Here is a 60810-nt window from a genome sequence, read left to right on the forward strand (position 1 = left end):
TCGTGCAGCGGTGAAGCGTCCGCGCACTTCTGGGAGCTTGCTTTTAAGTCTCTGGATGTTGGCTGTTGATGGGATTACACACACCTGGGTTCCTCTGCCAGTACCTTCATGCGTGAGGCCTGTCCAAACGTGTGGAGAGGGGCCTCAAGCATGGCTGTAGCTAGGTTCCGGTGGTCTTCGGCCACCGGGAGCTCTGCTTGGGGTGTGGAGGGAAGCTGGAGCCCATCCCCTCCGAGGGGCCCTGGGGAAGACAGCCAGGCATGTGGTCAAGAGACTCTCTGCCGGCACGTTTGGACAGGCCTCACACATGAAGGTACCAGCAGAGGAACCCAGGTGTGTGTAATCCCATCAATGGCCAACATCCAGAGACTTAAAAGCAAGCTCCCAGAAGAGAGCGATGCAGAAAGTCTGATGGGAGAATAATTTCCTAAATTATCCATCCCCCCCAAAGGGGTCAAATATTTGGAGAAATGACATCTACCTGTGTAGCACTTATATATACAGTCTGAGTTTCCAAAGCAGCTTCTGAGAGCACTGTCCACTATTCCAGGGCCACCTTCTTTCCCTTACTCCAACGTTCTGGGGTCTTTCATCCTGTCCGCAGGGAGGGCCCGTGCACTAACTGTAGTAGTGGGACTCATTACCCTGGGGCCAAGCAGGTAAACATAAACTCATGCATTCCCACTGGCCGATTCTGAGGATCGGGATCCCGGACTAGCTCAGCTGGGAGTTCTCTCCTGAGAGCGAGGTTCTGCTGTTGGTCAGGGCTGCTCTTGACTGAAGGCATAGCTGGGGTTGGGGGAACACTTTCCCATATGGCTGTGACAAGGTTTCCCTTCCTCCCTACTTCCCTCCCTCCCTTCTTCCCTCCCTGCCTCATTCCCTCCCTCCCTCCCTTCCTCCCCCCTCTCTCTCCCTCACCCTCTCTCTTTCTCTCTTTTCCTCTCTCTCTCCCTCTCCCTCTTCTTCCCCTTCTCTCCTCTCTCTCTCTCTCTCTCTCTCTCTCTCTCTCTCTTCTCCATGAGCAGCTCATTCTCAGTGGGAATGATTAGGCCCCGCCTTTTGAGTGAGTCGCCAAAATGTTGCTATATATCTCTATCTGCCTATATTTAATTTTATGGATTCATGCATATAATGTTCCAATACGATACCACATCCTCACTAGCGTGTCTCCCCCAAGCCCCTCTCAGTTCTGCTGAGCCATTCCTGTTTGCTATTTCCTTACTATGTTTCTTTATAGCCTTCATAATCATGCTGTGTCTATCCCTCTCCTTTTGTCTGGCTTCAGTCAGTGTGATCCCTTCTGGGGTTTCTGTATTTTGAGAGTCCCACCATTGACCCATGCCTGTGTTAGTTCCTTGTGGAAGCTCCCAGGATTTACAGCATGCTGAAGATAATCCTGGAGCCCAGCTTTCTTCCCACGCTTTCTTTTCTCTCACTTCTTCCTTATTCTTCCCTTTGCTGCTATTGTGATCACTGAGTTTGCACACTTGCTTGTTTTGCAAGAAGCATCAAAAGAGCTTCTCTCAAGGGCTAGGCAAGCTGCTCGGCTCCCAGCAGTCATCACAAATCGACTTTTATTGATTGATTTTCTCTTCATTCCATTAGCCATGCCTTTTAAGCTTTGTTGGAGCAAGCAATAGGAGATACATTTGTTGTGTGTCTGCCAAGGGGACAGGCGGCAGGGTAGGAGGGCACCTGGGGACATTGGTGGAGGGGAGGCCACACTAGGGGTGGAATTGGTGTTGGAACCTTATCTGCCTGAAGCAGCTCTGTTACGAACAATTTTGTAAATCATAGTGCCTTAGTAGAAATAAAATTAAAAACAGAAATAGTCTTAGAGATTAAGAATCCAATCAGGTTGATCTAAATTGGATCAGAACTGTGGTTTAGATCCACAACTATTGCTTTATGTGCATGTGGAAGGCTGGGAAGCAGAGTTCAGATGGCCCAGGATCAGTCAGATCTGGTTCTTGACCTATTCCCATGGGGCACCTTTGATTTTCGTTTTTCCTGTTTGAGGGTGTGGGTTAGACTTCCCTTCCTCTTTTCTCCTGACATAGGAGCTCTGTTCCAGTGCTGCTGAGACACCCACACCAACTTCTAGATGCATGGTAGGAAACAGGCCTGAGAACTAGCAAGCTGGGTGGGAGGGACAGTGATGAGCTGGCAAGGAGTGCGGACCCCCGAGGTCTGAGGGGCGACTGCTACCATCTCAAATGTTTTCCAGTTTCCAAACAGTCATGGGGCTCCTTGAAGTCACGTATCTCTGCAAGGTACTGGCCTGGCTGATCACCTTTTTTTTTTTTTTTTTTTTTTACTCTCCTCCATCTGAATTTTTTTCGTTTTTATTTTATTTTATTTTATTGAATAACCCTGTGGAAAGTTACAAAGCATTCAAGCTTAAGTCTCAGTTATACAGTGATTGAACACCCATTCCTTCACCATTGTTCATCGATTTGTTCGTGTGGGCACCAGTAACATCTCCATTGTGAGACTTGTTGTTACTGTTTTTGGCATATTGAATACGCCATGGGTAGCTTGCCAGGCTCTGCCGTGCGGGCGGGATACTCTTGGTAGCTTGCTGGGCTCTCTGAGAGGGATGGAGGAATCAAACCCGGGTCGACTGTGTGCAAAGAAAACGCCCAACCTGCTGTGCTATAATATGTTATTCCACATGATCATTGACAGACCTGGCTGTGTGCCAGTTGCTATTCTTAGGCACTTTACAAGGACTAGCTGCAATATTGTGATGTTCCAGGAAGTAGACCATGTTATGATCCCCTTGTTATTACTCCCGAGGAGGAAATGAGAGCTCTCAGAAGTCCAGGTCCTTCCCCAGTGCCTGAAACCCTGAGTTGGATCCCTGTTACCTCCTGGTTCCCCAAGCACTCCTGGCGTGGTCTTACTGCCCGCAGCACCGGTCCCAAGCATGGAACTATTTGTCCGCAGAGCTAGGATAAGTATTCCCAGGTGGGGTCCTGAGTACTTCTTGGGAGACCACCGCCCAGAAAACCAAAACAGTAATACGTTCTTCTTCTGGGTTGAGTCTACCTGGCAACACTTACTGCCCTGTTTTCACTTACTCACTGCCCCCAGGCTTGACTTTTCCACTCCAAAGCTTCTTTCCACAACTCTCCTAAGCACCAATGGGCCCTTTGCAGCAATTGCTCCTGATGGGCCTTCGGGATCATGTGGGGTGTGGAGGATTGAACTCAGGTCAACTGCATACAAGACAAGTGCCCACCCCACTGTACAATCTATCCAGCCCCCGATGGCCTGGCTAACAGGGCAGTGCTGTTTTATTCTCCTGGGCTGAAAAGAAGATGGAAGTTGGGATTCCTTGTTTGTGGGCATAACCTGTGTGATCTTCTTCACGCCTCCCTGGAGCAAGAGTTCTGAAAACCAATGAAGGCATTTCCCTTCTCTAGGAGTTTTTGACTAAAAAGCAAATCCCTGTTAGTCCTGTCCATTTAAATGTGGCTCACCTGTTACCATGGTCTTCTATATGAATCAAAGTCATAGAATTCTCTTAATTTTATTAGTGAGAGTAAGAACTATGTAATTAAGGCCACAAATTATATTATTTTTTGTATTAAATTACAGCGAGACAAACAATTATAAAGTTGTTCATGATTGGTTTCAGTTATACATTGTTCCAACACCCATCCCTTCACCAGTGTACATTTCCCACCACCAATGTCCCAGTTTCTGTCCTTCCAACCCTCACTCCCAGTCTGCCTTTATGGCAGGCAGCTCTCTCTCTCTCTCTCTCTCTCTCTCCTTTTTGGCATTATGGTTTGTGATACAGACACTGTAAAGTTATCATGTATATCTTTTTACCTACTTTTAACACTCAATTCTTGTCCAGAGTTATCATTTCCAAGTGTCATTGTCATAATGGTCCCTCTCCTATCCTAACTTCCCTCTCCTCCTTCCCCCAATTTGTGACAAATTTCCAGCCATGGACCAGTCTTCCTAGCCCTTATTTCTATGGTCTTTCTGTCTCACACTGTGTTTTTTGCATCCCACAAATTAGTGCAGTCATTCTATGCTGTTTGTCTCCTTCTGACTCATTTCACTCAGCATGATACTCTCCAGGTCCATCCATTTATAAGCAAATCTCATGACTCCATTCTTCCTAACAGCTGTGTAATATTCCATTGTGTAGATGTACCACAGTTTCTTTACCTAGTCATTTGTTCTCAGGCACTTAGGTGGTTCCACATTCTGGCTATTGTGAATAGTACTGCAATGAGCAGAGAAGTGCAGATGGCATTTCTGCTGTGTGTTTTTTGGACTCCGGTATATATTCCCAGAGATGGTATTGCTGGGTCATATTTTTTATTTTTATTTTTAAATTTATTTTATTCTTTAATTAGTGAGTCACCATGAGGGTACAGATACAGATTCACACATTTTTGAGCTTGTTTTCCCCTCATACAATGTTCGCAAACACATCCCTCCATCAGTGCCCATTCTTCACCACCAATAAACCCAGTATCTATCCCTCCCACCCCCCAATCCCATCTCCCCCCCACCCCACCCTGCCTCTGTGGCAGGGCATTCTGGGTCATATTGAGCTTCCAGAAGACCACATATTTAATAGCAGATTATTTATTTCATATACCATACAATTCACCCATTTAAGCATACACTTAAATTCTTTCTGGCATATACACAGTTGTGTGTCCATCACCTGTGGCTAATTCTAGAAAGGTTTCATCACTCCCTGTTAGTCCTCATCATTTATTTCCTCTGGATTTATTTATTTCTTTTTGGGTGACACCTGGCAATGCACAGGGGTTACTCCTGGCTTTGCACTCAGGAATTACTCCTGGCGGTGCTCAGGGGACCATATGGGATGCAGGGAACCGAACCCTGTTGGCCGCGTGCAAGGCAAACGCCCTACCCACTGTGCTATCGCTCTCAGCCCCTCCTCTGGATTTTGAGTCTGGCCCTTGGACTTGGCCCGAGTCGAGAGGAAATGCCTCACATAGGCCAACAGATGGCACTGTTGGGGCATCGGTGAGCCGAGCTGATCTTCCCCGTGACTTAAACCACGCTAAGAATCCAGGAACCGCATTGAAAGGCTGGAGAATGGTTGAAATGATGCTGCAGTGTGTGTGAGAGGATTGTAATGATGCGCCGGGTGTGAGTCTTCTGCTAGAGACATTGCTTCAAGCTACTGTTGTTTTTCGTTGTTGGTGCTGTTGTGCATGGCTGTGTGCCCCCAGAGTGCTCTGGGGAAGGGGGTGGGCACCGGTCACAGCCTGGCGTCTGTTGACAGAATGCAGAGGAGCCCCAGCACTAATGCTGCCTCCACACTTGGGTGGCTCCCCTCTTAGTTCCTGAGAAGGAAGCGCCTCGTTTTCTCCTACAGAAAGGGCTTAACCACCTTTATCAGGAAGCTCAGGGAGTCCTTGTCTCCTGGAAGTCTCTCAAAGAGCCCCTCCATGATTTATTGCCAGCCCACAGGATAGTGCCACTTTCCCGGCTGTGAATATGGACGCTGGGATGGAGGGCGGGGGTGAGGGAGCACCTGTCCCTTTTAGTGCAGCAGTGAATCTGGGTTTGTCTCTGCCCTCCCACTCTTGTTTTTCCCATCACCCGTCCTTTTCCTTCTGGATTTTGCTTTTTCTAAAGCAAAATAAAATAAGTAAAGTAAACTCAGGTAAAATGGATATGTGTGTGTGTTTCCTCTTTCCTCTACGCCCCAGATGCTGAGTAGGTCCAGAATTGATTGATACAGAAATAGTTACTACCCATCCACCAGCTCCCATCTGTGGTTGTAAATAATCTCTAATATTTCCCTGTTGTTTTCATTTCCTGTGTTCTAAGTTTTAAGATTCGCTTTGTGTTACCTTGCTAAAATCTTGAGTTTAGCCCTGAATATGTGTGTGTATGTGTGTGTGTGTTTGCCTCTTTATTACCAGCCACAGGACTCCAGGAAAACAGGAAGGGTGGTTTCCTTCCTCTCAATTAATTGCAGGAGCATTCTGTGTTGTCAAGTCTTTGATAAAATGATAAATAGAAAGCATTCACAAATCTATGATTTAAGAAAATGTGTAGAGTAGGAGTTGGGGAGGGTGTATTTGCCTGGTAAGCCCATTGCCCCCAATAGCCTGTGCTCCTGGGCTGACCCTGGTGGTCTCAGACATCATATCACAGGGCCTGAACAATGTACAGGACTCAGCTGGAGCACTGAGCTGTTCAACCAGTACCATTCGGATCCTGGGGTGCCTCCTCCAGCTCCCAATAGAAAGTATGTGGGTGCAGAGCCAGCTTAATCCCTGAACACTGCTTGGTGTGAGCCCCTTCCCCTTTCAAAAAAATAAGAAAATATGTATCATGGTACTTCTGTCTGTAATTGTAATAAAATCACTCCAAGTGTTACTTTAGTAATGAAGAATTCTAAGACACCCACCTGTATTAGAGAAATCGATCTATGTCCTGTAAAATTACCTTTTTTTTTTGCCTTTTGAATCATACCCAGTATTGCTCAGGTGTTACTCCTGGCTCTTCACTCAGGAATTACTCCTGGCAGTGTTTGGGGGACCATATGGGATGCTGGGGATCGAACTTGGGTCAGCCATGTGCAAGGCAAACGCCCTACCCGGTGTGCTATCACTCCAGTCCTCCCCAAATTACCTTTTAATGCTTAAAACATTTTAAGTTTTAGTTGGTTAGTTTATAAGGTGTTACCTTAAATATTTTTGTATTTGAATACAATTCTGAATTTTGATGAAATATAAATCCTTTTTTAAAACTTTTTATTAAATCACCATGTGAAAAGTTACAAAGTTCTCAGGTTTATGTCTCAGTTATACAATATTCAAACACCCATCCCTTCACCAGTGCCCATATTCCACCACCAAAAACCCCAGTATATCCCCCGCCGCCGTTTTCCATGCAGGAAGACAGGGTGGGGAGGAAAAAAAATCCACCCCCGGGCAGCACAGAGTTGAAGCCCAGTTCGCAGTCCCAGTGCATTGTTATTAGAAGCTGCGCTGGATGCCTGAAAGTGTTAGGTCTCTGGAATCAAAGTCTTTAGGCACAGAGGGTCCCTGAAATGTAAATTCTTGCTGCTAGACAGAATTGTTTCCTTTTTCTTATGTGTGTTAAGGAATAAGGTTGCTTATAACCCAATTTGTTTCTTATTGATACAAAGGGTTTGCAATATTTGTCTCTCCTTACTTAACACCAGGTATGTGGGTTGCAATTACACCCTATGGTTGTTTACTTTAAAAAAATTTTCAATTAAGGGATCACTAAGAAAATGATGGCTGGAGGAACCAGTTGGGATGGGAGATGCATCGTGAAAGTAGATAATGGACCAAGCATGATGACCTCTCAGTGTCTGTGTTGCAAGCTATACTGCCCAAAACTAGAGAGAGAGTATGGGGAATATTGTCTGCCATGGAGGCAGGGTGAAGGTGGGGAAGGGGGGGGTATACCCAGGATATTGGTGGTGGGGAATGTGAACTGGTGGAGGGATGGGTGTTTGATCATTGTGAGATTGTAACCCAAACATGAAAGCTTGAACTATCTCATGGTGATTCAATGAAATTTTAAGAATTTTAAAAAATTAAAAAAATTTCAATTAAAGAACTGTGATGTACAAAATTATTGATAGTTGAATTTTAGATATATAATATACTATTGGCAGATAATTGATAAAAGTGAACAGAGAGGGTTGGGAGATAGTACAGGGATTAGGGTGCCTGCCTTGGACGCACCTGACTTGATTTAACCCTCAGCATTACATGGTCCCCTGAGCATCGCTAGGCAGAGCCCTGGAGTCCCTGCTCCCCACCCCAGCACCACCAGCTGTAACCGGGAAAGAGCCAACTAGAGCATCATATCTTGAGGTCCTAGCAATGAACAGCCACCCCTCTTGGCTGAGCACTACCTGGAGTGGTCTCGGGATCCCTGCAGTATAGTCTTGGAGCCTCCCCAGAAGAGAACAAAATAAGATAAAATTTCAATGAAAAGAGGGCAAATACTAGGAACCGTAGTCCCAGTTTTCCTCCCTACATCTAAAAGAACATGAAAACAGGAAAGCAGCGTCTGCAAGCAGGAGTGAGAAGTGCACACTGGAAGGCGCCAATGAGTTGAGGTCTGCAACCGTCTAGACTCGGAAACCATAGCAACCACCTCTGGGCCCAACCAGGAGGTAATCTGCTGTGTGTTCCCCGGAGATAAGAGGAACGGGACCACATTTCAATTCAACAGCCTCTGTTTGACAAAATATCTCACTTTCCATCTTTCTGTTACTTATCTCTGAGGACTTTTAGTGGCTTTGCATTAAGATTAGAACAGTTTCCATTGCTGACCATCTCTGCTTATTCTGTTCCTCTAGGTTTTTGCTACAATAATTAAGTGATGTGTGTGTGTGTGTGTGTGTGTGTGATTTGCTACTTGATGTGAAAACTGTCATTAACAGTATCTTATTTTTCATCTTTTCTTCAGTGGAGGCAATCTCGCTTACCTGGAAAAATTCTGCTGACAATCTGTTGAGTGTGTAATAAGAATTCAGGGAAAGGGAATGAGGACATTGATGAACTTAAAGTCGTTATTTTTCTGTGCCCTGGCTCTGTGTGGCTCCACTCTCCTTCCTCCTCCTCACAAGTGTGCTGGTCCAGGGGAGGACCTTATCTGATTGCTTGTCCATCCTCAGCCTGGGCGTGGTCCCCAGTACTGTGTGGTGGCTGTCCTCCTGCTGAGCGTGACATTTCGCCCTCTGAGACTCCCACGAGACTCCAGGCTCTCTCTCATTGGGAGTCCCTGGACAGAGGCCAGTGGGCTCTCCCATTGGATAGGGTTGGGAGGACTTCACAGTCCTTGTGAAGTCTGCAATCACAGCATCCCATGCATTCAGTACAAACCCTGCTGGCTTTGCTGGGGTGCTGAAGAGGGGCCCTCTGGTGAGTGACTCAAGTCCCCTGTCCTGGCACCAGCCTCTAGAGCTGCCATACAGTGACTGGCTGGGCACAGCTGAGCCCGGGTACCTGTCTGAGGTTCCTTAGCCCAGACCTGGCTGATCACGTGGACCCTTCATAGGCATGGATGGACCTTGCTCTCAGTGTTCCTGCAGCTGCGGTCACAGTGAACCACAGAGAATCCCAGTGGCCAACTCTGGGGGCTCAGTGATGCTCCAGGCACCTTCCACTAAAGTGTTTCTGTATGCTGCTGGGGAGGAGATTGTCTCTGAGGTTGCTGGGAGCCAATGCCTGGGAACCAATATGTCAGTACAAACTGACCTGAAACTAAGGAACAACCGCTTCTTGGGAAAAATATCAAAGTAGCTTTTGAAGGCAGAACAATGCCCAGGGTAACTGTCATCAGGGCCCACATCCAGTTTTGTTAAATGTTTGCATTCTTTGCTACTCTCCCATTCTGCTTACTTCCTCATATAATTAATTATAAAAGACTAGCTTAGGAGAAATAAAGTTGGAGCTTGCTCCCATTCTTCTTGTGTCCGTCTCATGGTTCCCAGGCATCTTGTGTGTCTGTTTGTGTCTGTCTCTTTCTTCTTGAGTTTGTCTCCTTTTCACTCGTGCACCCTCTCCTGGCTACCCACATTGACCAAGTCCCACGGGACTGGACATGAGGTGCCTCCTGTCAGACCAGATTAGGCCTCCCCTTCTTTTCTTTGTTACAACCCCGTTCCCCTCCTCCCCCCCAGGTTGTAAAGCCACACCCCTTCATAATGCACATGCATGACATATTTAATGTAGCATATAAAATTTATCTCCCATCATTAGTTAGTTCCAAGGGCCAGAGAACTCTACTTAAAGAGTTTAGCCTTTTGCCTTCTGCCATTCTTGGTCTTGCTTCATTTCCCCCAGGCCTTCACCTTTCAGAAGGTCTGTCAAGCATGCAGCAGCCAGATTTCAAAGGCTGATGCCCTTCCATGGGGAGGAATCTCGCCCCCACCTTCCTCGCCTTACTTCCAGAACATCTCCTCCCCACTGCATTGCTTCAGCCACCCCCACTTTGCTGAACCTCATTAGCTGTGGAGGCCAACCTCCACAAATCTCTCATGTGAAATTCTCCGAATTGACAGAAGCCGTCATGATGAGAAACGTGGCAGAACTAAGTTTATGAAGGTAGAGCTCTGACTGGACTAGCTACATGATTCATGAGTCAGGAAGCAGTCCATCTGGCAAGCAGAAAGGCTCTGCAAGGCAGTAGCAGAGAGTCGAGGTAGAGGTTGTTGGACAGAGCTGGGGCCAAGGTCAACAGCAAGAGAAAGGTCATTTCCGGCAGTGCCACTCTCCTCAGGGGAAGGTCCAAACCCCAGACCCATCCTCTACCACAAGGGGTGGGTTGCCAGGACAGTAGAGCAGAACAGAAAAGAGCGAATGATGGCCCAAATATTCTCTATCATCCGCTCAGCATCAAGCACAGCTTGACACAGGCTTTGAGAGTATTTGCTGTATCTGAGGTTGGGAAGAATCTTTGTTTTAGTTAGTTTGGGTTTTTTTTGTGTGGTGTGTGGGCATGAATGTTCAGACCTCCTGACCCAGGCCTGCATTTTAACACCAACTCACATTCTGACCCTGAGGGCAGAATATTTTGAAACAAACGCATTGGATCCTATTTCATTCATCCACCAGTTGATCTATAAACAACGTGTGCTGTGTGTGACATCATAACAACCCCATGATAGAGTAATTTCAATGATCTTTCTTTTTATGGAAGGGGGAGTCACACTCGGCAATGCTCAGGGGTTACTCCTGGCTCTGCACTATGGAATTACTCCTCGAGGTGCTTGGGGCACCTTATGGGATGCCAGGGATCCAACCTGAGTCAGCCATGTGCAAGGAAAATGCCCTACCTGCTGTACTATCACTCTGGCACCCATCTTCAATGATCTTTATAAAGAGAGCCTAATCAGTAGCTTTATTGCCCACGTTCTCATCTCAGAGTACCAAGAACAGATGAATGAACATCCTTAACTGAGTGTCAAAAGAAAATGTTCTTTATCACCAATGAAGCTGGAGTTGAATATGTGGGAAGCTGCTGTCTCCTGAACTGACCTGAGCCTTCTGCTATGGAAATAGGAAGGACTCAGTCTACTGGTTGCTAGGCAACCCAGACAGCTGCCTGGACCATCGCTGGTGTCTAGGGAACCAAAGTTAATTTGAATATCCAGAATGTGCCACACTTTCATCCAGGTTGCAAGGTCTAATCCATTTCTCAACGAGAATTATGTCTGGTCACACTATTTTCAGTAGAGCACACCCACAAGGGTGCAAAATGTGCCCAGAAAATACAGTGCCAATTAAATTAAACCACCTATGAATGTAGATTCTCAGCCCAACGTGTCTCACAAGGATTTCAGAAAGAAACTAAGTCTGAAATAAAGATGAAACATTCTTGCATATCATAGAGTAAATCCTAAAAGCCCCAGATTTCCTCCGGAGATTGCATATGCTTTAGATTCTAAGGCTGAGGCCCCTCATGCAGTTCATGCTTCTTTCATCTTTGCCTTATTTCTGTGTTGTTGCCTGATGGAACATGGCTTCGCCTCTTTGATTCTCCCAGATTGAAATTGCTCTAACTTGGAGGCTTTTTTTTTTTTTTTAAAAACAACTATTCCTGATTTTCCTTAGGTGAATTATATCACTTTTACAAAACTTAATCAGTTCCTAGAACATTGCAAAGAAAAGCAAGTTCCTTCCATATAGTCATCCCCCACCTCAAAAAGAAAAAAAAATCCTACCTTGTACAGAATAGAATCGCAACCCAAGTACTGTGCTACCCCCAAAGTCTGTGAGAAAACTATAGCTTCCAGAGTAGGAGACCTAGTGCTTGTGGGGTAGGTGCTCAGCAGGAGACTCCTGAAGTCAGCCTGGGGTGGAGCGGGGCAGAAGGCAGGCTGCTGCTTTATGGAAAAGGACTTCATGTGACTTACAAGGAAAATCACAAACATACTGGGTCAAACACAAAAGGAAAGAGAATACAATCAGGAAAAGAACAACAAGAATATATTAGAAATTAAATTCAAACACAGTTTCTACAAATAAAATTTTCAAATCATTTTTCCTGGCATTATGGACCAAAAAATATTAGAAGATGGGGCCAGAGCAATAGCACAGTGGGGAGGGCATTTGCCTTGCATGCAGCCGACCTGGGTTTGAGCCCCGGCATCCCATATGGTCCCCTGAGCACCGCCAGGAGTGATTCCTGAGTGCAGAGCCAGGAATAACCTCTGAACATCGCCAGGTGTGACCCAAAAAGAAAAAAAAAAGATTAGAAGAATCAAGACAAGTTATACACTCACTCACTCACTCACTCACTCACTCACTCACTCACTCACTCACTCACTCACTCACTCACACACACACACACACATCACGGCAGAGAGAGCCTGGCAAGCTACCCATGGTGTACTCAATATGCCAAAAACAGTACCAATGGTGGTCCTCATTCCCCTGACCCTGAAAGAGCCCCTAGTACACCATCGGGCTACACTAGCCCACGGCAGGGACAAATGGAGACGTTACTGGTGCCCGCTTAAGCAAATCGATGAACAACAGGATGACAGTGATACAGTGATATATACATATATACATATATATATTTCATTAGAAGAAATGAAGAAATATATTCTTTTCTACAGACAGAAAAATATGACTGCATCGTCAATTTAAATTGAAATTCTAATGTGTAATGAACAAAGATAGATCAATGTTCTGATTTTTTAATGTAATAAACAATTTTTTGGGGGGGACTACCCAGCTGTCTCAGGGCTCAGTCGTGGCTGAGGGTCATTCCTGGCAGAGATTGGGGGGACTATATGGAGTGCTGCAACTCTAACCCGGATCAACCACATGCAAGGTGAGCACCTACCTTACTTGTTGTACTATTTCTTCAGCCCCCCCCCCATACTTTAGAACTACCTTTTACAAAGCTAAAGTGGATTCTTTTAGGGGTGAATGAAAAACTGATTCAAGTTCATAGCCTTCTGGGGTCTGCAAGATAAATATTTGAATACCAAAGGAAGATGGTATTAACCTGGACTTGAAAATTTTTCTTTCTGTTCTTTCTGCTGATTTATATGAATGTAACTTTAACTGAGATTGTGAGAAAGTGTGTTCTCATAACTCTTTAAAAAATTTAAGGGACCAATTACTGTTTGGGGATGGTGGTGGTGTGGGGAGAGAATTTTGGCAACATAAGAATTCTACATCTATGTAGTGAAATAATTCATCATGATGTAGGGAAATATGCAAGAGACATTTTAAAACTTAGAAAGTTTCACCGGCATATTGACTCAAAGTCCGTTTAGTTTCATCAGGCTTTGGAAGCGATTCCTAAGAAACGGAATCCAGCAAGAACTTTTGGTGTTCTCATTTATTCTCCTGGGCAAAGCTTTTCTTAGGAAATAGATTCCTTAAGGCTGATTTGACATCTTTGTTCCTTAGGCTATAGATCAGCGGGTTCAACATTGGGGTGACAAGATTATTCAGTATCTGGACAATGGCGCCCAGCAGAGCACTGGGGTGTGGCTGCAGATAGATGATGATCACGGGCCCGTAGGCGCAGAGAATGGCAGTGATGTGGGCGCTGCAGGTAGAGAGGGCGCGTTGGCGGCCCTCCGCGGAGCGCATTTTGGAGATGGCGATCCCGATGCGGGTGTAGGACACGAGGATGAGCCCAAAGCAGATGAGAGAGAGGATCCCCACGTTTGTAAAGCTTACCCTCTGCGCCAAAGACGTGTCTCCGCAGGCGAGAGATAAGACGGCAGGGATGTCGCAGAAGTAGTAGCCCACTTCATTGGAGCCGCAGTAGGCTAACTGGAAGGTGAGGGAGGTTAGGATAATGGCATGGATGCAGCCGCCCATCCAGGTCCCTGTGGCCAAGACTGAGCAGACCCGGTGGCTCATGATGACCGTGTAACGCAGCGGGTGACAGATGGCCACGAAGCGGTCGTAGGCCATCACGGTGTACAGGAAGCACTCGGTGCAGCCCAGGAAATGGTAGAAGAAGAGCTGGGAGATGCAGCCCTCGAAAGAGATCCTCCGGCTCTGCCCAGAAAGGTAGACCAGCATCTTGGGTGCCGTTGTGGAGGAGAATCCCAGGTCAAACACAGAGAGGTTTCCCAGGAAGAAGTACATGGGCGTGTGGAGCCGAGAGGAGGAGAGGATGGCTGTGAGGATGAGCGCGTTCCCCAAGAGAGTGCACAGGTACAAGGACAAGAACAGGAGCAACAGGACAGTCTCGAGTCCCTCCGTCTCAGGAATTCCCAGCAGGACGAACTCTCTCACCACCGTGCGGTTCCTCATGCTCACGGGAGAAGTGGAAAGAGAGCCTGTGGAAAGAGAGCTCGGGTTCAACCGAATCTGCACCCACTGGCCAAGGCAGTGAAATGCCAAGGCAAGGGATGGAACAGTTCAGTTCTCTGGGTGTCTGTGGGTGAGTGTTCCCTGACAGCTGTGAGGGTCACCTGCTTCTCTCCCTCTGCAGTAGCCTCTCCATGCATCCTGCCCCCGCAGGTCTCTCTTGCTCACTTTCTTCAAAGACACCATTAAGTCCCACCAGTTCCAAAAAACCTACCTGGTGGTTATTCTAAAGCAATAGAGTCCAGGCCTTTGTGACAGACACATTCCCATGTAAGTTTCTCCTATTTATCTAAGACAGGCTGCATCAACTCCCCCAAACCATTTGTGATCCCAGAAGCCTTGCAAACCAACGATACAGCATCATTCCCCACTGCTTTCCCAGGGCAGCCATGAGGCTGAAAGGAGAGAGCCGGAGGTAGCTCTTCCTGCACAGAAAGAGGCACCAACAGGCCTTCGGGCTGCGGATTTGGGACTGCGGATTTACCTTTCATTCCGCAAAGTCTCCGTGTGACTAACAGATCTGGGTTAAACAGCTACCTGGAACAGCAACCTGGTTTGACGGCAGTGGGAGGCAGCGAGAGAAACTCCTTCCTAACGTCCAAACCCTGACATTTTTGTGCTGACCTGTTTTCACTTTTCCAACAGTGAGATCTTGAAATTACAGATCAAACTGTGAATTCTGTTGCTCAGGGTCCTGTCTCTTAGCCTGTGTGTGTGTGTGTGTGTGTGTGTGTGTGTGTGTGTGTGTGTGTGTGTGTATGTGTGCGTGTATGTAGAGACAAATTAAGCAAGGGTGAACTTTGGGCACTTACATGTCCCAAACATGAGTTGGGCAGGGGACGTCACTGATGCTATTGAGGGCTCCTTCTCCCATGCAGGGAAGGGACACCCCGCTGCACTCTACCTACGTCCCCATCTGCCTGAAAGCCTTCAGATGAGACTCTGAATTCTCTTCCTCACTTGCTTTCAAGTAGAAATACATTTTGACTCCCTTAAGGCGATCTCTGCTCTGCCACCAGGAACTGCAGTTTCCAAACACATGAGATTTGAAATAAACTTCCTTTGGGTATTGCAGGTTAAGAACAGGCAAGGGATTAATTAACTACTGGAATAATTGGACCTTCCAAAGGAGCAAGGGGGGAGCGAGAGGGGAGAGGGAGAGGAAGAAAGGGAGAGAAGAATAGAACCTGATTATAGATGGTCTCGTGATTTGCTTTGTAAAATATACCCCAGTGGAATGGTTTTTAGCACTTGGCCCATAGACCACATGTGTTTGTATGTTTTGATGTTTGCTATTTTTTCATATGTGTGTAATTTTACAAATAAATTGTTCTGGACTTACAGGGCTGACTAATTGTCAATAACAGTCACTGGAATAGTTAAGAGAATTGAAAAAAAATGGACATAAAGAGTGAGAATGAGGCAATTCAGGACTGGCTGAGTCAGCCACGGCCATCGGCTGGTTCAGCCTCAGCTGCTCTTTGCTTCTGTGTGTCTCAGTTCCAGATTCAAATCTGATTTCCGTGACCAGGTCACATGTCCAGAGAGAGAGAGAGGGGGAATGGGCCTGTGAAAGGCCCCAAAGAATTGTAAGCTATCATGTCGAGAACCACTTCTGAGTTAAATGCCTTGTATGATCAATAAGTATTATTTATTGATTTTAACTTAAGAAATACTTTTTACCAAAAGATTCAGGGGAATGGTTGGGGGGGGTGTTGTAGATCGCCATATTTTTCATTGACCCAATCTCTTACCTAATTATATATCCAATATGTGAGTCCATTTTTTCCCACTTCGCATACAAGATACTGAGTATGTTACTTGTTAGGAGAGATGGGGAAATTAAAGTGATGTTAGGCTTGTCTCTGCTCAAAACTCGGAGGAAAAGGGTGTTTCCTGGTCTGATTTTTATCTGCTCATCTTTTGGTGACATGGCCTGTTCATCGTGGGGCATTGAGCATGAGTATGTGCATTCCTTATGGATCAGTGTTTCTGGATAAACACCTAGGAGGGTCATTGCTACATCATAGAGTAGATAGTTTTTATTATTATTTTATTTGTTTCTCTTTTGGGTGCTTTTTTTGGTTTTGTTTTTGGGTCATACCTGGAAGTCCTCAGCCAAGTCCTCCTTGCATTCAGGGATCACTCCTGGGGTGCTCAGGAACAATAAAGCATGCAGAAGATCAAGCCCCAGTGACTTCATGCAAGGCAGTGTTATACTATCTCCATGTTCCCCAGTCATTTTTATTGTGTAGAGTGTTCTCCATATATGTATATATATTATTGCTCAAATGATATTATATATATATATCACTGGTTTTCATAGACAGTGGGCCAGTGTACATTCACTTCAACAGCCAATGAGGATTCTTGCTTCTCTATACCCTGCCAATAGTTGTTTTAGCCTTTGGGAGGTAGACCACTTTAATGGATGTGAGGTGATATCTCCTTGTCATTTTAATTTGTGTTTTTCTGATAGTAGGTTTATCCTTGACTACTTTTGATATTTTGAGGTGTGACCAACTTGAAAAAAAAAAGATTCTGTACAAGTAAAAAAGAATATGGAGCCAAAGAGATAGTACAGCAGGTAGATTGCCTTGCACATGGCCAACCTGGGTTTGATCTCTGGCATTCCAAATGTCCTTCAAGCACCTCCTCTAGTGATTCCTGAGTCTAGATCCAGGAGTAAGCCCTGAACATTGCCACATGTATCCCCAACAAAAAAAAACTAGGAAGAAAATAACATTAAATTTAGATTGGTCTCATAAAAATGTATTTAGGAAAAGTATGTATCATAGAGTGCATATCCAACAGGAATGATTTAAAAGCAATATGGCATGTGTCTAACAAATATCTTGGGATATTCTACATTCCCCAAAGGCCCAATCATGGTTTTGAGCAATGATATATATTATAGGATGAATAGTGATCTAATCACAATAAAATAGACCATATAAAATAAGTTTTCTTATTATTGTTTATAAAACCCCAGAAAGTATAAAGATATCCCAAGATTATCATAAGCTACAAAAATATAATTTCAAGTTATTTTATCTACATATTAACAATTTTTAATTCTTTAAAAAAGTATGATAGTTATGTAGCATGATTACATTTTTGTTAACTTCTATGGTTTTGTTGTTTTAATTGAATCACCATGAGATACAAGGTTACAAGGTTGTTCATGATTGGGTTTCAGTCATACAATGTTCCAATACCCATCCCTTCACCAGTGCACATTTCCTACCACTAATGTTCCCAGTTTCCCTCCTACTACCCTCCCCAACTGCCCCCTACCCTGCTGCCACTTCAGCCTGCCTCTGTGGCAGACACTTCTCTCTCTCTCTCTCTCTCTCTCTCTCTCTCTCCCCCTTTTGGGCAATATAGTTTGCAATATAGGTACTGAAAGGTTATAAGATATGTCCCTTTACCCACTTTCAGCACTCAGTTCTTATCAAAAGTGATCATTTTAAACTATCATTGTCTTACTGGTCTTTTATTTTTTGGTGTAAAAACTTCCTGCCCTTTCCCACCAAAGTAGACCATCCACCACTCTCCTTGTGTCCCTTCTCATCCCTTCTGCCCCACCCCTCCTCTCCCTCAATGGTCTGGTGATCTCAGTTCTATGATGAAAAGCCGAGAGTTTCAGTCAACACTATTTCCTTCTTTTGTCTCTTGAAGGCACAGAGGAGTTAAATCATCAGGAATTTGTCCTTCTCCCTCTGACTTAGCTCACTTAGCGTAATGTCCAGTTCCTTTCGAGTTTGCAGCAAACTGCAAGATTTCATCTTTTCTTGTACCTGCATCCCTCTCCTCCAATGTGTCTCCGGACCATGGTTTCTTTAACCATTTGTCATTGAACCATTTGTCATTGAACGTTTGCATTGTTTCCATATTCCAGTTATTATCCTCATTGCTGCAGTGAACATAGGTGTGCATGTGCCTTGCTGAATTTTGTGTTCTTGGGATAGATTCCAAGCAGTGGGATTCTTGGGTTGTATGGAAGCCTTGTTCTCACTTTTCTGAGAAGTCTCCAGACAGTTTGCCTGGAAGCTGAACCAGATAACAATGCCACCACGTTTAAAAGCATGTTCCTTTTTAAAAACCCAATCTCCACTAATGCTGACTGTGAAACATTCATTCTTAACCTTCAAACTGAACCTGTGAAAGAAGAATTGACTCATCCTTTTATTTGAGGGGAGTCCCACGTGACCATGTTTAAGGCTTACTCATGACTCTGTGCTCAGGGCTCAGTCCTGGCAGGGCAAAGGGGGTCCTTTAGGGTAGTCCCGTACAAGAGGGATGAAGAATGGGGCTGTGGAGGTAGTGCTTTGGCGATTCTCTTTTGTCAACCCATAGGCATCACTTGGCTCATAATTAGAAGTCTCTTAACTTCTAATGGTCAAATCATTGACCATTTCATAGGGACTCTTCCTTATGGGGATGCTATGAATATTAAAGGAGATGATACCTTTAATATGATAACTCTTTATCACTGTACTTGCCAAATCACCAAATCAGATACTCTTCTATCATTGCCAGTTAACACTCTTAGCAACCTGGAAGAACTGAAATGCTGCGGGGGGTGGGGGGAAGCTGTTGCATTGTAAGTGGGGCAAGAATGGTGAAGTGAAGTGTCTTTGGCCTGGGATGGGTTATCGGGGGTTTTCCTTTGGTTGGCACAGAACCTCACAGTGAGGGTCCAGTAGTATGGCTGTGTACTATGGGGCTATGAGTTTCCTCAGCTGCTGCTAGGTCCCAGATTCCTTCTCCAGGATTAAGGCACTTAAGGGTTATTCAGAATCTGTAATTAATGGAGCTCAGGAATCATAGAGAAACTGCCATAGAAAATATTACTAGACAGACAAAATACAGTGCTTGGGGAAAACACGTTTTTAAAAATAGGATTGTTTAAGAAAAGAAATGAAGAGGAAGATGTTGGACCAGAAAGTACAGGTAAGGTTCTTATAATGCATGTAGCAAACCCCAAACCCCAGTTCAATCCCTGGCACCATATATGGTCCCCCAAGAACTGCCAGGAGCGACTCCTACACATACAGAACCAGATTAAGCAGTGATCACAACAAGGTGTGACCCTCCTCCCTCCAAAGAGATAATGTTGAGGCAATAAAGTTCAAAATGCATTTAAAAGATAGAAATTATTCCAGAACAGTAAACACAGCATTGTGGAACACTTTCTTTAAGGATCTTTTCACTTCTTTGTTCCTTAAGGAATAGATTAATGAGTTGAGCATGGGAGAGACGATGTTATTTAAGATCTGCACTATGGCACCAAGCAAGGGATTGGGTGTGGACTGCAGATAGATGATGATTATTGGTCCAAAGGCACAAAGGATGGCAGTGAGGTGGGCACTGCAGGTGGAGAAGGCTTTCTTTCTGCCCTCTGTGGATCGGATCTTCAAAATAGCAATCCCAATGCGTGTGTAGGAGACACAGACAGTGAACCAAAGCATTAAAGCCAGAAAGCCAACAGCAGTGGAACCCACAGTCTGGGCCTGTGAAGCGTCATCACAAGCCAGAGGCAACATAGCAGGGATGTCACAGAAGTAGTAGTCCACACAATTTAGGTTACAGTAAGTTAACTTTAAAGTGAAAGAGGTCAGGATAGTAGCTTGAAGACAGCCTACTGACCAGGCTCCCATGACCAAACCCACACAGACTCCACGTCTCATGATGAGTGTATACCTCAGGGGGTGGCAGATGGCCACAAAACGGTCATAGGACATCACTGAGTAGAGGCAGCCTTCAGTGGCTCCAAGGAAGTGGTAGAAGAAGAGCTGTGTGGCACAGCCCTTGTAAGAAATGACCCTGCTCTGACCAGAGAGATAGAGCAGCATCTTGGGACAGGTCACTGATGGGAACAAAATATCGAAAATAGATAGAATTCCCAAGAAGAAGTACATGGGGGTGTGAAGGGCAGAGGAGGAAAGGATTGCTATGAGGATGAGTAAATTGCCGACCAGGGTGAAGATGTAAATGAACAAGAAGAGGACAAAGAGCACAGTCTCCACTCCCTGGGTCTGAGGGATTCCCAGCAGGATGAACTCACTCAGCTCCGTGTGGTTCCTCATGTTCCTGCAGGGCTGGTCTGGGGAGAGACAAAACTCGTGAATGTGTGAATGTGTCAGCTGGTTTGAGACAGACACAATATGACACATTGTCCAACCATATATTCATACCACTTATCTTTGTTTAAACATAATTATGTCATAATGTTGAATAGGAGGTGTTCCAAAGTCACTCAGGGGCCAGTAAATTATATGTTCATATCACAATATTTCCTATTCTTTCATTAATCTAGATACAAGTATTATCACATGGATATCAATACCTTGCAGATGAGTGTCATTTAATGTCCACAGCCTGTTAGACAACAATGACCTGAAATCGACCCATCATCAGTTCCTCTCAGAGCACATTTATAGTCCCTAATGATCAGAGGTCAGTTGGAGCCCCCACACCTCTGAAGAGAACTCTAGATTAAGACTCATTGTAGTGAAATTAGGATTTACGTGAGATGTTCTCATAGTGCTTTTCTCATTGTGAAATGTTTTTTTCTCTCATTGTGCTAGGCACATTATCTATATTCACAAACTGTTCATTTTTGTTTGACTGAGTTGACATGTATAAGAATTACTATCAAGAGAACATGCTGCTGTACTGAAAGATGTTGCTACATAATAGCATTCTCTATAATGTATTTGGAATTCTTTTGGTCTAGGGAATAGCTAGACACTTGGAAATAATGAGTCTTATGTTAAAGAACTTGTGAAGTAGTTACCTGTATGGAAATGATTATCATTGGTTTCAGCTTGATGGAGATACTGGAGGAGACAGAATAGAGACAGGACTGAATGGGACTATAGCCCAAACTTTGAGAAACATTGCACGGGGGAGCAGGGAAATAGATCATTAAGGAAGAACTATGTGTATTCTTCCAAGAATTTGGAAGAAAGCAGGAGAATGGCTTTACATATCTTTTTATCATAAAGATCATATACTGCATTCTACAGAAACATGTTTTTAGGTCAGAAAATAAAACATCTATCTAAGTTTATAACTGTATATATCTGTGTGCTACTTATAGTATGATCATTGCTGAATTTGATCACAGACAGGTATACTGATGGGTGCATTCCTTGCTCTTGTTGCTTTGCTGTGAAGGGGGTAAAAAACTATTAGTCTTTGCCTCAAACAAGAATGATACACTTCACTGAGATTTCTTCAACAGTATTGGGTTCCAAGACTATACAGTGAGGGTGAAAAAGTAAGATGGGAGAAAGGTGGGCTGATACTCTGAGCACTTACATGATCAAAGGGTTGCAACTGACTCAAAGAAGACAAGCAGATGTTTCTCCCTTCTCTGATCTTTGTCTTCTACTGAGCTCCGGGATTCTCCATTCCCAACCTCTCTCATCTCTAGGTGCCATAATCAGACCTGGATTTTTGAACAGAGGACCCTGAATATCTTCATTTGGGTCTTTCTCAGTCGGAGTCAGCACAGAGAGGGGACACTGTGATGCATCAGCTGTCCACCTGCACAGAGGACCATGTCCTCATATTTAGCACAATTAAAGCATCTCCAGCCTTCACTAGAGTGATCTCACTGTCCCGGGAGCCCTCGCCGTGTTACATCCCAGAAGACAAGGAGCAGGAGGCCCCAGAGAATAGAGAGCAATTAAAGACTATATCTTGAGGGTTTAGGAGTGGGGAAATAAGACACTAACTAAGAGAATATTCAAAAGAATTGGGAATTAAAGGAGTTAGATATAACTCTAGATTTCCCCTGCCTCCCTGCTTTTCTCTTGGGAGTAGACACCACACAGACCTCTTTTGTTCTTCATGAATCAGAGGCATCTGAGCAGTTTATTTTGTCATTTTTCCCCCGTGTCTAGCTCTTCCTCTTACCGTTCTTATAGTGTGGAAGAAACTGTAATATAACAGGCAAAGTTCCCATCTTGGAACCACAAGGATGTAGATATGAAAAACATTTCTTTCTACTTAGCCAGAATGTCTTTGCACAGTACCCTGGTCCTCTCTGAACTTTAATATGATATTTTGTCGAATGATGTTTCATTCATATTTCACAGGGTGATTGTGGTTTAAATGAGATCATACTTCCAAGTTCTCTGATACTGCATATGATTTTTATTATTTCTTTAACAGACAAAATGTAGTTTCTTGTTCTTTATTATTTCTTTTTCTCTTGTTCCCTTCTAAGTTTTGAAACAAGTTAAATGCTTGTTTTGGCCTTTTGCTTGGTAGAATTTTTTTGTTACAATTGTTAGGAATTACAAGAACAGAGGAAAAATAACTAATATTTCTTGTTTTAGAACAATAACAGAAACCTTTTTGTAATAGCCTGTTCTATATAGAATATAAATAACAGTTACCAGTTTCTCAGGATTCATCCTGATCAGCCCAATAAAGGGGAAATTATAATTCATGGTGAGAGAGAGTCTACTGGTGATGTCTTAAAAAATATGACTTTACTTCTTATAACACAAATAGAAACACTTTACAAATGATGAGATGGACTCATGAAAGTTAAATTGTTTCCCCAAATGCACACAACTAGTTTATAGTAGAGTTGGAAATTGAGCCAAGACTGAAATCTAAAGTTCACAGGCAAAATCCTATGACAAAACCAAGTTGATCTTAATCGGAATCGGGTTTCTTGTTTATAACTTTGACCAAAACCTAGCTTATCAAACATGCAGGTTATGCTCTTTACTAGCCCTGAGAGAGGCAGGTCCGCCCTATTCCTCACTCACCCCATTGCCTATTGTGTCACACGTTCATATCTGTCACACTCTCTCCAGAGATTTTCCATCTTGCAACTGAAATTCTTTCTCTTGAAATGCCCAGTTCTTCTCCTGCTGTCTTTGGTGACAAACCAGTCTACTTTCTTTGTTTATAACATGATCACTTTAAGGAAAGTCATACAAGCAGAATCAGATTTTATTGTTTATGACTAGCTACTTTAATTTAGCAGATCTCCTTAGGGTTCATCCACGTTGGAGATGTGTCAGAATTTTCATCCTTCTAAGAATGTCGAATGATATTCTTTGTATCTATTCTACACTGATTGTGTATTTATTCACCCTTTATGGACTGATTTTCCCTTATAATTGTTGTGAATAGTGCAGTTTTGAACATGTGAACATAGTTATATTCTGAGCATCAATTTAGATATATATTCAGAAATGGAATTGCTATCAGATGTAGTAAGAGTTGTGAAACAAATCTTGAGATTTAATGCAGATTTTGACTTTTATATTTCTTGTTTTTCTTCTTCTTTCTGGGTTGTTTTTGGGCCACACCTGGTGGTGCTCTGGCGTTACTCCTGGCTCTGCACTCAAGAATTACGCCAGAGGGTGCTCAGGGGGCCTTTTGGTATGCCAGGGATTAAGCCTGGGTCAGCCATGTACAAGGCAAATGCCCAACCTACTGTACCATTGCTCTGGCCCCATATAATTCTTCATTTTTATTTAAATATGGATAGATAAATAAATCAGTGCATGCTGTTATGTACCCAAATTATCTCACTCCTCTTTTTAAATGTAAATATTCAATTACATAATAATATGAATGGCAGACTAGTATTCATTTATTCATTCAGTGAAATTGTATAGGATATGTTTCATGCTCCTGGGTTATGTCCTCTGGATGCAAAAAGTAAGGAAGGGAAGTGCAACTTCTACTTCTACAAGATATCTCGGTTTGTAGAAAAGAAATCGATTGACTTGTGAGTATAAGTGTAATGCATCTTTCCCAGATGCCATAGCCCCTGGCTTTTCCCTTCAGCATCTAGTGAGAGGAAGACAAAAAACCCGTAGTAGAATTTTTTGGATCCTTCATGTCTCCTCTTGAATAGGTATTCCCTGCTAGTTGGATTCAAAATCACTGGGATTTCAGATTCTGCAAACATGCTTAGCTGAGGCCATAAACTCTCATTTTAAAATTCAGGCTAATGTCCGTGCTTAAATGAGATCCACTTTGTCATTTCTTTTCTCATGCCTTTTATTCCCCCTCCCTGCCCTTTTTCCTGGTTTGTTTTGGGCCACATCCTGCAGCGCTCAAGGGCTACTCATGGCTTTGTATTCAACAGATTCTTCCAGAGGTGCGTGGGGAACCAGTTAGGGCCTGGGATTGGACCTGGGCCTCCTGCAGTCAAGACCTGTGTTCGTCCTGTTGAGCCATCTCTGTGGCCCTACCTTTAATGAACTAATGAATGAATGCTTTGAATAGGATGGGAATATTGGGGAGGAAATATGGAACACAAAAACTACAAAACACAAAATATAAAGACTGGTATGTTTGATTCCCAGATAAATTGTACCCATTCTTTTTCTCTTAGATACTGGGAACATACAGAATTCATGATCGATTCCAGAATGTTTGAAGGGAACAATAGAAAATGTAACTTTCTAGGACTCTGATGAGCATTGTAATTAAACCACATGATTATCTATCATCATTTTTACATTAGACAGGGAGACGTGCTCAGGTCTTTGTTTTTGTTATTTTTGTTATGGTGATGACATTCATGAACCATTAGCACTGGCACAGGGAAGCCACCTTGGCACAAGGGCTACACTAGGTAGACTTTGGGGACCCTCTGGTGCTAGAGCACATCTAAGACATGAATCACGTACAAGGACTCCTGATACTTACATACTAAGGAAAAGTTGGAGTTATAGGTAGTATGGTATACTAGGGAGAACTCATGACATTGGGTTCAGGGAGCTTGACTGACCAAATTGGGTGTTTTCCACATAACTGGGGTTGTTGTTATATAGGGCACCACACTTCTTTGCTCTCTCAAGACCATCATCTTCAAAGAGAAGCAATAGGCAGTACTACTGAATATACAGCATCACAGTAATGTGGAGTTTCAAAGCTACTATGCTAGTGCATATTTTAGCAGCTCTTTATCGTATATTCTCTATCTACCATTATCTCTGAGGACCATAATGAAAAAAAGTAAAAAGCCAAGCAGTCAGTGTTTACTCCATGACTTTATGGGTGTGGTGTAGCAGAGGGATTAAGAGTAGGGACTTTGAAGTTGATGGGATATGAAATCTAGGACTGGTTTGTTACTGAGTATATAATATTTGGTCCATTATTAGAAGCCTCTATTCCTTAAATTTACTTTTACAAACTGCAGACTCTGGGATTGCATGAAGAATAAGATAAGTGGAACTGTTCATCATGGAACTTATCAAACATAGTATTGCATAACCTTAGTTAATGCTCGCCTTAGCAACATTAAGGAACCAAAATGTTTGTACAGGGAAGGACAACTGTTACACAGCAGGTGGAGCATGAAAAGTGCAAGGAAGTGTGTTAACACAGGGAAAGAATATGGAGAGGGGCTTCGTGGAATGCCACAGATGCTCAGTCATTAAGCAAAATAAATAGGCTGGTTGGCTGTTTGGTAAAACGTTTTCCAAACACTCTCTCTGCACATTAATTCAGGCCGAATAATAGAAAGTAATATGATGTTACTGAGTTAATTATGGAATTAGAGATAAAATAAACAGAAAGTTATGCTGCTTGAGAAAATATAATGCTTTAAAAACATTTTCTATATCTACTTTTTAATTAATATGTGGATATAGGAGGGTGATATTAAGAAACATTAAATATCTAAAATCTGTGAAAAAGTCCATAATTTATTGATGAGGTGTGAGTACTATTTTGTGAAACACTTTTTTCAGGGACTTTTTCACTTCCTTGTTTCTTAGAGAATAGATTAGCGAGTTGAGCATTGGTGAGACAATGTTATTTAAGATCTGCACTATGGCACCAAGCAAGGGGTTGGGTGTGGGCTGCAGGTAAATGATGATTACAGGTCCAAAGGCACAGAGGATGGCAGTAAGGTGGGCACTGCAGGTGGAAAAGGCTTTCTTCCTGCCCTCTGTGGATCGGATCTTCAAAATAGCAATCCCAATGTGTGTATAGGAGACACAGACAATGAACCAAAGCATTAAAGCCAGAAAGCCAACAGCAGTGGAACCCGCTGTCTGAGCCTGTGAAGTGTCATCACAAGCCAGGGGCAAGACAGCAGGGATGTCACAGAAGAAGTAGTCCACCTGATTCAGACCACAGTAGGTCAGTCTAAAAGTGAAGGAGGTCAGGACCGAGGCATGAACAGAGCCCACTGACCAGGCTCCCAGGACCAAACCCACACAGACTCCACGTCTCATGATGAGCCTATACCGGAGTGGGTGGCAGATGGCCACAAAGCGGTCATAGGCCATCACTGAGTAGAGGCAGCCTTCAGTACATCCCAGGAAATGGTAGAAGAAGAGTTGTGTTGCACAGCCCTTGTAAGAAATGGCCCGGCTCTGGCCAGAGAGATAGAGCAGCATCTTGGGACAGGTCACTGAAGGGAAGAATATATCAAATCCAGACAGCAGTCCCAAGAAGAAATACATGGGGGTGTGAAGGGCAGAGGAGGAAAGGATTGCTGTCAGGATGAGTAAATTGCCGACAAGGGTGAAGAGGTAAATGCACAAGAAGACGACAAAGAGCACAGTCTCCACTCCCTGGGTCTGAGGGATTCCCAGCAGGATGAACTCACTCAGCTCCGTGTGGTTCCTCATGTTCCTGCAGGGCTGGTCTGGGGAGAGACAAAACTCATGAAAGCGTGAATGTGTCAGCTGGTTTGAGACAGACACAATCAATATGACACATTGATCACTCAGATCACTGCTTTTTTTTTGTTCAGACAAGTAGAAAGTCTTCCGAGGGCTAACAATGAAAATCTAGGCCTTCATTGTTCAAGATCTCCCATACTTTGGTGAAAAAGGATGAAAAACTAAAGGAACTATAGTACTGTAACCTGCTCATGAGTTCAGAGAATAAAGAGCTCAGCTGTGCACAGATGAGCAGTTTAATGGTCATTCACACTCATAATGCCTGGAAGTCAGGCCAGCCTGGTTCCTCAAGACCTTATCCACAGACACAGCACGCCCAGTGTGGTCCACACAGCAAAGTTTGCACACCCATACCTCTTGGAGAGAGTGTAATGAGGATCTGGATTAGGATTTGGGTTTCCTGAGTGGTTTCCTCATTATTTCTAGCTGTTAGCACATTCTTGATGTTCTTGTTCATTTGAGAAAAAAAAGAAGTAGTATAGTTTGATATATCCAGAATTTAATTGTTTACAGGTTGACTTATTGTTGTTTTATTGAAGGCAGGCATTTATATCATATATGCCAATAGAGGCATGGGTTATTTCATCATTTTTACACTGATGCATTTTGAATCACTACAATGATGGCATTTCAGTTCTGCAACATTTTTATGCCTTAAAATAAAAATTTACTTTCATTTTAATAAGCAAACTTACTGTAAGATCTATCCTTTTAGATCTAACTCTTGCAGAGTTCAATTGCAGATGTCTCAGATTTATTATTCTTGCATTATAGCAACTTCATACCATTTGACTTTCTAACAAAAATTTGAGATTGTGCCTTGTGCCGTTGTTTCTGTGTGTGTGTGTGTGTGTGTGTGTGTGTGTGTGTGTGTGTGTGCTGCCATGGTGCCATAGTGGAACCCAGGGTCTCATACATGCAAAGCAGATGCTCTATCACTGGGACACACCCCTGTCATTTGGCATAATTGTTAAAAGTAAATAAGTTTGTGCTGCTTATCCTGAGATAGATGCTGAATTAATAATTATGAGAAGATGGTAACTGATTTATGCACACTTGCTTGATATAGTGAATGAAGCAAAGGTCTCCAGTCACTGCAACAGACTACAAAGAATCCCTTCATTTCATGTACTTATTCCTCTTTTATGTTTTTATGCTTTGGGCCACACTACGCAAAGCTCAGATATTATTCCTGGCTCTGCACTCAGCGATCACTATTGAAGGACTCAGAGGACCATATGGGGTGCCAGAGATTGAACCCTGCTTAGCCATTGCAAAGAAAGCCCTAACTGCTGTACTATCTTTCTGCACCCTCCACATTTCTTACCCCACACAAGTCTCTGGGAGTGAAGGAAAAAGTAAAAATGTAGAAATAGAGCAGTGCTCTGAGCACTCACATGGTCCACAGGTTTCATGGCCGGTTCAGGGAGGGCAACAGAGCATTTCCCATCCTTTAAGCTGCAGATTCTCTGTGGTGCCACGGAGGTCTCATCCCAGCCTCCCAGGGGCCATGGATTTTGGCTGGGGTTTTAGAACTACAGATCCCGACTGTCTTCTGATTCAGTAGAATGACTCAGAGAAAGGATGCTGTTCATCTGTTGTCCTCTCTCCTTTTGATTTGCTCAGAGTTAGAAGTGAAACCCTCTCTGATCTTTGGAGGATTTTAAAGGATCTCATAGTCTCTCTGGAACCATTATCCATAATTTATCCAAAGATTCAGAAAGAAGCAAACTTTTGAGTATAGGGAGCAATTAAAAGCTGGATGTTAAGAGAGCCCAGGCACGGCAGAGTATCATACAGTTCTCAGGGGACCCAGTCAAAGCTAGTGGGAATCTTGGTCACTGTGGACCACTCAACCACTGTTTTCCTGCTCTAGGGATATATCCCACAGACCCAGGTTTTCTTCTGTGTCCTCAGGGCCTGAGTCTAATTTGCTGTCACTTTTTCATTTTCATTTTCAAACTCTTTCCTTCTCTTTCATGGCTGTGAGGGATGTTGGAGCATACTTGAGAGTATCTGCTCGGGAAGGTTTTAAACCTCTGGTATACTATTTTCTCTTAAGAAATTTATTTTATTTCTGAATATTGGCGTGAGTAGGCCTTTGTCACTTCAAATATGCTATATATTAGGTATATTCAATCTGTTTACTTTTTCTCATATCTATCTTAGTTTTCCCATCTCGAAGAGACCGGCAAACTACCAAGAGTATCCTGTCCGCACAACAGAGCCTGGCAAGCTACCCATAGCATATTTGATATGCCCAAAACAGTAGCAACAAGTCTCACTTAGTGTTCTTGGAGCAAGCAGATGCCGTTGGGCTACACTAGCAAGCAACAGGGACAAATGGAGATGTTACTCGTACCAGCTTTAGCAAATCGATGAACAACGGTATGACAGTGCTCCAGTGCTACAATGGTACCTCAGTTTTAGAAGATTTAATGTTTTTTTGTATTTTTGGGTCTATTTAGTTGTTTTCGTGGCAGAGCCTGGCAAGTTCCCCATGGCGTATTCAATATACCAAAAACAGTACCAGTAACAGGTCTCATTCCCCTGATCCTGAAAGAGCCTCTAATCGTTGGGAAAGATGAGTAAGGAGAGGCTGCTAAAATCTCAGGGCTGGGATAAATGGAAACATTACTTACACCGCTTAAGTAAATAGATGAACAACAAGATGACAGTAATACAGTGATTTAGTTGTTTATTTTTGTTAATTTAGTTTGAAATTAACTAATAAAACTGATTATAAGAATCTGATAAGTGTGAGAAGGAATTAAGATGATGAAATCACAGAAGCTTTCGCATAATACTGGTCTATTTTGCAAACTCTCACTAACACCAATTCCAGCTTCTGCACAGACAGTCTCATCCATCCATAAGGGGACATCGACTTACCACAAGGGCTACTTGTGACAGATTTCTGTAATGTCTTATTTTAGTGAAAGTTTCAAGTGTGATATACAGTAGATATCAGTATGCTTTACAAGAGATGTCATGAATCAGAGGATTAGTTTTCCAAGATTATATAACTCATGTTCTCGAGACAGAAATTGAACCCCTAACAGAACTTACAAATGAAATCTATAACAGAACCTAGTTGATAATATTCTACAGATAATATTTTACAGAAATCTTGTAATATTCTACAAAAATTATTGACCATCTATCAAGGTATGCCTTGCCACTCTCAAAAATTGGCACCCTAGAGCTTCACCCAATCTTCTCTGGCTTAGGATACATGTATTTGGTGAGGGGGCTTCAAAGTGGTGCTCAAGGGGCTCTTGGCTCTCCTGTCCCCCACTGATACTTAGCTAAGCAAGCAGCGGTCCAGAGCAAGGGCCTAGGATGCAGTGATGCTCAGTCCTTGTGGTATGGAGATAGCTTGGATGACACTGGTTACCCTTGGGGACCATATATTTCCATGTTATAACAGGGTCAGCTTGCTGTAAAACATGGACCTTATGCCCCATAGAGTCTCCCAAAATATATTTGCTTGTACTTGATGTTCAACTCTAAGAAATTCCTGGGGGGCAGGAGCGATAGCACAGGAGGTAGGGTGTTTGCCTTGCATCCAGCTGACCTAGATTCGATCCCCAGCATCCCATATGGTCCCTTCAGCACTGCCAGGAGTAATTCCTGAGTGAATGAGCCAGGAGTAACCCCTGAGCATGATCAGGTGTGACCCAAAAGCCCCCCCCAAAAAAACAGAAATGCCTAGGATTCAAGGAATTGGTATTGTGATGACTGTATAATAATTGGTATTACTTCTGTCTGAAAAAAGTATAGTACCAGGTTCTGTCTTCCCACAGCTTGATGTGTCCTACAAATTCTTCACTCAATAGTTATGCAATGAGGAAATATTGTAGAGTTCTATATATCAGTTCTTATATGTAGTTTTAGAAACACATGGATATATATCTTAGCCAGATGAAAGAACATTTTAGCAAAAGCATTTCTTGATTATTTATTTAAGAGAACAGGATGTGAAGTTAAGAAACATGAGGAGGATGTTAAGAGATTGTACATTAACAAACTCCTTCAAAACCAATTACTGCTCCCGAGGGGTAATTACTAATTTGTGAAACACTCTTTTCAGGGACTTTTTGACTTCCTTATTTCTTAAGGAATAGATTAGTGAGTTGAGCATGGGAGAGACGATGTTATTTAAGATCTGCACTATGGCATCTAACAACTGGTTGGGTGTGGGCTGCAGGTAGATGATGATTACAGGTCCAAGGTAACAAAGCACAGCAACGAGGTGGGCACTGCAGGTGGAGAAGGCTTTCTTCCTGCCCTCTGTGGATCGGATCCTCAAAATGGCAATCCCGATGCATATGTAAGAGACACAAACAGTGAACCAAAACAATAGAGCCAAAAAGCTAATAGCTGCGGAGCCCACGGTCTGGGCTTGTGAGGAATCATCACAGGCCAGTGGCAGGACAACAGGGATGTCGCAGAAGAAGTAGTTCACCTGATTTGGGCCACAGTATGTCAGTGTAAAAGTGAGGGAGGTCAGGATGGAGGCATGAACAGAACCCATTGACCAGGCTCCCACAACCAAACCCACGCATACTCCAGGTCTCATAATGAGCTTATACCGGAGGGGGTGGCAGATGGCCACAAAGCGGTCATAGGACATCACTGAGTAGAGGCAGCCTTCAGTACATCCCAGTAAGTGATAGAAGAAGAGCTGTGTGGCGCAGCCCTTGTAAGAAATGGTCTGGCTCTGGCCAGAGAGATAGAGCAGCATCTTGGGACAGGTCACTGTTGGCATCAGTATGTCAAAAATGGACAGCAGTCCCAAGAAAAAGTACATGGGGGTGTGAAGGGCAGAGGAGGAAAGAATTGCTATGAGGATGAGTAAATTGCCGACCAGGGTGAAGAGGTAAACGAACAAGAAGATGACAAACAGCACAGTCTCCACTCCCCGGATCTGAGGGATTCCCAGCAGGATGAACTCACTCAGCTCCGTGTGGTTCCTCATGTTCCGGCAGAGCTGGTTTGGAGAAAGACAAAACTCGTGAGAGTGTGAACGTGGAGGCTGTCCTTTGAAAGACACAAGGACACATTGATTATTCATACACTGGTCTTTGCTCAAATATAAGGACTTTGAAATTCTTCATAATGTCATTTCTGCCAATAAAACAGGTCTGTGTCTTGATATCACAAGATATCAAATTTTTCATAAATATGAACCCAGAGGTAAATTAAACACAGCACTGTAACACACTTCCAGAGGCAAGAGTATAAACATGTGACTAAACCATTGACTTAATGACATGGACATCTCATAGAAGTAATGCCACAAAAGGACATCACAGAGTAGTGGCAGCCTTCAGTACATCCCAGTGAATGGTAGAAGAAGAGTTGTGTGACACAATGCCCTGTGTAGACCAACCTGAAAGACAGTCCTTATTTGCTTAGGGTGTGCCTCTGTGACATCATGTGTCACATGGGGATGTGAGGTCCAACAACCCTTTGCATCCCTTCAAAGGCAAGCTTGGACACCTACAGATGTGATGAGATCTGTATTGGCATGAGTGCATTGAGCCAAAGATTTGGATTGTGTTGATTTGGCTATACTCACATTCCTCCCCACTCCCTCTTTCTTCCCTCTGTTCTTTCCCAAGTAACAGTCAGGTGACCAGTGGCCACCACTGTGGATACTACCCCAACTGTGGTGGTAATCCAGTGCTAGTGCCCAGGATGTGATGTTTGGGGGAGCCTCCTGCCCCCCCCCACCTGTGTGAGTGTGTGTGGCTTTGTCTCCATGACTACACAAAGTATGCTCAGGATTTTGTGCCACCTTGTTGAACACTTGTGCCCCATGTCTCGGCTCCTATACATATTTCTTATTCTGATCATTTTATTCATGTCATGGTTCATTGTAAACAAGATAACAACATTAAATATTAATTAAATATTAACTTTCAAAATTCAAGGTTATTTGTGGATAAATGGTTAATATGGTGAATTTTTAGTGAATTTATATCAATTCTATAAAAATTATATCAATTCTACAAACTATAAAAATTCAGATAATAATGTCATCTATAATTTGAGAATAGACTTAATTTTCCTATTTACTTTGACATTTTTAAGCTTCCAATTTCCTCATTGATATTGATAATAATTCCAATAAATATTGAGTAACAGTGGTGAATGCTAGAATCCTGGCTTATTCCTGGGCTCAGTAAAGGCCTCAGATCTTAACATTCATCATGATGTCTGCTGTTGGTTTGATATAAAGATTTTTTTTATCAAATAATCTTTCTTGTTTTCCAACTTTGTAGTTTTGGCATATACAAAATTATATTAGATATTATATTATAGTGTTTTGTAGGGGCAAGAGAAATAGATCAACAGAACTGGAACACCAATTGATCAATTTTAGGTCCTGCAAAAACAAGCAAAAACAACAAAGAAAACAAAGATATGAACCACTACAAGTTCCTGAAAAATGTGGGATATTTTCATTGTGCTTGTAGATAGTGGAGTTTATTAAATGCATGTTTATCAATTGAGATAAAATCCTCCTCACAGAGTGGCTATTTATAATAAATGTAATGTGTTCAGGAAGGATTGATGCATAATCCCATGTGATCTGCATTATTAGAACAGTTTCTGTAGTCCTATTCCAAAATATTTGGAGTGCAGTTACCTGCAGGGACATGTAGATCAACACCTTAAGCCTGCTGGAGATCAGAGAAAAGAAGAAAAGACAAAATCGCCTGGGGAAGAAAAGACAAAATCATTTCTCAAAGCCAAGCTTTAAAAATAATCAATTTTTGGAAAAGAAATATGAGCCATTCAAGAAGATGAAAATGTTCTTCAGATATTTTAAAGAAATCTAAATGATGTCATTCCATCTTTTTGTATCATACAGAGCATTTTCTCAATGAATAGGAGTATATTTTTCTATGTGTCATAGATTTATCCAACTAACTTTTGTGGGTGTATGTGCGTGAGTATTCTTATATGTGCATGGCACATACACACGCATGTGTGTCATGGAGCTCAGAGCCTCACATGTAAAAGGCATGTGCTCTGTCACCAAGCTAGCCCTTTACCCCTGACAAAAATCTTATTAGCAACTCTAAGGTGCTTATTAGCCTGAGGTAATGCTGAATTAATAAATAACAAGCAAAGTGTAAATGGACAGATATCTGCAAGCTGTTTGATATCATGAGAGGAACAAAAGACAATACTTCCAACTAGTGAAACAGGAAAAATCACTTGTCCAAAAGTTATTTCATAGTGTTGAAGCACAGGAGTCATGAGTGAGGGGGAAAGTGAAAAGGGAGAAGCAGAGCAGTGCTCCGAGACTCACGTAGTCCACAGGTTCATGAGTGGCTCAGGGAGGGCAACACAGCATTTTCCCTCCTTTGAACTGCAGATTCTTGTGTGGAGTGAACTCTCATCCCTAGACCCTGGGGGCCATAGAATTTGTCTTGGGATTTAGAACTACAGAGCCCGAATCTCTTTTTTTTAATCCAATGACCCAGTGAAAGGAGGCAGTTCATCTGATGCCTGCCCTCTCTCCTGGGCGATTTGCTCAGAGTTGAATTGAAAATCTCTCCTTATGATCTTTGCAGGATTTTTAATGATCTTCTAGTCTCTGTAGAGCTCATTCACATTTTATCCCAAGACACAAGGATAGGAGACTTCTGAGTAAAGGGAGCAATTATATTCGGGAAGTTGAGATAATGGAGAGGTTGGAGAATTGTACATAATACTCAGAAGAATCACTGGAGTAATTAGGACTCCCGGAAGTTGTGAATTCCCCTGACCACAGTGTTTTGGTTCTGGGGACACATCCCTTGACCTCATTTTGTCCTTTGCCTTCCTCATAGACTGAATCTGCTATCTGCCATTTTTGGACTCTCAAAACGTTTCCTTCTCTCATAGGGTTATTGAATACAGCTGTTGGAGCGAGAAAAGATATTTGTATATTAGAAATCTTTTTAAAATAATAGCCAATATGTGTGAAATCTAAATACTAGTTTTTTTCAAGATGTCCACACTCAACCTTATTAATTCAGTAATGTGAAAGTAGAAATCAAAAGTTGAACTACTGTGATAGATGATTTAAGAGTCTAATTTTATGAGGATATTTTTTTATTGTCACCCTGCCAATACTGGTTGCTTCTAGTGGCCTTAATTGATATATACCATTGTCACTGATGTGAGATTATATTAATTGTCATTTTTATTTGTATTTCCCTGATGATAAGTGATGATGAATACTCTTTTTCTGGTATTCATGTCCAGCTGTATGTTTTCTTCAGAACTGGGAAAAAGACCTAGAACAAACTCTACTACATTTTTTATGACACCACAAAAATTCCCATATAGGAAAAGCTATTCTGAGAAAAAAATAGGAGTATTTGTATTTACTCACCTTAAATTTACTATGAAATTATAATAATAATATGTTTTACTAGAAAAGTGGAATAAAGTGGAATAAAGTGGAATAGAATTGAAATCCCAGAGAGAAACCTGAGATCTATGGACACTTAATCTATGACAAAGAAGCTGGGAGCATGATAGAGAAAGGAAAATAAATTTAATAAATGGTGCTGGAAATATTGGAAAGCCATATGCAAAAAGTAAAATTAGATCCATATTTCACACCATGAAAAGAACTTAGTTCAAAATGGACCTAAGACTTCAAGATTTGGGTCTGGAGAGATAGCACTGTAGCACTGTCATCCCGTTGTTCATCAATTTGCTCGAGCAGGCACCAGTAACGTCTCTTCACTTGAGAGATAATACAGTAGGTAAAGCAGTTGCCTTGCACATAACCAACCCAGGTTCAATCCCCAGTACCACATGTGGTTTCACCATAAGTGAGAGGAAGAGGACAAATAACCACATGACATCACTCATCTTTGGTCTATTGAGACAAAAGAAGGGAATAGTTGGTATCAAATGATGGCAAACACGTGGACTGTAAACCTAAGATTGTGAAGGAAGGAGGAGTTTAGGAGGAAGTGGAGTAGAGGTGCCATAGCAAGAATAGTAGAAGACTTGGTCATGTAGTAGTGGTGAGGTGCAGTAACTTTGTACATCAAACTCTAAATGATAACGCTATTGTGACCATATTGCCTGAACAATAAAAAGAATAAGTTTAAGAAAATTATAACTTCTGTTCTAACTTTGCCTGTCTCCTTCACACTGTTGAATACATCTAGTTTGTTTTTTTTAAAGTTTTCTTATAGTTGATTTTCAGTAACTCAAATTATTTACAAACAAATAATTGGCACTGTTATGAAATTCTTTATTTTGATCTGGAAAATGTGGTTGATTTTGCCAAGTGAAATATATAGCACTTGTTTAGTATCTAATATTTTCTATACCCTTTAGAATTCTTACCCATGAGTATACAGTTAGAATTATAATAGGCATAAGGTTATTGTTTCCCATGGGGTATAGAAAAACAAGCATATAGTTTTCTTAACCAGTTTTTTTTAAATAAAGAAACACATTGAACAAAGCATTTTCAATTGTATATTTATTTACTTAAGAAGAGGAACCAGTCCTCGGACCCCGAGCACTCCAGCTGTCCCCCCTCCCCCGCCCACCAGACTACTGCCCCCAAGCACCACAGCTATTCTGTCTTCTGGCACAGGAGTGTGACATCCCTCGACCCACCCTCCCCGAGTCCCAGCCTGCTCTTTGGACACCGAGCACCCGAGCCATTCTCCCCGTCGGACGCTGCCCTAGAGGTCGGCAGGCCGCCCCCAGCCACTGCAGCCGTTCTCTCTTCCGGCACAGGTGTGTGCTATTGTGGGGAAAGGGACGAGCCCTAATCATCAGGGGAAGTGGCCTAGGCAAAGTGGGCATGGCCTCTCCTAAAACCCATTAATATGTTGTCTCATCTCAGCCTTCATTACCTATGTCATGTCCAAGAGTAGAATCCTAGCTAACCGTAAGCAGTAGGACAATAAAACACAAGACTTCACATAAGGATTAAAGGAACATTTGAGTGGGAGTCCTTGTTTTAGAAGGAGAAAACAAAAAGGCAAGCACCATTGACTGAGCTCATCCAGAATCCTTTTTCGCGACAAGAGGGAACAAGGATACTGATCTTAAAGGTCCCTCTTCCACACCACCACAACAACATGAAGAAACAGTGCAAATCCCCACCACAAGGAGAGAACGATGAAAGGATTCCAGAAACCTCAATAGGTGTTTCCTGCAAACCTGAGCTCTCTGATAAAGAATTCAGAGTTGAAATCCTCAAGATGTTCAATGAATTCAATGGAAAGATTAACAAGTTAAAGGAGAACCTCATAGAAATGATACAACAGACAGCCGAGAAATTACGGGAAGAAATGAGATCAGAAATAAAAAACCTATGAAAAGAAATGAAGGATTCGGTAGATGAAATAAAAAACTCTGTGGCTGCCCTCAACAATAAAATGACTACAGTGGAAGAAAGAATCAGTGAGCTTCAAGATGAGCTGCAAGAAGCCTACAACAACAAACGATGGGAAGAGACCTCAAAATAGCTCTAGGATGACTCAGAGTCCTAGGGGATGATTTCAAGAGGAACAACATTAGAATCATTGGAGTACCAGAAGGACAGGGAACGAACCCTAACGAAAAAGCCAGAGTCAAGCAAATCATTACTGAAAAGTTCCCAGAGCTAGAGAACGCAGGCATCCAGATTCAAGGCGCCCGAAGGGTGCCAGCTAAAAGAGACCCTAACAGAAAAACCACAAGACAATCATAGTGAGAAATGATGAATGTCATGGATAGAGACACAATACTGCAAGCAGCAAGGTCAACGAAGGAAATCACATACAAAGGAGTACCCCTTAGGATCACAACAGACCTATCATAGGAAACCCTCCAAGACTTAAGGCAGTGGAGGGATATAGTGAAAAACTCAATGAAATGAACACTTCACCAAGAATATCTGGCTAAACTCTCATTCAAACTCGAAGGAATGATACATTATTTTGGGAGTAAACAACAGCTCAGGAACTTCATAGACTCAAAACCAAACCTAAAAGAAAAACTAAAGGGGCTATTGTAAGACAAGAAGAACCCCTACAAGCACAACAAACCCTTAAAAAAAGATGGCGCAAAATTCCATAACAATAATTTCTCAATGTCAATGCTCTAAATTCACCAATTAAGAGACACAGAGTGGCAAAATGAATTCAGAGACTCAACTTAACATTTTGCAGCCTGCAAGAAACGCATCTCAATAACCAGAACAAACACAGACTCAAAGTCAAGGAATGGAAAATAATCCTGCAAGCAAACAACTCTCTCAAAAAAGCTGGGGTGGCCTTACTAGTATCGGACAACATAGATTTTAGGTTGAAGAAGATTAGAAAGGATAGGGAAGGTCATTTTTTATTAATAAAGGGATATGTACAGCAGGAAGAAATCACACTCCTAAACGTGTACGTACCGAATGAGGAACCGGCCAAATTCCTACAGCAACTGCTAACAGAAATTAAGAAGGACATCTAGAGCAACACAATAGCAATTGGAGACTTCAACATTGCCCTAACACCTCTGGATAGATCAAGAGGATTAAAACCCACAAAGGAAATAATGGCTTTGAAGGAAGAAATAGAAGAGATAGGACTAATAGATCTATACAGGGTTTTATATCCCGAAAAAAAAGAGAATACATATTCTTTTCTAGTGCACATGTAACATTTTCCAGAATAGACCATGTTCTGGGCCACACAACATACCTCAACAAAATCAGGAAGATAGACATTGTATCAGCTATCTTTTCAGACCATAATGCACTGAAGGTAGAAGTTAATCACACACAGACGCAAAAAACAAAATCAAATATCAGGATATGAAACAACTCGAAGTTGAACAATGAGTGGGTCAGGAAGGAAATCAAGGAAGAAATTAAAAGGAACCTGGAAACAAATGAGAATGAAGACACCAGCTACCAGAACCTGTGGGATGCAGCTAAAGCCATGTTAAGGGGAAAATTTATAGCTCTGCAAGCATTCCTCAGGAAGGAAATAAGGGCCCACATAAATAACTTGACCTCACAGCTTAAGATTTTAGAAAAGGACCAACAAAAGGAGCCCAAACCAGGCAGAAGAATAGAGATAATAAAACTTAGGGCAGAAATCAACGACATGGAAAACCAAAAGACAATCCGAGAGATCAATGAAACCAGAGATGGTTCTTCGAGAAAGTAAACAAGATTGATAAACCATTAGCAAGACTCACAAAGAAAGAGAGAGAACCCTAATAAATCGAATCAGGAATGAAAAGGGGGACATCACAACAGAAACCAAAGAAATTCAAAAGATTATCAGAGACTACTTTGAAAAGCTGTATGCCACGAAACAAGAGAACCTAGTAGAAATGGATAAATTCCTAGATTCCTATAATTTCTCAAGGCTGAACCAATAAGACCAGGAATACCTGAACAGTCCTATTAATATCAAGGAAATTGAAACAGTAATCAAAAGTCTTCGTAAAAACAAAAGCCCAGGTTCAAATGGATTTACTAGCAAATTATTCCAAACATTTAAAGAGGACCTGTTACCAGTTCTCTTCAAGCTCTTCCAGGAAACTGAAAAAAAAAAAAAAAACAGAAACCCTCACAAGCAGTTTCTACGAGGCTCATATCTCCCAATTACCAAAAGCAAACACGACACCACAAAAAAAGAAAACTACAGGCCAATATCCATGATGAACATGGATCCAAAGATTATCAACAAAATATTAGCAAACAGAATTCAACGACTCATCAAAAAGATCATACTCCACGACCAAGTGAGATTCATCCCGGGGATGCAAGGATGGTTTAACATTTGGAAATCAATCAACATAATCCATCATATCAACAAAAGAAAAGATAAGAACCATATGATCATATCAATAGATGCACAGAAAGCATTTGACAAGATCCAGCACCCATTTATGATGAAAACTCTGGCCAAAATGGGAATAGAAGGAATTTTCCTCAATATAGTCAAATCCATCTACTACGAGCCTACAGCAAGCATCATCCTCAATGGGGAAAAACTAAGAGCCTTCCCTCTGAGATCAGTGACAAGGATACCCACTCTCTCCACTCCTGTTCAATATAGTACTGGAAGTATTTGCACTAGCGGTTAGACAAGAAAAAGGTATTAAGGACATTCAGGTAGGAAAGGAAAAATCAAACTCTTAGTATTTGCAGACTTTATGATACTATACTTAGAGAACCCTAAAACCTCTACCAAGAAACTCTCAGAAACAATAGACTTGTATAGTAAAATTGCAGGCTATAAAATCCACACCCAAAAGTCCATGACTTTCTTATATGCAAATAATGAGAGAGAAGAAAGCGACATGGTAAAAGCAATTCCGTTCACAATTGTGCCTCAAATGATCAAATACCTCGGAATCAACTTAACTAAGCAGGTAAAGGACTTGTATAATGAAAACTACAAAACGCTTCTTCAGAAAATAAAAGAGGAAATGAGGAAGTGGAAAGATATCCCCTGCTCATGGATTGGAAGAATTAATATTGTCAAGATGGCAATATTCCCCAAAGCATTGTACAAATTCAATGCGATCCCTATAAGGATACCCTTGACATTTTTCAAAGAAATGGAGCAAGCACTCCTGAAATTCATATAGAACAATAAGCCCCCACGAATATTTAAATCAATCCTTTTTTTTTCTCGTTGGATCACACCCGGCGATACACAGGGGTTACTCCTGGCTCTGCACCCAGGAATTACCCCTGGCGGTGCTCAGGGGACCATATGAAATGCTGGGACTCGAACCCAGGTCAGCCGTGTGCAAGGCAAACGCCCTACCCGCTGTGCTATTGCTCCAGTCCCTAAATCAATTCTTGGGGAAAAGGAAATGGGAGGAATCAACCTCCCCTACTTCAAACTCTATTACAAGGCGGTAGTAATTATAACAGCATGGTATTGGAACAAAGGCAAAGCTGCAGACCAATGGAACAGTGTTGAATATTCTGACACACCACCCCAAATATATGATCATCTAATCTTTGATAAGGAAGCAAGTAATGTGAAGTGGAGCAAGTAAAGCATGTTTAACAATTTGTGCTGGCAAAACTGGACAGCTATATGCAAAAAAATGAACTCGGATCTCTACCTATCACCATGTACAAAAGTCAGATCAAAATGAATTAAAGACCTCAACGTCAGACCAGAATCTCTAAGGTACATTAAATTCAAGGTCGGCAAAACCCTCCATGACATTGTAGCCAAAGGTATCTTCAAAGCTGACATGCCACTGGCCAAGCAAGTGAAAACAGAGATAAATAAATGGGACTACATTAAACTAAGAAGCTTCTGCACCTTAAAAGGTACAGTGACCAAAGTACAAAGATAGTCTACAGAATGGGGAAGGATATTTACCCAATACCTCTCCGATAAGAGGTTTATATCAAGGATATACAAGGCACTGGCTAAACTTCCCAAGAAGAAAACTACCTACCCAATCAAAAAATGGGGTGATGAAATGAACAGATTTCCCCAAAGAAGAAATCCGAATGGCTGACAGGCACATGAAAAAATGCTTGACATCACTAAAAATCAGGGAGATGCAGATCAAAACAACTATGAGATTCCATCTCACACCACAGAGACTTGCTAACATCCAAAAAAACATAAGCAACTGGTGTTGGCATGGATGTGGAGAGAAAGGGACTCTTCTTCACTGCTGGTGGGAATGCCGACTTTTTCAGCCCTTTTGGAAAACAATATGGAGAATTTTCAATAAAGGAGGAATTGAGCTCCCATTAGACCCAGCAATACCACTCCTGGGGATATATCCCGGAGAGGCAAAAAGGTATAGTAGAAATAACATTTGCATTTCTATGTTCATTGCAGCACTGTTTACAATAGCCAGAACCTGGAAAAAACTGGAGTGCCCAAAAACAGATGACTGGTTAAAGAAAATTTGGTACATCTACACAATGGAATACTATACAGCTGTTCAAAATGATGAAGTCATGAAATTTGCATATAAGTGGATCAACATGGAAAGTATCATTTTGAATGAGTCAGAAAGAGACAGACTAGAAAGATTGCACTCATATGTGGTATATAAGTAGCAGAGAGGTAGGAGCTAGCAATGATGCTACTTCTGTCGGAAATTTCTGTGGAATTAGTTACTAAAATACTAAAACACAGAAATCCAAAACCTCTCGGCCACTATTGTGGCCACACGACCTCATATCTCTTCATTCTCAGCAATGGAAAACAAATTATCAAATGGTTCCTTTACAGCAGGTTCGACTTTTTATGGGGGCAGGGAACTCCAAACAATTATAATGAGTTTTTTGTTGAAATATTGAATGTAATGAAAGTAAAGAGAAAGTAAAGTGAAATTTTTCAGTACACAGGCGGGTTGGGGGGCTGGGGATGTTGTTGGGTGGGTGGTGATGTTTACTGTGGTTCTTGGTGGTGGAATATGTGCACTGGTGAAGGGATGGTTGTTTGAGCATTGTGTAACTGAGACATAAGCCTGAAAGCTTTGTAACTTTCCACATGGTGATTCAATATAAAAAAATAAAAAATTAAAATAAAAAAGAAGAGGAACCAGGTGATAATGTTAGGAGACAATACATTTTCTAAGTCAATTATAAAATCTATAATTTATTCTTGAGAAGCAAGTATTACTTTGTGATATGCTCTTTTCAAAGAACTCTTTACTTCTTTGTTTCTTAAGGAAAAGATCAATGAGTTCAGCATAGGAGAGACAATATTAGTAAATATTTGCACAGCGGCATCAACCAAGTGGTTGTGTGTGGGCTGTAGGTAGACAATGAGTACAGGTGCAAGGTAACAGAGCACAGCAGCAAGGTGGGCACTGCAGGTGGAGAAGGCTTTCTTCCTACCCTCTGTGGACCTGATCCTCAAAATGGCAATCCCAATGTGCATGTAAGAGAAACAAATAGTGAACCAAAATAATAACACAAGAAAGCTAACGGCTGCGGAACTCACGGTTTTGGCCAGTGAAATATCATCACAAGCCAGAGACAAGACAGCAGGGATGTCACAGAAGAAGAAATCCACCTGATTTGGGCCACAGAAGGTCAGTCTAAAAGTGAAAAAGGTCAGGATGGAGCCATGAACGCAGCCCAGCAGCCAGGCTCCCACGACCAACCCCACACAGACTTCGGGTCTCATGATGAGTGAATACCTCAGGGGGTAACAGATGGCTACAAAGCGGTCATAGGACATCACTGAGTAGAGGCAGCCTTCAGTGGCTCCAAGGAAGTGGTAGAAGAAGAGTTGTGTGGCACAGCCCTTGTAAGAAATGGCCTGGCTCTGGCCAGAGAGATAGAGCAGCATCTTGGGACAGGTCACAGCGGGCAAAATGATATCAAAAATGGCCAGCAGCCCTAAGAAGAAGTACATGGGGGTGTGAAGGGCAGGGGAGGAAAGGATTGCTATGAGGATGAGTAAATTGCCGACTAAAGTGAATAGATAAATGAATAAGAAGAGGACAAAGAGTACACTCTCCACTCCCTGGGTCTGAGGAATTCCCAGCAGGATGAACTCACTCAGCTCTGTGTGGTTCCTCATGCTCCTGCAGTGCTGGTTGGGGAGAGTCAAAACTTGTGAAAGTGTGAACGTGGCAGCTGGATTGTGACAGACACAGCATGAGACATTGATCTTCCAGATCACTATTTTTTGTTCAGTTAAATAGAAATTTTTTCCAAAGAAATCTGTGTGCTAATGAAGAAAATATCTATGACTTCTTATTTCAAGATATTCCATTCTTTGGTGAATGACGATTAGAACTAAAGGAAGTATAGTACTCTAACCTGTTCGTGAGTTCAGAGTATAAAGATCTCAGCTCTGACCAGATGAGCAATTTAATGGCCGTTCACTTCCATGATGCCTAGAGTCAGGACAGGCTGGTTTCTTGAGGCCTTGTCCACATGACACAACAAGCCCAGCATGGTCCATACAGCAAATTTTGCACACCCATAACTCTTGGAGAGAGTGCAATGAGGATTTGGATTAGGACTTGTGTTTCCTGAGTGGTTACCTCATTATTTCATGCTATTAGCATATTCTTGACTCCCCTGTTCATTTGGAAAAAAAAGAAATAACATAGATTGGTATATCCAGTAATTAATTTTTTATAGGTTAACTTTAGTTTTTTTTATAATAGTCAGATTTACACCCCCCTGCATTTATGACACATATGCAAATAGAGGTATTGGCTATTTCATCATTTTTACACTGATACATTTTGAATAGCTGCAATTTTGGTATTTCAGTTCTTCAACTTTTGCTTTTTATGCCTCAAAATAAAAATTTACTTTGATTTTGATAACCAAATTTAATGTAAGATTGGGCTGGAGCAATAGCACAGCTACTAGGGCATTTACCTTGCATGTGGCTGACCTGGGTTTGATTACTCTGTCCCTCTTGGAGAGCCCGGCAAGCTACTGAGAGTATCTCACCTGCACGGAAGATCCTGGCATGGTATCTGTGGCATATTCGATATGCCAAAAACAGTAACCAGAAGTCTCACAATGGAGACATTACTGTTGCCCTCTTGAGCAAATTGATGAGCAATGGGATAACAGTGACAGTGAAACAGTGAATGTAAGATCTATACTTTTAGATATATCTCTTGCAGAGTTCAATTGCAGATGCCTAAGATTTGTTATTCTTGCATTACAGAAACTTCATACCATTTCATTTGCTAACTAAAATTTGTGAATATGTAAGTTTGTGTGTGTATGTTTGTGTGTGTATGTGTGTATGTGTGTCTGTTCTGCCAAAGTGGTATCCAGGGCCTCATACATGCAAGCAGGTGCTTTCTCACTTAGACACAAGCCTGCCCATTGGCATAATTTTAAACAGTAAACAATTTTGTGCTGCTTATTCTCAGATAGATCCTGAGTTTATAATCATGATAAGATGGTAACTGATTTCTGTATCAATCTGATGCTTGTTTGATACAGTGAATGAAGCTAAGGTCTCCAGTACACTACAAATAATCACTCCGTTGCATGTTTTTTACACTTCTTCCTCTTTCACATTTTTGTTCATTGGACCACACCATGCTCAGGACGTATTTCTGACTCTGCACTCAGGGATCACTTCTGGAGCACTCAGAGCACCAAGTGGGGTGTCAGAGATTGAACCCCACTTGGCTGTTGCAGAGAAAGCCCTACCTGCTGTACCATCTCTCCACACCCTCCACATTTCTTACCCCACACAAGTCTCTGAGATTGAAGGAAAAATTAATTATGTAGAAATAGAGCAGTGCTCTGAGCACTCACATGGTCCAGACATTCATGACTGGCTCAGACAGGGCAAAGCAGCATTTCACCTCCTTCAAGCTGCAGATTCTCTGTGGTGCCATGGAGCTCTCATCCACAGCCTTCCAGGGGCCATGGACTTTGGCTTGGATTTTAGAATGACAGAACCCGACTGTCTTCTGATTCAGTGGAATGACTCAGAGAAAGGATGCTGTTCATCTGCTGTCCTCTCTCCTGTTGATTTGCTCAGGGTTAGAAATGAAACCCTCTCTGATGTTTGGAGGATTTTAAATGATCTCATAGTCTCTCTGGAACCATCATCAATGATTTATCCCCAGATAAAGAAAGAAGCAAACTTTTGAGTAGAGGGAGCAATTAAAAGTTGCATGTTAAGAGAGCCCAGGCACGGCAGAGTATCACATAGTTCTCAGGGGACCTAGTCAAAGCTAGTGGGAATCTTGGTCACTGTGGACCACTCAGGTACTGTTTTTTTTCTCTATGGACATATCCCACAGACCCATGTTTTCTTCTGTGTCCTCAGACTTGAGTCTTGTTCTCTGTCACTTTTTCATTTTCAAGCTCTTTCCCTTCTTCTCAGCTCTGGGGTTGTTGAAGCATTCTTTATTTTTTTCTTTTTTGGGTCACACTCGGCATTGCACAGGGGTTACTCTTGGCTCATGCACTCAGGAATTAATCCCGGCTGTGCTCAGGGGACCATATGGGATGCTGGGAATTGAACCCGGGTCAGTCACGTGCAAGGCAAATGCCCTATCCTACCCGCTGTACTATCACTCCAGCTCCCTGTTGGAGCATTCTTGGGAGTGCAGGCTTGGGTAGGTTCTGCGGTGGAGAAGGTGGAGAAGATTCCGCTGTCAAGTTCATTTTCTCATTAGTTCCATGAGCTTTAGCCCTTTCCTGTTTTCCTTTGAATTAATACTGTATTTCGTAAGATTGAGTTTTACCTGTGTTTCACAGGACAAATGTGAGCTCTGAATGAGATTCTATAAACTCCCTGTGATGTACTATTTTCTCTTGAGAAATTTATCTTATTTCTGGATATTGGAAGGAGGAGGCCTTTGTCATTTCAAATATACTACATATTAGATATATTCAATCTGTTTACTTTTCTCATATCTACTCCAGTTTTAAATGATTTAATTTTTTTGTATTTTTTGGTGTAGTTAGTTGTTTATTGTGTTACTCATAATTAAGTTTGAAAAAACTGGTAAGTGTGAGAAAGAGTACAGATAATTGAAATCGCAGAAGCTTCTATATAATAATGGTCCATTCTGCATGAACTCTCATTACCATCATTTCCAGCTTCTGCACATAGCCTCATCCATCCATAAAGAGAAATGGACTAGCCACAAGGCCTACTGTGACTGACCTCTGTAATGTCTTATTGTAGTGAAAATTTCAAGCATGAGTATAGAGAAGATATTAGTATGTTTACAAATGATGACATGCAGCAGAGGATTAGTTTTCAGGATTACATAACTCTTGTCCTAGAGCCAGAAATAGAACCCCTAACAGAACTTAAATATGATATCTAAGGCAGAGCCAAGTTGATAATATTCCATACATGATAGTTTACACAAATATTATTAATATTCTATTCAAATATTGACATCTATCAAGGTATACCTTGCCAGTCTCAAAAATTGGCACCCTAGAGCTTCACTTGTATTACTTGTCATCCCGTTGATCTTTGATTTGCTGGAGAGGGTGCCAGTAACGTCTCGATTTGTCCCTGTTACGTGCTAATGTAGCCCAACAATATCTGCTCGCTCCAGGAACAGGAAGAGCCTCAAACCATTCATTCAAGATTTTGACGAAGAAGTCTGACCATCTCGTTGGTGGTTGGTCACGCAATCTTTTGATGTCCCATGGGATCCTGTCGGTAATCCAGTGGTCGTCTCTGAATCACATTACGTGTCCGGCTGTCTGATTTTTGACGCCTTGGCATACAAGTCAGTGTCCCTGATTTTTGACTGTCGACGGAGGTTGGAACTCCGGATTCCTTCTCTCACTTCAGTGAAACGTGATATTCCTAGCATAGTTCTTCCTATTCCTCTTTGGAAACCAGAATAGCGTTCTCATCCTGTTTTTGTAGGGCCCAGGTTTCTGAGGTGGATGTTAGTGCAGGAAGAACAGTGGAGTCGAAAAGATGTGCCCGGAGCTGGAGGTTCTTCATCCTCTTAACCACTTCTTTGATGCTCTTGAAGATGTTCTACGTTGCTCTCTTCCTCCAGTGCAGTGCTTGTGCCAAGTCGTTCCTCATGTTGAGTTCTCAACCCAGATACACATAGCTGCTGCATTCAAAGATGTTTGTTCTATTGAGAGCAAATGGAACATCAGGGACTAGTTCATTTTTCATGAACATTGTCTTCGTGAGATTCAGCTGCAATCCAACCTTTCCACACTCGACTCAAAGTTGACCAGCATCTGTGCCCCTTGGCTAATGTTTGGCGTTATGAGAATAATGTCATTAATGAAGCAGACGTGGTGTATTTGCTGACCTTCTATCTTCACTCCCATTCCTTCCCATTCTAGTTGTAGCATGATGTTTTCAAGGGTGGGACTGAAGAGTTTCGGTGCTGAACACCTCTCTTTAAGTCAATGACTGGTTTCTTGTAGAATGGTGAGATCCTGGTGGTGAATCCGTAATACAGCTCATGGAGGATCTTGATGTACTGAGTTTGAATGCCCTGTTTGGCTAGGGCGTCTAAGACTGCTTCAGTCTCAACAGATTTGAAGGCCTTCCTTAAATCGATGAATGTTAGACAGAGCAGCATCTTGAACTCTCATGAAACTTCAATGAGTTTTGTCACTGTGGATATGGTCGATGGATCTGAATCCTTTTTGGAATGCGGCTTGCTTGCATGGTTGTCCTTCATCTAGTATTCTGCCTATTCTACTCAGGATGACTCAAATGAACAACTTGTAGATGACAGCTAACAGGCAGATTCGGCTATAGTTGCCGATCTCGTGGATGTCTCCCTTCTTGTACAACAGAATGGTCTTGCTGGTTTTCCACTGAGATGGAACCTTGCATATTGACAGGTAGCGTGTGAAGAGCCAAGCCAGTTTATTTATGAGTACTGGTGGCAGATTCTTCAGGTATTCGGCTCTGACCTTGTTTGGACTGGGTGCTGTACGCGTCTTTACTGACAAAATGGTGTGTTGGATTTCAGAAGGGAGTATGTTGGGAATGACATATCCATCCTGTGGAATTTGGAATGTGGGCAGATGGATGCGGCTATCAAAGAGATCTGAGTAGAAGTCGTGAATAATCCTGTTCATTGCCTTTCTGGAAGATATGATAGATCCATCAGGACATCGGAGGGCAGTCATATTTGTCTTGTTGTTGGCAAAGGACAAGTGAGCATTGCAAATACTTTTCCTGGCTTCTGCCACATTGGCCAACACTGCTGCTTTTCTCTCTTTGAGGACTTCCTTTATGGCTTCTCTGCATAGCTTTGTGAGCTTAGATGTGAGCTTGTGGTTGCCTGAGGCTCATGCCAAACTACATTGGCGAATGAGCTCAAGAGTTTCCGAAGACAGGTTCCTGTTTGTGGCTTTCCCACTCTCGGAATTTTTTACACAATAATAGAGGTGCTGAATCAGTTGATTGTATTCCTCGTCGATGTCAACCACGGCATCTTCCCACATTGCAGCAATAGTGCCAAAGAGCTCCCAGTTGGTGGTCATTCTGGGAGTTCTCGTCTTAAACTTTGCAGTCCTTTCTCCCTGCTCTGTGAAGTGGCATTTTGCACGAAGGAGATGGTGGTCTGATCCTGTTTGGAATTTTGGGACAACAGGGACATTGTTCAGGCAAAACCTCTAATTGAATATGATGTGGTCAATTTCATTGTGGAACTGTCCATCGGGAGATTCCCATGTCCAACGTTTAGATTCGGCCTTCTGGAACTGTGAGTTACCATGGATGGTTTTGGTCAACATGACGAACTCAGACAGTCTCTCACCCTGTTTGTTTCATTCTAGGCCATGGGACCCAATGTGGAGTTCTTTGGGTGGCCATCTCGGTCCTATCTTGGCATTAAAATTACCAACAGTGATCTTGTAGAAGGTGTGGTCTTCTTTATAGAACTTCTCCAGCTCCATGTAGAACTTCTCACTTTCTTCTTCATCGTAGTTGGATGTTGGTGCGTAGATGATGAAGAGAGAAACTGCAGGCAGTGAGCCACATCTATTCAAGTGTAATCATCTGATTCCAGTTGTTAGGCATTCGAATGAATTAATGCTAATGGCCAAGTTTGTGTTGACAAGGACACCAACGCCACCGATGCTTCTGTTGTCGCATGTTCTGAGGAACAGTTCTTCTCCAAGAACATGTTGAAAATGGCGTGATGTGATTGATGCCTTCTCGTTTCAGTCAGACCAGTGATATCTTACTTGATTTTCTGCACTTACACCATCAGGTCCTCAATGGATGCTTCTGATGCCAGTGTTCGTGCGTTGAAAGTAAAGACAGTCATTTTAGTCTTTCTTCATTTTGGCAGTCCAGTTCATCCCTGAGATTTTATCAGCCTCTCCTTGCTCATCCTTCTTAATGCTGCCATAATGGGGCTCTTTTGATGTCAGGCAAATGAGGCCCATTGTTGTTGCTGTTTTTGGCATATAGAATACACCACAGGTAGCTTGCCAGACTCTGCCATGTGGGCAGGGTACTCTTGGTAGCTTGCCAGGCTCTCTGAGAGGGATGGAAGCTTTTAGGGTGGCCTCCAATCGCTCTGACATGTGTTCCCATGGTTCATATTGTATTTGAAACCCATTAAAAATATGGGGTGAAAATTATGGAGAATGGGTATTAAGTGTCTTGTCCGGAAAGCGGCCTGGAGTATGGCGGTGGCTGGGTAATGGTGGTAGTGGTAGTGGAAGACCCTAGAGCTTCATCTCACCTAATCTGGCTTGTCATATATGTATTTGTTAAAGGGCCTCCCAAGTGGTGCTCAAGGGGCCCATGGCTCCCTTAAACCCACTGATACTTGGCTAAGCAAGCAGCAGTACAGTGCAAGGGCCTAAAGATGCAGTGATGCATCTTTGTGGTGTGGAGATAGCTTGGACCACATGGTAACCCTTGTGAACCGCATGGTTCCATGATATAACAGGTTCAGCCTGCTGTAAAACATGGGCCTTATGCCCCATACAGACTCCCAAACTACATTTGCTTGCAGTTGATGTTCAACTCTAAGAAATTTCTAGGATTCAAGGAATTGGTGTTGTGACGACCATATAATAATTGGTTAGTTGGTATTCTTTCTCCCCCCAGCCCATTTTTTGGGTCACACCCAGCAATGCACAGGCATTACTCTTGGCTCCGTACTCAGGAATAAATCCTGGAGGCGCTCAGGGGACCATATGGGATGCTGGGATTTGAATCTGGGTCGTCCGTGTTGCAATAAGATTTGGTTAGACGCGCGCGGACGCTTCCGCGTCCGCGCGACTTAACATTTATAATTGTCATCAATGTGAAAGGGTTCCATTTGAACAGGTCAGACTTGGGGGGGAAACTCCAAATAATAACAGTAAGTTTTTGTTGAAATATTGAAGGTTCTTAATGTAACAGCCACCTCTGGACTATGAGCTAAGCAAAAGCCCCACGCTGGCCAACGTGGCGTGGAGTACACCATACTATGAGGCGCAGGAAGGGGGATGAGGGGGAAAAATTAAAAAAAAAAATGGAAAAGGAAAAAGAGAAAAAAAAAGAGAGAGAGAGAGTTATGTCAACTATAGTGAGTTTTGTGTTGAATTATGGAATGTAATCAAGGTAAAGAAAAAATGAAGTGAAATTCATTAGTTATACAGTAGGGGGTAGGGGGTGGGGGCGGGGGGTAAACTGGGGTTTCTGGTGGTGGAATTTGGGCACTGGTGAAGGGATGGGTGTTTGAATATTGTATAACTGACATATAAACCTGAGAACTTTGTAACTTTCCACATGGTGATTTAATAAAAATTAAAAAAAAAAAAAAGATTTGGTTAGACAATCTGAGGCATTAAGATATGCAGGCGAGCACAAGACAAGGATGCCCACTCTCACCACTCCTCTTCAATATAGTACTGGAAGTACTTGCGATAGCTATTAGACAAGAAAAAGAGATTAAGGGCATCCAGATAGGAAGGGAAGAAATCAAACTCTCACTATTTGCAGACGACATGATACTATATCTAGAGAAGCCTAAAACCTCTACTAAGAAACTCTTAGAAACAATAGACTTATACAGTAAAGTTGCAGGCTACAAAATCAATACCCAAAAATCCATGGCCTTCATATATGCAAACAATGAGGCAGAGGAAAGGGACATGAAAAAAGCAATCCCATTCACAATCGTGCCCCAGAAAATCAGGTACCTCGGAATCAGCTTAACCAAGGAAGTAAAAGACCTTTACAAAGAAAACTACATAACGCTACTCCATGAAATCAAAGAGGACATGAGGAAATGGAAACATATACCCTGCTCGTGGATAGGGAGAATCAATGTTGTCAAAATGGCAATACTCCCTAAAGCATTATACAGATTCAATGCGATCCCTATAAATATACCCATGACATTCTTCAAAGAAATGGATCAAGCAATCCTAAAATTCATATGGAATAACAAACGTCCAAGGATAGCTAAAACAATTCTTGGGAAAAAGATGATGGGAGGCATCACCATCCCCAACCTCAAACTTTACTACAAAGCAGTAACAATTAAAACAGCATGGTACTGGAACAAAGGCAGAGCCGTAGACCAATGGAACAGGGTGGAATATCCCTACACACAACCCCAAATGTATGACCATCTAATCTTTGATAAGGGAGCAAGAGATGTGAAGTGGAGCAAGGAAAGCCTCTTTAACAAATGGTGCTGGCACAACTGGACAACCACATGCAAAAAAATGGGTTTAGACCTTGACCTGACACCATGCACAAAAGTCAGATCAAAATGGATTAAAGACCTCAACATTAGACCACAAACCATAAGGTACATTGAAGACAAGGTCGGCGAAACCCTCCACGATATTGAAGATAAAGGTATCTTCAAAGGTGACACGGAACTAAGCAATCTAGTAAAAACAGAGATCAACAAATGGGACTACATTAAACTAAAAAGCTTCTGCACCGCAAGAGATACAGTGACTAGAATACAAAGACTATCCACAGAATGGGAAAGGATATTTACACAATACCCATCAGATAAGGGGTTGATATCAATGGTATATAAAGCACTGGTTGAGCTCTTTAGAAGAAAACATCCAACCCCATCAAAAAATGGGGCGAAGAAATGAACAGAAACTTTACCAAGGAAGAAATACGAATGGCCAAAAGGCACATGAAGAAGTGCTCTGCATCACTAATCATCAGAGAGATGCAGATCAAAACAACTTTGAGATACCACCTCACACCACAGAGACTAGCACACATCCAAAAGAACAAAAGCAACCGCTGTTGGAGAGGATGTGGGGAGAAAGGGACCCTTCTTCACTGCTGGTGGGAATGCCGACTGGTTCAGCCCTTCTGGAAAACAATTTGGACGACTCTCAAAAAATTAGATATTGAATTCCCATTTGACCCAGCAATACCACTGCTGGGAATATATCCCAGAGAGGCAAAAAAGTACAATCGAAACAACATCTGCACATGTATGTTCATCGCAGCACTGTTTACAATAGCCAGAATCTGGAAAAAACCCGAATGCCCCAGAACGGATGACTGGTTGAGGAAACTTTGGTACATCTATACAATGGAATACTATGCAGCTGTTAGAAAAAAGGAGGTCAAGAATTTTGTAGTTAAGTGGATGGGCATGAAAAGTTTCATGCTGAGTGAAATGAGTCAGAGAGAGAGAGACAGACATAGAAAGATTGCACTCATCTATGGTATATAGAATAACAGAGTGGGAGACTAACACCCAAGAACTGTAGAAATAAGTACCAGGAGGTTGACTCCATGGCTTCGAGGCTGGCCTCACGTTCCGGGGAAAGGTCAACTCAGAGAAGCGATCACCAACTACATTGTAGTCGAAGGCCATGTGGGGGAAGGGAGTTGCGGGCTGAATGAGGCCTAGAGACTGAGCACAGCGGCCACTCAACACCTTTATTGCAAACCACAACAGCTAATTAGAGAGAGAAAACAGAAGGGAATGCCTTGCCACAGTGGCAGGGTGGGGTGGGGGGGAGATGGGATTGGGGAGGGTGGGAGGGACACTGGGTTTACGGGTGGTGGAGAATGGGCACTGGTGAAGGGATGGGTTCCCAAACTTTGTATGAGGGAAGTATAAGCACAAAAGTGTATAAATCTGTAACTGTACCCTCACGGTGATTCTCTAATTAAAAATAAATAAATTAAAAAAAATAAGGATCCTAAAGATGATGGTCTTCAATAAATATGCAGATGGATGTTTGTGAACAAGTCAATAAAGATACAGGAAAAAAAACACAAGAGAAAAGCTCTAAATGGAGCATAACATGACACATGCCATAACTATGCCGCCAGACCCTGTGCTAAACTGTTTCATTCGAGGTGCCCCAGAGGGGGCGGGTGAGACCCCTCCCCTATCCCAAGGGACCCAGGCCCAGCAGTCAAATATCTCCAGAACTCTACTGCCACCATGCTCATGGCCACTCTCCACATGCTCGGGCTGAGTCTCACCCACGAGTGAACCTGGACAACTCATACCTTACACCACCCATACACCAAGAGTATCTTATCACATTTGATGGGGTTTAAAGTAAGAAGCAACGTACATCTACACAATGGAATACTATGTAGCTGTCAGAAAACATGAAGTCATGAAATTTGCATATAAATGGATCAACATGGAAAGTATCATGTTGAGTGAAATGAGTCAGAAAGAAAGAGACAGACATAGAAAGATTGCACTCATATGTGGAATATAATGTAACTGAGAAGTACAAGTTGGCAACGATGCAACTTCTGGCAGATATCTCTCTGGACTTAGTTACTAAAATACTAAATTACAGACACCCAAAACTGAGAGGCCGCTAAGTGTGGTCACTCGACCTCATACCTCTTCATCCTCAGCAATGGAAAACAAATTATCTAATGCTTCCTTTTCAGCAGGTCTGACTTTAGGGGAGAGACTCTCCAAACAATAATAGTGAGTTTTGTTGAAATATTGTATGCAATCAAAGTGAAAGTAAAGTGAAATTTATTAGTTACACAGGCGGGGGGGGGCTCAGGGTGGGGGGGCTAGGGGTGTGAGGAGGTGGGGTGGAGCTATACTGGGATTCTTGGTGGTGGAATATGAGCACTGGTGAAGGGATGGGTATTCGAGCATTGTATAACTGAGATTTAAACCTGAAAACTTTGTAACTTTCCACATGGTGACTCAATAAAAAATTAAAAAGAAAAAAAAAAGATATGCAGGCGAAAGAAATACTTTATGGAGGATCACAAAACTGTCTCTGGTGTTGTGCTGTGCCCCAGAGCAGTCTGTTTGGCCCCTTTTATTAACTAGCTTGATGTTCTAATGAATGATATTCAGCCACATAGGCAGAATATGCAAATTAACTTAGTCAACGGAAACAGTATCAAAGTCAGTTACATAACCGGAAGCATCAGTTAAAGAAACAGTAACAGAATAACATTTTTAACTTCTAAGCCTAGTTAGGCCTGAGATTGTGAGATGTTGTACACCAACACTGCTGGCTCTGTACTCAGGAATAACTTCTGGAGGTGTTCAGGAGACCATATGAGATGCTGGAATTGGAACCTGGGTCATCTGCGTGCAACGCAAACACCCTACCCGCTATGCTATTGCTCCAACCAATTGGTATTATTTCTGTCTGAAAAAAGCATAGCACAAGTTCTGTCTTCCCACAGCCTGATGTGTCTGATAAATTCTCTAAACAATTGTTATGCAATGAGGAAATATTGTAGAGTTCTATATATCAGTTCTTTTATTGGGTTATAGAAACACAGATATCTATCTTAGCCCGATGAAAAGAACAGTCTGGCAAAAACATTTCTTGATTATTTATTTAAGAGGAGAAGATGTGAAGTAAAGAAATGTGAGGAGGATGTTAAGAAACTATAAGTTAGCAAACTCATTTAAAACCAATAACTATTCTTCAGAGGTAACTACCAATTTGTGAAACACTCTTTTCAAGGACTTTTTGACTTTCTTATTTATTTATTTATTTATTTATTTAATATTTATTAGCGAATCAGCATGGGGAACAGTTATTATTTTGGTTCACTATTTGTTTCTCTTACATGCACATTGGGATTGCCATTTTGAGGATCAGGTCCGCAGAGGGCAGGAAGAAAGCCTTCTCCACCTGCAGTGCCCACCTTGCTGCTGTGCTCTGTTACCTTGGACCTGTACTCATTGTCTACCTACAGCCCACACACAACCACTTGGTTGATGCCGCTGTGCAAATATTTACTAATATTGTCTAAGAAATTTATTTTATTTCTGTATATTGGTGGGAGTAGGCATTTGTCACTTTAAATATGCAACATATTCGATATATTCAATCTGTTTACCTTGTCTCATATCTACCTCAGTTTTACCATCCCAGAGAGACCGGGAAGCTACTGAGAGTATCCCAGCCTCACAATAGAGCCTGGCAGGCTACTCGTGGCATATTCAATATGCCTAAAACAGTAACAAGTTTCACTTTGTATTCCTGGAGTGAGCAGATGGTGTTGGGCTACACTAGCAAGCAACAGGGACAAATGGAGACGTTAGTGTTGCCCGCTTGAGCTAATCAATAAATAACGGGATGACAGTGCTACAGTGCTGCAATGGTACCTCAGTTTTAAAAGATTTAATGTTTTTTGTATTTTGGGGTCTATTTAGTTGTTTTCACGGCAGAGCCTGGCAAGCTTCCCATGGTGTATTCAATATGTCGAAAATAGTAACAATAACAGGTCTCATTCCCCTGACCATGAAAGAGTCTCTAATCGTTGGGAAAGATGAGTAAGGAGAGGCTGCTAAAATCTCAGGGCTGGATGAATGGAGACATTACTGGCGCCGCTTGAGTAAGTCAATGAACAATGAGATGACAGTGATACAGTGATACAGTGATTTAGTTGTTAATTCTTGTTAATTTAGCTTGAAAAATTGATAAGAGTGAGAGGGAATAAAGACGACGCAATCACATAAGCTTTAGCATAGTACTGGACTATTCCACAAACTCTCACTAACACCAATTCCAGCTTCTGCACAGACAGTCTCATCCATCCATAAAGGGACATCGACTTACCACAGGGCTACTTGTGACCAATGTCTGTAATGTCTTCTTTTAGTGAAAGTTTCAAGTGTGAGTATAGAGTAGATATTAGTATGCTTTACAAGTGATGTCATGAATCAGAGGATTAGTTTTCCAAGATTATATAACTCATGTCTTAGAGACAGAAATTGAACCCCTAACAGAACTTACAAATGAAATCTATGACAGAACCTTGTTGATAATATTCTACACATAATGCCATAATAGGACACCACAGAGTAGCAGCACCCTTTAGTACATCCCAGTAAATGGTAGAAGAGTTGTGTGGCACAATGCCCTATGAAGACCAACTTGAAAGCCAGGTCCTTCTTATTTGCTTACAGTGTGTCTCTGTGACATCATATGTCACATGGGGATATGAGGTCCAACAATCCTGTGCATCCCTTCACGGGCAAGCTTGGACACCTACAGATGTGATGAGATCTGCATTGGCGTAAATGCATTGAGCCCTAAGATTTGGGTCGTGTTGATTCGGCTATACTCAGATTCCTCCCCACTCCTTCTTTCTCCCCTCTTTTCCTTTCTCAAGTAATGGTCAGGTGACCAGTGGGTCACTACTGTGGATACACCTCCAATTGTGGTGGTAATCCAGTGTTAGTGCCCAGGATGTGATGTTTGGGGGAGTCTCCTGTTCCCCACCACCTCCTGTGTGAGTGTGTGTGTGTGGCTATGTCTTCATGACTACGCATAGGTATGCTCAGGATGTCGTGCAATTGATTGAACCTTGTTTGACACATGTGCCCCATCTCTTGGGTCATGTATTTAATTCTTATTGTGATCATTTTATTTATGTCATGGTTCATTGTAAACAAAATAACAATGATATAATTAAATATTAACTTTCAAAATTCAAGGCTATTTGTGGATAAATAGGTTAATAATGGAAGTTTTAGTGAATTTATATCAATACTATAAAAATCATACCAATTATAAACTATAAAAATTCAGATAATGATGTCATCTGTAGTTTGAGAATAGACTTAATTTTCTTTTTTCCTTTGATATTTTCAGGCTTCCTTTTTCCTCTTTGATATTAATAATAATTCCAATAAATATTGAGTAACAGTGGTGAATGCTAGAATCCTGGCTTATTCCTGTGCTCAGTAAAGGCCTCACATCTTAACAGTCATCACGATGTCTGCTGTTGGTTTGATATAAAGATATTTTTATCAAAGGATCTTTCTTGTTTTCCAACTTTGTAGATTTGGCATATACAAAATTATATTAGATATTATTTTATAGTGTTTTGTAGGGGCGAGAGAAATAGATCAACAGAACTGGAACACCAGTTGATCAATTTTAGGTCCTTCAATACAAGCAAAAACAACAAAGAAAACAAAGACATGAACCACTACAAGTTCCTGGAAAATGTGGGATATTTTCATTGTGCTTGTAGATAGTGGAGTTTATTAAATGCATGTTTATCAATTGAGATAAAATCCTCCTCACAGAATGGCTATTTATAATACATGTAATGGTGTTCAGGAATGATTGATGCATAATCCCATGTGATCTGCATTATTAGAACAGTTTCTGTAGTCCCATTCCAAAATATTTGGAGTGCAGTTACCTACAGGGACATGTATATCAACACCTTAAGCATACTGGAGGTCAGAGAAAGGAGAAAAAGAAAACAAAATCGACTGGGAAAGACAAGACAAAATCATTTCTCAAAGCCAAGCTTTAATCAATTTTTGGAAAAGAAATATGAGCCATTCAAGAAGATTAAAATGTTCTTCAGATATTTTATTTATTTATTTCCTTATGCCAAATGCTTTATTAAATCTCATATAAATTACACATATTAGGTCTCATATAAATAGGAGTATAGTTTTCTGTATGTCATGAATTTATCCAACTAACTTTTGTGGATATATGTGCATGAGTATTCTTATATGTGCATGGCACACACACACGCATGTGTGTCATGGAGCTCAGAGCCTCACATGTAAAAGGCATGTGCTCTGTCACAAAGCTAGCCCTTTACCCCGGACAAAAATCTTATTAGCAACTCTAAGGTGCTTATTAGCCTGAGGTAATGCTGAATTAATAAATAACAAGCAAAGTGTAAATGGACAGATATCTGCTAGCTCTTTGATATCATGAGAGGACCAAAAGACACTACTTCCATCTAGTAAAACAGAAAAAATCACTTGTCCAACAGTTATCCCATAGTCTCTGAAGCACAGGAGTCTAGAGTGAGGGGGAAAGTGAAAAAGGAGAAGCAGAGCAGTGCTCTGAGACTCACGTAGTCCACAGGTTCATGAGTGGCTCAGGGAGGGCAACACAGCATTTTCCCTCTTTTGATCTGCAGATTCTTGTGTGGAATGGTGGAACTCTCATTCCTAGACCCTGGGGGCCATGGAATTTGTCTTGGGACTTAGAACTCTAGAGCCTGAATATCTATTTTTTTAATTCAATGACCCAGAGAAAGGATGCAGTTCATCTGATGTCTGCCCTCTCTCTCCTGGGCGATTTGCTCAGAGTTGAAGTGAAAATCTCTCCTTATGATCTTTGCAGGACTTTTAATGATCTTCTAGTCTCTGTTGATCTAATCCACATTTTATCCCAAGACACAAGGACAGGAGACTTCTGAGTAAAGGGAGCAATTATATTCTGGAAGTTGAGAGAATGAAGAAGTTGGAGAATTGTACATAATACTCAGAAGAATCACTGGAGTAATTAGGACTCCCGGAAGTTGTGAATTCTCTTGACCACAGTGTTTTTGTTTTGGGAACACATCCCTTCAACTCATTTTGTCCTTTGCCTTCCTTATGGACTGAATCTGCTATCTTCCATTTTTGGACTTTCAAACCGTTTCCTTCTCTCATAGGGTTATTGAATAAAGTTATTGGAATATCACTGAGAGTGGCCATCTTGATGATGAGAAGGATCTGATGCAAAATTAAAGTAATTTCTCATTAGCTCTATTGTCCTTAAGCATTTCTTGGCATTAATATTATAATTTATACAGTGGTTTACATTTGTCTTTCATAGGATAAGTGTTTATGTGATATTCTCTTATGATTTTTATCATTTTGAAGTCAGAGTGGCTGCACTTTTCTCATGATATTAAATACATTGTTGTAGTCTTCCCCCTTTGCCCTTTATTTTTATAACATCCCAATTTAAAAAGTGTTTTTTGTTTTGTTTTTGTACTCTTTTTGTTATTTATTGTTTAACTGCTAGTAACAATAGAAAGAAATTGATGTTGTTGGAGTGAGAAAATATATTTGTATATCAGAAATCTTTTTATTGTAATAGCCAATATGTGTGAAATCTAAATAATAGGTTATTTTTAAGATGTCCACACTAAACCTTATTAATTCAGTAATGTGAAAGTAGATATCAAAATCTGAACTACAATAGATGATTTAAAAGTCTAATTTTATTTTATGTTATTTTTTTTATTCTCTCTATATATTGAGTACATTTCATATTTCCATACAGAACTCACTATTGTTGATTGGAAATTTTCCCCAACAATCAGGCCTGCTGAATAAGCATCATCTAATAATTTCTCTTCCTTGGTAAAAGTGAAGACTTTGGGTTTCTAATTTTGAAGATTTTGAAGATTTTGGGTTTCTAATTTTGAAGATTTTGGGTTTCTAATATTTTAGCTCAGTTCACAGTCAAAATGGATGGCTGCAAGAATCTGCTCTGGTGCCAAAATGGGTTAGGAGACCTCAGGATCACAGTCAGTAGGCGTGGAGGCTCTGCTTCTCGTGCCGCGGCTCTTGGTTCATCTCTGGGCGGAAGGCGCGCCGGGAACACCTCCCCTCCCAGGATCACCTACAGGCTATGTCACTAAAGAGAGTCCTACCTCCTGGTGGAGGGGTCTTAGAGGGTGGCTCTCACCGCGTGGCTGCTGCCGCTGCCGCCATTTTCGCTCAGAAAAATGGGGTGGAGAGGGAAAAAAATATCCCTCCCCGGGCTGCACGAGGTTGTAGTTCAGTTCACAGTCAAAATGCATGGCTGCAAGAATCTGCTCTGGTGCCAAAATGGGTTAGGAGACCTCAGGATCACAGTCAGTAGGCGCGGAGGCTCTGCTTCTCGTGCTGCGGCTCTTGGTTCATCTCTGGGCCAAGTCTAATTTTATTAAAAACAAATTTAAATGCCAAACCTAAGAGATAATACAATTTGGGCAGTGTGATCACATTGTATGCAAGTATCCTAGATTCCATGCCTGGAACCTCATATATGACCAACCAGGAGTGTTCCTTGATCACAAAGTTAGGAGTAAGCCCTAAACATT

General features: G+C 42.0%; 5 protein-coding genes across 5 annotated transcripts; all 5 read right to left on the bottom strand.

The window, feature by feature from the left end:
• Positions 1 to 13361: 13361 nt before the first annotated feature.
• LOC101555458 (putative olfactory receptor 10D4) lies at positions 13362 to 14297 on the bottom strand. The gene has a single exon (XM_004605107.2). The coding sequence runs from the start codon at positions 14295 to 14297 to the stop codon at positions 13362 to 13364; it is 936 nt and encodes a 311-aa protein (XP_004605164.2).
• Positions 14298 to 19513: 5216 nt separating this feature from the next.
• Positions 19514 to 22040, bottom strand: LOC101555719 (olfactory receptor 148-like). The gene is made up of 2 exons (XM_004605108.2): positions 22021 to 22040; positions 19514 to 20450 (listed from the first exon to the last, which is right to left on the bottom strand). Exon 2 carries the CDS (start codon positions 20444 to 20446, stop codon positions 19514 to 19516), a length of 933 nt encoding a protein of 310 aa, XP_004605165.1. The 5' UTR covers positions 20447 to 20450; positions 22021 to 22040.
• A 4013-nt stretch (positions 22041 to 26053) lies between these two features.
• On the bottom strand, positions 26054 to 26986 carry LOC101555978 (olfactory receptor 148-like). Its single transcript, XM_004605109.2, has one exon. The coding sequence runs from the start codon at positions 26984 to 26986 to the stop codon at positions 26054 to 26056; it is 933 nt and encodes a 310-aa protein (XP_004605166.2).
• A 4099-nt stretch (positions 26987 to 31085) lies between these two features.
• LOC101556248 (olfactory receptor 148-like) lies at positions 31086 to 32021 on the bottom strand. Its single transcript, XM_004605110.2, has one exon. It carries the CDS (start codon positions 32019 to 32021, stop codon positions 31086 to 31088), a length of 936 nt encoding a protein of 311 aa, XP_004605167.1.
• Positions 32022 to 42660: 10639 nt separating this feature from the next.
• Positions 42661 to 43593, bottom strand: LOC101556519 (olfactory receptor 148-like). The gene has a single exon (XM_004605111.2). It carries the CDS (start codon positions 43591 to 43593, stop codon positions 42661 to 42663), a length of 933 nt encoding a protein of 310 aa, XP_004605168.2.
• Positions 43594 to 60810: the final 17217 nt, after the last annotated feature.

The sequence above is a fragment of the Sorex araneus genome, chromosome 3 (assembly GCF_027595985.1).
Source record: "Sorex araneus isolate mSorAra2 chromosome 3, mSorAra2.pri, whole genome shotgun sequence".
Lineage (NCBI taxonomy): Eukaryota > Metazoa > Chordata > Mammalia > Eulipotyphla > Soricidae > Sorex > Sorex araneus.

What these genes read in the sequence shown, in the direction of transcription:
- LOC101555458 (XM_004605107.2), bottom strand. Translation starts at nt 14,297, where the DNA reads ATGAGGAACCGCACGGTGGTGAGAGAGTTCGTCCTGCTGGGAATTCCT.
- LOC101555719 (XM_004605108.2), bottom strand. Translation starts at nt 20,446, where the DNA reads ATGAGGAACCACACGGAGCTGAGTGAGTTCATCCTGCTGGGAATCCCT.
- LOC101555978 (XM_004605109.2), bottom strand. Translation starts at nt 26,986, where the DNA reads ATGAGGAACCACACGGAGCTGAGTGAGTTCATCCTGCTGGGAATCCCT.
- LOC101556248 (XM_004605110.2), bottom strand. Translation starts at nt 32,021, where the DNA reads ATGAGGAACCACACGGAGCTGAGTGAGTTCATCCTGCTGGGAATCCCT.
- LOC101556519 (XM_004605111.2), bottom strand. Translation starts at nt 43,593, where the DNA reads ATGAGGAACCACACAGAGCTGAGTGAGTTCATCCTGCTGGGAATTCCT.